We start from the raw sequence: 72,089 nt of genomic DNA on the forward strand, positions 1-72,089 counted from the left end.
TGCCTAGCAAGCAGTGCCTCAGGCCCAGCTGCCTGCTGCATGTTGCGCATGCTTGCTAGCACGCTGGTGCCTGCGAGTATCTGGCCTGTTGGGCAGGCGCCTCATGATGCTCGTGGTGCGCTGGGCTGATGCTTGCTGCCCTGCTGCCCAGCAGCATCCTTCGCAAGCCAGCCCCAGCCACCCCACGCACACCAGCCATGCATCCTAGCCACACAACAGCGCATAGCAGCATTAAGGCTCGCCCTTGTGCGCATCACAGGCAGCCACATGTGGGCTGCTAGGCAGCCCGGCTAGCCTTGGTGGCACTTGGGTGTTTTGCCTCGATTTGCGTGCTATGACTCGGGATTTTGATCCCGATTTACATGTGACATGAATTAATTCCAAATTATATTTTAGAATTAATTTTAGGGAAAATAAAATAAAATTAAGTCTAACTTAAAATAAATTTATTTTAATTGGTGCACAAGCCTAAATTTATCCAAATTTTCAATTTTTGAACAAAATTAGGTCAAACTTTATGCTTAAAAAAAATGAGCTATGTCCAAAATTAATCTTGCCAATGTGCAAATTAATAATGGATTTGACAAAAGGGAGTTGGAAAAATAAATTAACCATCCAATGATAAAAATTTTCCAACTTGCATATTTGTGTAAAATACCAAGATTACATCTTCCAATATGAAGATTAATCAAATTTTACTCACAAGTAATTGAACTTGATGGATTTTAATCAACCAAAACATGAAAAATCCAAACTTTGTTCAACGTGGAATTTAGGGTTAGGGTTCCAATCATTTAAACCTTTAAAGATTAGAACGTTAACATAACTTGGGAACTTAAAATACAAAATCACAACAAGTTTTCACACCTTATTGCAATTTATTTGCAAAATTGTGAAAAACAAGTTTATGTGATAAATTAGTATATCAACTTAAGCACTAATAAACACTCCATTATTATGCTCAAGGATATTTTAAAACCAGTAGATTAGTGATGCAAATGTGCATTTAATCTAACCTTGTAATGCTTGCATTAATCAAGGATTAAAAAGAATTAAAATTTTCGTTGAAAAACGAAAAACCCCAGAAAAATTGGGTTTCTGGTTCGAATTTGGCTACTGGACAATCCTAAAAATCACTATTTTTGAGCCAAAATCTGGGTTCGACAGCCAAATCGAAAATAAAATCGAGTTTTAAAAAATTAATTAAAACGAGCATCTAATCTAATTAGATGAACATGAACCAGAAAAATTAAATTCTTTAAAACACCTTAATTAAACAATAATTGCAAAAATTAAAAGGAGCGTGGCTCCGATACCGCTGTAGGGTTTCGTAGTGACTCGACACTACGCGGAAGGAAACCCACCAAGACCCGCCCTTAATTAAAGCAATTAAACAAGCATAATAAACTTAATCAAACAAGATTAAGGACAAGAATTATACCTTTGACGCGTGCTTCGCTCCCAAGGAGCTCTTACTTCAAAATCCCGAAAAGACGAGATCTCCGACGGATCGTACCCTCGAACCGACCCGAGCGTCCTAAGTCTTGAAGGTTAGTCAAGACCCGGACAAAATAACTATGAGTTTTACGAATCAAAGGTTTACTCTTTTCTAGAGTTGCCTTTTTAATTCCACTCAAGGTTGTATCAAATCCCAATACCAAGCTTGGTATTTATAGGGAAATGAACCCTTGATTCTCATTCCCCAACCAATGTGGGAGAATGTTTTATTTTCTAATTAATTTATTTCTAAAATAAATCAATAAATAAATGCAATCACAATTCAACAAGTGTCAAAGGGAGAGAGAGTATTAGGTGAGGACCATGGAGAGGTGGGGGACCAATGCCTTGCTCCCCAAGGCTTTCCCAAAGCCTTGGTCCCCATTCTCCTCAAAAACCGCCTCATCTAAGGCTGCTGCCCAGCTGCCAGCTAGCACGCCAGCTGGCTGTGCCAGCTAGGCCAGCATGCTAGCACAAGCCCAGCAGCATCGCTGATGCTTGCTGGTGCGTGCTGGCGCTGGCGCTGGTGCTGGCTGGTGCATGCTGGCGCTGGTGCCAGCATCCCACGCATCGTCGCTACTCGCATGGCCCAGCATTAGTGCTACTAGCGAGCCACGCATGCTGGCCTCTCGCCACGCACCGCACTCCCACATCATGCGCAACACGCATCTCTCTCGCACGCAATGCCTAGCATGCGTGCTGCTAGCAAGCCACGCATGCTTGGCTTGACGTTGCTTGCTAGCTTGCCAGCCCTCGCACACACTCTCGCACAGCCACACGCATCAACCCCCGGCACTGTGCACCATGCACGCACATGCCTCGCCCCAGGCACCACGCACCACGCATGCGTCATTGCCTAGCACTAGCTGTGCTTGGTGCGTGTGGTCCTGCCATGCGCCCAGCACTATGCTAGGGCTGCTATGGTGCGCCTAGTGATGCTGCCTGGGCTGCGATAGTTCCCAGCCATCCTAGGCCACGCATGGTGCGCCTAGTGATGTTGCTGGCGCCCAGCATCATGCTAGGGCTGCAATAGCGCCTAGGCATGATGCCAGGGCTGTGTTGGCGCGCCTGGTGCTAGCGATAGCCAGCCATGGTGCCTAGCCATCACGCTAGGGCTGCGACAGCGCCTAGGCATGATGTTAGGGCTGCTATGGCGCGCCTAGTGCCTATGATGAGCTAGCCTAGCTTAGCTATGGCTACACTCATACTTGTCGATTGTGATTTTGCGACGTTCGGTCTCGACGCCCTAGGCCCGATTTCCGACGTCTGTACTCGTAAAACTCTGTCGACTCATTAAATCCTTTCGGATTAATTCGTCGTCTCGGATCGGTGATTCAATTGGGTTCGACCCCAAGGGTTCAGTTAAGATTAAGCTGTAATATCAATTGTACCTCGATATTACTGATCATAAGCGGCCTCCACCTAGGCATTCCGATCACTTGACCTTACTGAAGAATTAGCTCTGTAATAATTCTGAACCCTCTATCGGAAGAATACACTTGTTGGAAGGAAACCATTCCTTTCAAAAGAACCCCACTAAAGCTAGGGAGCTCATAGAGAAGATGGCGGCCAATGATAACTATCATCATGGAGGCCGAAACACTGTGAAAAAGGGAGGTAAACTTGATGTTGATGCTTTAACTATGCTAACTAGTTCTGTGCAGGCACTAACAAGCAGGTTTGATAAGTTCCAAGCAGGAACTTCTAACACCCCACAGGATTTGTGTCAGTTATGTAATGTGCAGGGTCATGTTGCTCCAGATTGCCCACAGATTTCGCAGAATGCGGAAGAGATGTCAATCGAGCAGGCCAATGCTTTCTACTCCTCTAACCCAAAGAGACCTTATGACCCTTATTCCAACACCTACAATGAAGGATGGAAACACCATCCTAACTTCTCATACAAAAATTCCCAAGCACAACAAAACCCTCCACCACCACCTCCACCTCCACCCAACACCTACAACCAACCACCACCCGGTTTTCAACAGAAAACATCCAATGCCTAGAGGTGACCTTAGATAGCTTCATAACCGCAACAAACAGTGCCTTCCAACATCAAAATAGCTCTATCCAACAGTTGCAGGCCCAGATTAAACCCATGGAGAATCAGATAAGCCAATTGGCCAACCAATTTAAACAAGCTTTAAAGACTTCAGGAACCTTCCCGGGCCACACAGAACAACCTCAAAGAGCCTAAATGAATTTTGTAGCGCTGAGGAGTGGAAGGCAGTTGGACGATCCTCCTACCATGGAGCCATCAAGGGAGGTCAATGAAGAAGCAGAGGCAAGTGAGAAGGAAGTAGAAGATGCTAGGGTTGAGGAGGCATCAAAGGAAGCACCACCAAAGCCACTTGCTCCATATGTGCCCAAGATTCCTTTTCCTCAAAGGTTAGCACAAGCTAAACTTGAGAAAAAGTTCAGTAAGTTCCTCGATATTCTTAAAAAGCTTCATATTAATATTCCATTCCTAGATGCCATATCTGAGATGCCTTCTTATGCAAAATTTTTAAAAGATATGCTATCTAACAATAGGAAATTAGAAGCAAATACTACTGTTGCTTTGAATGCAGAGTGTAGTGCTATTTTGCAGAACACTCTCCCTAAGAAATTAGGAGACCCAGGTAGCTATTCAATTCCAGTGAAGCTTGGAGATATTGAGATCAACAGGGCACTATGTGATCTAGGTGCAAGTGTGAGTCTTATGCCGCTGTCTATATGCAAGAAGCTACAGCTGGGTGAGCTTAAACCCACACGAATATCTCTACAACTTGCAGACAGGTCAGTGAAGTTTCCTTTGGGTGTACTTGAGGATGTACCCCTCCGAGTAGGTAAGTTTTTCATTCCATGTGATTTTGTTGTGATGGAGATGGATGAAGATGTGAATGTTCCAATCATACTTGGTAGACCTTTCCTAGCTACTGCAGGTGCAATCATAGACATGAAGAAAGGTAAGATCACTTTTGAAGTAGGTGATGAAAAGTTAGAATACTCACTTTTGAATGTCATGGGTGCTCCCTCTACGGGAGACACTATTTATCAGATAAGCCAACTTTCGCAACAGGTGAACCGCCTATCGACTCTTCAAGATCAAGCGAAGGTTCAGAAAGAACAATGCAATGCTATCTTCCTTAGAAGAGATGACCTATTTCCGAAGAAAATTGTTGAGAAGGTGTGCATCAAGGAGCCTAGAAAGGACGTAAAGAGCAAGGATGTTCAAGGCTCCAAATATGTAGCTCCACCGGACAATGATGAACCGGTGCCCTTCTCGCAACGGTTGTCAAAAGTCGCTTGATGGGCATAACTCTACGTTTGATGGTGGTACCTGTTTGAGAGTCGATGCTACTAACCCCCCGTTTGATAGGTATGTGTTTGACAGGAATTTCGTGAAAGGGAAGGATAAAGTTCCACCCGATGGCATGTTTGGCTATGTGAAGGTGAATTCGGTTATAAGACAAGTGAATAAGCCGATGAAGGAGTCTCTTGGAGGAATTCATGAACAACATCGTGGTCCTCCTTCTCCGTGTAATGATCCCGGTTGGGCCAACAAGGGAGGTCGAGCTAAAGACCTTTTTAAACAAGCGCTAAATGGGAGGCAACCCATTCTCGAGTTCTTACTCTTATTTCGTTAATTTTTTTCTTCTTTAATTTCATTATTTTTCTTGATTTTTTTTTTTGATTCTTGTGTCTAGTTTTTTATTTGGTTGTGGTCTTTTTATATAGGTGAATAGTAAGCAAAAAGAAGAAAAAGGAGAAAAATCAATTTCTGCAGAGGCACGTCCGTGCCTCTGAGGCAGAAAGTTTGGGGGTTGAATTTTTAGAGAGGCACGTCCGTGCCTCCTCACTAGGCACGTCCGTGCCTCAGGTTTTCCGTATTTATTTTTTTTTATTTATTTTCAAAAAAAAAAATAAAAAAAATAAAAAATTTAAATCTGCAGATGGGGCAGAGAGTCAAGGAGTGCAATTTCGTGCCTCCCCCAATAATAAGGCACGGACGTCCCAGGCCAAGTTCTATGACATCGGGGGCATGATGCGACAACACTTTCAGGGCGGTCCTAGCACCGACCCGAGGTATGGCTTTCCCCCCACCCCTCCTGATCCGTAGGTTGTTTCCCTTTCCCCTTGTTCACTTAACACTATTATATGCATACATTGAGGACAATGTATGATTTAGCTTGGGGAAGGATTTGCTTTTCACCTTGTATATATTAGATTTATTTCAGTTTTTGGGTAGTTTATTTCTTTCTAGTGTCGAATAATATGCCATTGCATGACTATGCTTTTATGATTATAATCACATATGTGTGCTTTTTGAAAAAAAAAAAAAAGAGTTTTTGAAAACCCATTCATTGATGTGCTTGGATTTGAGCTAGGTTGTGGCCAGGATGGTCTCCCCGCTCTAATTATGTGAATAGTTTGTGTAACCGGTGAGAGTCTTGAGCCTTATTTGACTGATTTCACTCTACCTCAGTCATGTTTCTTCTTGTGTGATTAGATTGTCCTTCATATAATCGAATTCTTGGTCTTGCTTTTTGACTATTTGAGACTTTATGATGCATGTCGCGAAAAGATGATTGAAATTTCCTTGTAGAAATTAGAGCCTCCACATTTTAGGCCTTCATGTTTTTTTTTCCTTTTTGTTTTTATTTATTTTTATTTTCCTTAAACTTGGTCAACTTCAAGGAATGGGAGTAGGAACCTAGGAAAACTCTCCGGAATTGTTCCTTGGAGTACACTCTTGATACTCCCATTCCAAGCTTCTTCGCCAAGGGGATCATGACCGATGAGGCTCATGAAGAATGGTCTTCCAATTACAAAAAGGTCTCACGACTTATGGCAAATTCCATCTCGGAAGATTGGAAGGAAAGCCTTTCCTCCTACCTTCCGGACATGTTCCTCAAAGCACTTGAGGACGTTGTCAATGTAAGAGTCACCAAGAGTGACAATGGCAACTTTGATGGACTCGTGTTTGACTTGACTAGGTCACTCTCAAACATGAAGATAAAGCCACCAAACGTGGGATGTCTTGCTAAGGAAAGGCGTCGGCTTTGGACCAAGGTCTACAATGCCAAATTGAGACCCGGCATGCCCCTCCGACCTTATGTGCTTGGAATGACTAGGCTCTTCAAACACATGCAGCTTCTCGGAATCTCATAGAGGATGAGATGGCGGGGCATATCTTGCTTGCTTCACTCCACTCGGGCTATGATGCACATAGAGTGCATATAGTTGCAGGAAAGGAGACACGCTCCATACTGGAGGTGGTGCAACTACTCAGCCGAGCCACTACATGTGGAATGACCGAGAGGCCCTTAAGAGAAAGGAGAAGGGAGTTCAAAAAGGTCAAGGCAAAGATGTGTTGCTTCAATTGTGGTGGGCAAGGCCACTACAAGAGAGAATGCAAGCTCTTTCGGGAAGAGGAGAGGAATGGAGCATCTGCCTTAGGTATCTTCCTTAAACACTTGTGAATTAAGCTTATCATAGGTATTAGATACCAAGTATGACTCACTTTATGTTCCCTTTTAAGGGACCAAGTGAGAAGCTTATCAAGTGTTGGTGCAAGGACAAGTAGACGACAAAGATGGTCTTTCGGTCGTGCTTGCATGCACTATTTTGTCTATGACATGTAATTAAACTAATCTTAGTATTCATCATGCTTTTGAACATACTATGATCTATGGTGTTGGACATTTAGTTATTTTGAATGTAAGACTTTGACAATAGTTGTTTCAAAATTGTCTTGCAAATATATGTTCAATGAAATTGCATGTTTTTACATATGATTAGACAAAAGTTGATACCGCTAACTAAGACATCTAAGAATTCAACTTCGTTAACAAACATTAGTAGATATGGCTATATCTACTTAATGTCGAATAAATCTAAATCCTTTGACAAATTCAAAAAATTTCATAAAGAAGTTGAAAATCAACTTGGCAAGAAAATTAAAGCACTTCGATCGGATCGAGGTGGCAAATATTTGAGCCATGAATTCGACAATCACTTGAAAGAAAATGGTATTATTTCAGAGTTGACACCTCCTGGAACTCCTCAATGGAACGGAGTATCCGAACGGAGGAATCGAACCTTGTTAGACATGGTTCGATCAATGATGGGTCTTAGTGAACTTCCTATCTCTTTCTGGGGACATGCGCTACAAACCGCGGCACTAACACTGAACCGAGCTCTTCCAAAAGCTGTTGAAAAGACTCCATATGAATTATGGACTAAGAAACCTCCTAGGTTGTCTTTTCTCAAGATTTGGGGATGCAAAGCATATGTCAAACAATTAATTTCCGATAAACTTCACCCCAAATCGGATAAGTGTTTCTTTGTGAGATACCTAAAAGAAACCAAAGGGTATTACTTCTACAGTAAATCCGAGAACAAAGTGTTTGTTGCTCATGATGGTGTCCTTTTGGAGTAGGAACACCTTTCCAAAATGACAAGTGGGAGGAAAATCGAACTCGACGAAGTTCGAGAGGACGAGCAACAATGTCAACCTGATAAAACTGACAATCCAAGTGCTTTGGAAGCAGCTGAGAAGATTGGTCAGAATCAAACAGACAATGTAAATGCTCAACCTATTACCCTTCGTAAGTCGCAACGGCAAAGATCTCAACCAAACAGATACCTTGGTATTGTCTTAACCGATGATCAAGACATCCTAGTTATTGGTGTGCCTCAGTCGTATGCAACCAAAAATATCACAACTAAGCTAACTGCAAATAAACGTAGTTAGGGAAGTCGAGTTCGAATCCACAGGGAAAAAGGGACTAATAACTGGAAACCTAAGTGGAAATACTCTAGGACGGTAGTAACCTAAGTAACGAGGGGGGTTTTCACGAGCAATGATGATAAATGAACTAAGTAAGAACAACGAACGTAATGAATAGGTAATCAATGAGAAGAACGGTCTTGGTTATGCGAAATCCACTAATGAACATACAAATTGATCATAGAAGTCTCCTCAATCAAGCTCTATTGAACACCTTGTTGTAGAATTCCTAGATTCTAAATTCTCATAAATAGTTAGAAATAGCAAAGCGCTCCTTTCTAACCCTTTCCAATGCACAATTCAAGACAAGCGCTCTAAATTATCCACAAGAAGAAAATAAACGGAAAAATCAACAAGGATTGAATAAATTAACACAAGCGGTCTAATTTCTTCAATAATATTATTCCCTCTTCAAGTTATCAACCAAAAGCATGCATCAATAACCTAAAGTTGCTACTTTGGAAAGATTAATTAGATGCAAGCGAATCCAATAATTCTAACCTAGCAATTGATTAAAGCAAATCATGAAATTAATTCAAGGAACAATATATATTCAATAGATATTAAGAGAAGAAAGATCTCACAATTCGTAGCTAAAAGCTTCAATCTTTAACCAAGAATCCGGAAGATTAAGCTTCCATGGATTCTAATTCCAAAACAAAGAATTCTGAAAATTCCAAGAAAACCCTAGAAAGCTTTTTTTTCTCAAAACTTAATTCTCCTTTTTCTCACCTAAAACTTAATTAAAACTAAGCTATTTATATGTTTCTATATTTTAATAACATAACACAATAATAATAATAAAATAATATCCAAAACACGAGCCAAAACAAAGCCAAATTGCTGAAAATTAACCAAAACAGCCCGAATTTCTGCCAGAGCCGCTGCCAGCTGCTCTGGACCCGCTGGCAGCTGCTCTGGCAGCCCCTCACTCTGGTATACCCGCTGCCAGCGGCTCTGGCCAGCTGCCAGCGGCCCTGGCAGCGGTTCCTGCTGTTTTTGCCTTCTTTCCTTGCTTCTTCTTCTTGCTTTGCTTCACCTTTTCCTCAAGCTTTCTTCCTTGCTCTTCCATGCTCCATCACAACTCTCAAATCACGAGCCAAGGTCCATCCTTCTTACATAACTCTTCATTGGTTCCCGAGCTCACTCACTCACTTATACTCATAAATCCCGCCTTTTGCACATAAGTGAGATCACAACCCAAAACTCACAAAAGCTAACAAAAGTACATATAAAGCATCAAAATACACCCTAAAATGCTTCTCTCAACCCATGATAATAAGGCTTATCAAATTCCCCCATGCTTGAACCTTTACTCGCCCTCGAGTAAACTTAGAGAATAAAACACATCCTCCTCACTAAGGTTCAAAACAGAAGATGGTGGAATCAAACTAGCTCTACGCACTCAAACTCAACAAAACATCCTAGTACTTATCAACCAATCACAATCACACTCCCCCATACTTCACACTTTGAATCTCCCTTTTTTCTTATTTATCAATTCATCCCCAAAATCAACTTGGAACGATAAACGCATAGCCATGAGTATGAATATTCTCAACCGCCTAAAGAAATGAAATTTTTGATAAAATTGGGCAAAAAAAAACTCAACTTAACCAAAAATCTCATAAAAACACTTCCACATTCAAGAGTGAAAACAAACAACTCATGCTCTCAAATTCCTAAGATGATCAACAAATTCCCCCAAAATCTCAACTATCTCCCAAAATCACCAAGATGAAACCTACCCCGACACCTCCTTATATCTCCTCCCCTTATGACACCGACTCCGGCAAATAGATGCGAAATTTCCTTGAAAAATCAAATTCATGAACATTTCTCTCTTTTTTCTCTCATTTTGCCTAGGAGCCCTTTCGGGTTTTCATCCTAGCCTCTCATCTTTTTCCAAATCTCACTACCTCACCCGCTCATTAGCCACTTTTTTGCTTAGGTCGCCCTTTCGGGTTTTCAACCTAACCGGGCCCCCATTTTTGCCTAAGCCGCCTTTTCAGGTTTTCGACTTAGAGGGCTTCTTTTTCTTTTTCTTTTCTCTTTTTTTTTCAATTTTTCTTCTTTGTTTTTTTTTTCTTTTTTTTCATACAAAACCATTAAATTAGGATAACTATACAAATTTCAAAAATATGCAAGAATTGCTTCCCCCCTACTTGAATGAGACATTGTCCTCAATGCAAGAACAACAACAATAAAAACAAAAGTAAGGGAAAGGGAAGAAATAAGTACCACCTTAATGGGAAGGATTCCCGAAGTTGGAAGATTCGGCATTATCAAGGATTTCAAAACTCTCGAGAAGAAAAATGAACTATGGGGACCCCAAGTGTTGCCCATGGGAAGATTATTCTAACCAAATGCATTTCTAATTACATCATAAGGCATGACATAGTTCTTATTGTTAAAATTGAAAGAAATTCTTGACATCCCTTAGTCAAAGTGGAAAGGAATTCATCTATACCTCACATAAGTAGGTGCGCTCGTGCTCCATCACTTCGTCCAAACCAACCACTTGCAATGCCTCCAAATCGACGACTTTTGTGCATTGCACCATTCTTTTGGGCTGTTGAAGTTGAACCCATGTAGTCTTTTCTTTCGTAGTTAGACGAATGCCCATGAAGTCATTTGCTTGGGGAAAAGAGGGTGATACACCCTCCCTTGAAGTATCCCCTTGTTGTCTACCCCCTTGCAACCCTCGTAGGTGAAGAGGTTGCCTTCACTTGTTATGTCTTCCCATTGCACAAGAACGAATTGCACAAATCTCACCTCCTCTTTCAAAATACAATGAGCAACCCACCAAACCTCCAAACACCAAGGTTCACACAATTCCTCAAATTTCAAGTTTAGAATTTAGAAATTGAAACAATGTTAAGGTTTAATTGGACTTGAAATTGAGGGAAAAGAGGTTAGACGAGGGGTTTTTAAATTTCTGAATTTTGGATTGAAAATGGGGCAAATGGGTTGTTTTGGATAAAGAATACTTGCTAAGGGATAGAGGGAAGTGATTAATTGGGGTTTTGGATAAAGACTAGAATGAATTGGATTGTAGGATTGAAGAAAAAGGGGTTTAAAAGGGCAAAAATTCAGGTATGCAGGGAATGCCGCTGGTACGGCTTGGGGCCCGCTGCCAGCGGCTTCAGAAGGAATTTAGGGTGAATGTTGCTGGAAGACCCGCTGGCAGCGGCTTGGGACCCGCTTTTTTTTTTTTGTTTTTTTTTGTTTTTTTTTTTTTTTTCTGAAGGACACCCGCTGGCAGCGGCACCAGACCCGCTGCCAGCGGCTGGGGCAGAACTTTGGGATTTTTTTGGCTGCTTGGAGAGCCGCTGGTAGCGGCTACAGAGCAGCTACCAGCGGCTCCTGCAGGGGCTGCCTCCCAAAGCCTGTTTTTACCTGTTTTGCTCTGTTTTCGCTCACAATACGTACTCCCAAAGCATCCTCCTACATAAATCCACCAAAAGCACTTGGTACATCAAAACAAAAACAATAAAAACTAAAATAAATGAAAACGGGGAAGAGTTTTCGGGTTGCCTCCCGATTAGCGCCTTTGTTTTACGTCGTTGGCTCGACACAACTCATGAAACTTCGTTAATCAATTGGCATACGGCGATAAGCAAATGTGCCAAAAGGACATGTAAAAGTTGTCTTTTCCTGATCTTCAGGTGCAATGGGCACTTGAAAGTACCCAGAATACCCATCAAGGAAACAGTAATAGGATTTCCCTGCAAGTCTTTCAATCATTTGGTCAATAAAAGGTAAAGGGAAATGGTCTTTCCTAGTTACTGCATTCAACCTACGATAATCAATGCAAACTCGCCAACCATTTTGAACTCTAGTAGGAACCATTTCACCCTGTTGATTTTCTACCACAGTCACACCACTTTTCTTAGGAACCACCTGCGTAGGACTGACCCATTTACTATCAGATATAGGAAATATCATTCCTATTTGCAATAATTTTATGATCTCCTTCTTTACCACGTCCATCATGGGAGGATTTAGGCGACGCTGAGGTTGCCTCACAGGTTTGGCATCATCTTCTAACAGAATACGATGCATGCAAGTGGATGGACTTATTCCCTTAATGTCTGCAATGGTCCATCCAATAGCTAACTTGTGCTCTTTCAGCACTGTCACCAACTTGTCCTCTTGCTCCTTGGTCAATTTGCTTGAAATTATAACAGGTAAAGTATCGTTCTGACCAAGGAACACATATTTCAAATGATCAGGAAGTGGTTTTAGCTCCACCTGGGGTGCCTGCAAAACAGAAGGTAAGAGTTTATCAGTAGGCACTGTCAATGGGGTAGGTGTCGAACCTGGTGGTCTAAGTGGAAGCTTGGAATGACCATTCAACTCTGCTACCATCATCTGCACACTATTAGGCAAAGGAATATCCAAACAATCAGCAGATAAATCATTAGAAATGGAAGTGAGGAGCGCATCCTCGCCCTCAACATTGAAGACATCCTGCACTATAGGATCAATGATATCAATGGAACACAAAGAATGAGTGTCAACAGGGTATTTCATGGAATCATAGATGTTATACACAATTTCTTGTCCATCAAACTCCATAGTCAAAGAACCAGTAAAAACATCAATTTTAGTCCTAGCAGTTTTCAAGAAAGGTCTTCCTAACAAGATGGGTACTGCTTGTCTATCATGTTCCATATCAAGCACATAAAAATCAGCAGGAAAAATTAGTTCATCAACTTTCACAAGCACATCTTCCACTACTCCCTTAGGATAAACATTTGATCTATCAGCTAATTGAATCACTACCCCGGTGTCATGTAAGGGTCCAAGTTCCAAAGATTTGAACAGTGAATATGGAATAACATTAATTGATGCACCCAAATCCAACATTGCTCTACGAAAAGTGGTGTCCCCTATTGTAACTGGAATAGTAAACATACCAGGGTCACTGCATTTTTCAGGAAGTTTCTTTTGGAAAACTGCAGAAACATGAGCACTGACTTTCACTTTTTCCTTCCCTCCTAACCTGTGCTTCCTCTTAATAGTACAAAGTTCTTTCAAAAATTTAGCGAATCGAGGAACACTCTTTATTAAATTCAAAAGGGGAATGTTTACCTCACACTTGCTGAATGTTTCATAGATATCTTTGTCCTTCTCATACCTCTTCGTTTCTTTCAAAGCTTCAGGAAAAGGTGGTGTGGGTTCATAAGATGGAAAAGTGGGAGGATTTGCTACAGCTTCATGTTCCACTTCCTTCTCCTCAGCTCCAATCAACTCTTCAGCCCTCTTAGTTGCAATTTCAGTCTCTTTCAGCTCCTTGCCATTTCTCAATGTAATAGCGTTGGCTTGTTGCTTAGGATTCAACTCCGTTTGAGATGGAAGTTTTCCCGAATCCTTAGCTTCAAGTCTGCTCACTGCACTTGAAATTTGACTCACTTGACTTTCCAAATTCTGAATACTGGATTTGGTCTCTTGCTGGAATTGCACCATGTTTTGCTGCATAGTAGAAACATTAGAAGTTAGTGATCTAATCATTTCATCAGTTGACATATCATTCGAATTTGAGCTTTGGCCTTGAGGTTTGGCCAATGGTGCCCTATATTGCTGATATTGCTGCTGGCCTTGAGCATTTTGCTGTTGTTGTTGGTTCCCCTGGGAATTCCCATATCTCAAATTTGGATGATCCCTCCATCCTGGATTGTATGTATTCGAATATGGATCATATCTTCTCTGAGGACCTTGCCCTTGGAAACCCATTGCATTGGCCTGCTCATTCTGTTCCTCTTGTAATTGAGGACATGCATCAGTGGGATGTCCTGTGGAGGTGCATAAACCACAAGCATTCAGTTGCTGTGGATTCCTTGAGTTCACCATGAACTCACGCATCATAGAAGTCAAATCAGCTACTTGACTCTCTAACTCAGTTGTATTTGAATTTGCTGCATTCACCCGGCGCGTGGGAGTTCTCTGACTGAACTGCCTAGAATTCTCTGCTAGCTCTGCAATCAGCCTAGTTGCATCTCCTGGAGTCTTATTCACTAGCCCTCCACCACTTGCTGCATTCACCATCCTCAAATCATCATCTGTTAGACCTCCATAGAAGTATAGGATGAGGTCTTGATCGGAATACCCATGGTACGGACAACTAGCACACAATCTCTTGAATCTCTCCCAATACTCATACAAGGACTCATCTTCCTTCTGATCCACATTGCTGATAGCTTTCTTAAGGCTTGCAGAAATAGTGGCTGGGTAATACTTCTCTAAGAAACACTTCTTCAAACCTGCCCAATTTGTTATGCTCCCTGGGGGAAGATAGTAAAACCAATCCTTCGCTGCATCTTTGAGAGAAAAAGGAAATGCTCTCAACTGAATTTGCTCATCAGTCATCCCAATCGGTTTCATGCTAGTACATACCACATGAAATTCTGCCAGATGTTTATTTGGATCTTCACCCTTCATGCCATGGAATGCCGGCAATAGATGAATTAGACCAGATTTGATCTCAACATTAGCACCTTCCTCCAACTGCTGATATGCGATGCACAACGGCTGTTGGTTCAAGTTAGGAGCTGTTAGCTCTCTCAGTGTTCGATTTTCTGCCATCATTTCCTCTTCTTGAATGTTGAAGATGTATGTTGATTCACTGGGGTTTGTTCTTGCCTCTCTTCGCAACCTGGAAATATTTCTTTCAATTTCTGGATCAAACTGCAAAACTTCTTTGTTAGCAGAACGGGTACTTATCATACCCTAGCGAACAAACAAAGAAAAAAATAGCTAAGAACAATCCTAAAATAAATTCTACTAAGATAAACAATTAAACGGTAACGCCTAAGTCCCCGGCAACGGCGCCAAAATTTGGTGTGCCTCAGTCGTATGCAACCAAAAATATCACAACTAAGCTAACTGCAAATAAACGTAGTTAGGGAAGTCGAGTTCGAATCCACAGGGAAAAAGGGACTAATAACTGGAAACCTAAGTGGAAATACTCTAGGACGGTAGTAACCTAAGTAACGAGGGGGGTTTTCACGAGCAATGATGATAAATGAACTAAGTAAGAACAACGAACGTAATGAATAGGTAATCAATGAGAAGAACGGTCTTGGTTATGCGAAATCCACTAATGAACATACAAATTGATCATAGAAGTCTCCTCAATCAAGCTCTATTGAACACCTTGTTGTAGAATTCCTAGATTCTAAATTCTCATAAATAGTTAGAAATAGCAAAGCGCTCCTTTCTAACCCTTTCCAATGCACAATTCAAGACAAGCGCTCTAAATTATCCACAAGAAGAAAATAAACGGAGAAATCAACAAGGATTGAATAAATTAACACAAGCGGTCTAATTTCTTCAATAATATTATTCCCTCTTCAAGTTATCAACCAAAAGCATGCATCAATAACCTAAAGTTGCTACTTTGGAAAGATTAATTAGATGCAAGCGAATCCAATAATTCTAACCTAGCAATTGATTAAAGCAAATCATGAAATTAATTCAAGGAACAATATATATTCAATAGATATTAAGAGAAGAAAGATCTCACAATTCGTAGCTAAAAGCTTCAATCTTTAACCAAGAATCCGGAAGATTAAGCTTCCATGGATTCTAATTCCAAAACAAAGAATTCTGAAAATTCCAAGAAAACCCTAGAAAGCTTTTGTTTCTCAAAACTTAATTCTCCTTTTTCTCACCTAAAACTTAATTAAAACTAAGCTATTTATATGTTTCTATATTTTAATAACATAACACAATAATAATAATAAAATAATATCCAAAACACGAGCCAAAACAAAGCCAAATTGCTGAAAATTAACCAAAACAACCCGAATTTCTGCCAGAGCCGCTGCCAGCTGCTCTGGACCCGCTGGCAGCTGCTCTGGCAGCCCCTCACTCTGGTATACCCGCTGCCAGCGGCTCTGGCCAGCTGCCAGCGGCCCTGGCAGCGGTTCCTGCTGTTTTTGCCTTCTTTCCTTGCTTCTTCTTCTTGCTTTGCTTCACCTTTTCCTCAAGCTTTCTTCCTTGCTCTTCCATGCTCCATCACAACTCTCAAATCACGAGCCAAGGTCCATCCTTCTTACATAACTCTTCATTGGTTCCCGAGCTCACTCACTCACTTATACTCATAAATCCCGCCTTTTGCACATAAGTGAGATCACAACCCAAAACTCACAAAAGCTAACAAAAGTACATATAAAGCATCAAAATACACCCTAAAATGCTTCTCTCAACCCATGATAATAAGGCTTATCAGTTATGGATGGAGATGAGCCAGCGACATACAAGCAAGCTATGACGAGCCCCGACTGTGTTAAATGGCAAGAGGCCATGAAATCCGAGATGAACTCCATGTCTGAAAACCAAGTCTGGGACTTGGTGAATTTGCCCGAGGGTTACACACCCATTAGTTGCAAATGGATCTTCAAATTGAAGACAGACAAGGATAGGAAATGTATCAACATACAAAGCTAGACTGGTGGCAAAAGGTTATAGACAAATCCACGGGATTGACTATGATGAAACCTTTTCACCAGTTACAATGCTAAAGTCTGTCCGGATTATCCTAGCGATTGCTGCATATTACGATTATGAAATATGGTTTGATAAAGCCATCAGCAAGTTTGGTTTTATCAAGAATCTAGATGAATCTTATGTATACAAGAAGGTTAGTGGGAGTGACATCGTATTCCTAGTCCTATATGTCGATGACATACTGCTCATTGGAAACATCACAAAATTACTAGAGTCCGTAAAGGGCTGGTTGGGAAAGTGCTTTTCAATGAAGGACTTAGGAGAGGCACAATACATATTGGGCATCAATATCTACAAGGATAGATCTAAGAGGATGATTGGATTAAGCTAGAGTACTTACATTGATAAAGTACTGGCATGATTCAACATGGAGAATGCCAAGAGAGGGCATCTACCCATGTCCCATGGCATAACTCTAAGCAAGAAATAGTGTCCACAGATACTTGTTGAGCGACATAGAATGGATCAGATTCCATATGCTTTGCTAATTGGGTCGATCATGTATGCCATGATATGTACCAGGCCAGATGTATCGTATGCCTTGAGTGCTACGAGCCGATACCAATCAAACCCAGGAGAGGCGCATTGGACTGCGGCCAAGAATATCCTGAAGTACCTGAAAAGGAACAAGGATAAATTCCTGGTTTATGGTGGTCATAAAGACCTGGTTGTTGAAGGTTACACCGACGCTAGCTTCCAGACTGACAGAGACGACTTCAAGTCACTGTCAGGATACATATTATGTCTGAATGGAGGAGTGTTTAGCTGGAAGAGTGCCAAGCAGAGCACCACTACAAATTCTACAACTGAAGCCGAATACTTGGCTGCTTCAGAAGCCGTTAAGGAGGTTGTTTGGATTTGTAAGTTCATCAGTGAACTTGGTGTTGTACCCTCCATCAAGGGTCCGATAGATCTCTACTGTGATAACGATAGAGCTATCGCTCAGGCTAGAAGAGAGCACCAGAAGGTCAAACATGTCCAAAGGCGATTTCACATGAAGGGAATGAAAATCCGAAGGTGAAATCAAAATTTGCAAGATCGGCATGGATGATAATGTGGACGATCCTTTGACTAAACCTTTGCCTCAAGTGAAACATAACAAGAATGTTGAGGCAATGGGAATTAAGCACATCGGAGACTGGCTTTGAAATTCCCTGTACATGTGTTTTAATTAAACTAGATGTTTTAATGTTAGACACTGTATTGAAACCATTCATTAATGGAGTAATTAATTTTGTGCAAAATTATCATTCACTCCATTGCTATTTAATTGTGGTTTAGAATTAAATAATGAGTCCATTCAATTTATGGAAATATTCAAAACAGGGTATCAAGACCATGTCTTGGATAAAGAAACACCTGTTAAGTGAACATTGAATATTTAAATAAAAAATTATCCCTAATCAAGGTCATCTAAATGATGGACGATTGATGACCACCAGAGATTAGTGTGTAGTATGATTTAAAGCACCGTTTCTTCTGCTACAAGGACATGATGGTCATAAATCATTTGCACAAGTGCCAGTTTGGAACTGCACTGGATAGACCTATGAGAGTACTTTAAGAGATTCAAAATTGTTATAAGTACATTTCTCATTATAGCTATCGGAACTCATTTCCTCGACCATGCGTGTTGTGAAGTTTTCTTGTTTGAGTACTAGTCTCTTTGATGTTGCCTAACGTCTGCCGTAATTGGGGATCATAACGGGAACACTCATGAGATTAGGTCCTCTTAGTAAGAGAAACTTACAATGCAAGACTGGGAATGTCCCTCTATTAACAATAGGGAACATGTCTTTGTTGTTTACAAGGCCGCTCGAAGAGCGAGACTGTGAAAATGCATGGCCATGCCCAGATGGATTTTAGAAATCATCTGCTAATTGACAGTCGAACTCGGAGATCGAGAAACACTTCTGAACGTAGTAAGGATGACGATGAATCTTACCTTATAGTTCACGAGGAGACATTAAGTGACATAGGAAATGGGCTATACACTGTATGCACACTTGTCCGGAAGGACAAGTGGGAGATTGAAAGGAATGGTATCCTTCCAACAAGTGTATTATTCTGATAGAGGGTTCAGAATTATTACAGAGCTAATTCTTCAGTAAGGTAAAGTGATCGAAATGCCTAGGTGGAGGCCGCTTCCGATCAGTAATATTAAGGTATAATTAATATTACAGCTTAATCTTAATTGAACCCTTCGAGTCGAACCCAATAGAACAACCGATCCGAGACAACGAATTAATCCAAAGGATTTAATGAGTCGTCGGAGTTTTACGAACAAAGACGTCGGATATCGAGCCTAGGGCGTCGAGACCGAGCGTCGCAAAATAACAAGCAACAAGTGCGAGCATAGCCGTAGCATCACATTGGCCTAGCCATGTGAAGTGCTAGGCTAGGCTAGCTCGTCGCAAGCCTAGGCGCACCATGTGTGTGCTAGGCGCACCGTGTGTGCTAGGCGCACCGTGTGTGCTAGGCGCACAAGGCAGCCCATCGAACAAGCACAGCACCATCGCAGTGCTAGGCACTTGCGTGTGTGTGCGTGTGCATGTGCCTAGAGGTTGTCGCATCATCACAGCACAAGCACAGTACTATCGTATGGCTAGGCCTATGCGTATGTGCGTGTGCTTGTGCCTAGGTCTGTCGCACCATCGCAACATGTAGCCTAGCACCATCGCCAAGCATCAAGCCATCCAGCATACGTGGCTAGCTAGCAGCATGCATGCTGGGCCTTGCGTAGGTATGTGCGTTGGCAGGGCCTTGCGTGCGTGTGTGTCTTGCACCACCGCAGCAGCAGCCTTGCACAGCAGCACCATGCCAGGCATCGCCATGTGCGTGTGTGTATGCGTGTGCGAGTACTAGTGCATGCTAGTTATGCGAGATGCGATGCCCAGCATGCCTAGCTCGCTAACAGCACGCATGCTGGGTGGGCGTGTGCGTGTGCGTGCGAAGGGGAGAGCCAGGCAGCCAACAGCGCCCAGCGCCTAGCAAGTCGCAGTGTGGGCATCACCAAGCACAGCAGCATGCAGCGTGCATGGCTGGCTAGGCTGATGCTTGCTGCCTTGTGCTGGCTGGTTGGTCTAGCTGACAGTGCTAGCTGGCATGCTGGCTGGCTGCCAGCCCAGCAGCCTCCTATGCCGGTTTTATGAGGGTGGGGACCAACCCTTGGGCAAAGCCTTAGGCAGCAAGGCAATGGTCCCCCCCACCTCTCTTGGTCCTCACCTAACTCTCTCTCTCCCCTTGACACTTGTTGCATTGTGATTGCATTTAATTAATTATTTAATTTAGAATTAAATAAATTAATGCTTTTGCACATGATCCCACATTGATCATGGACAAGGGTTTCAAGTCCCTTTTCCCTATAAATACCAAAGGTTTGGCATTTGGGAAATACACACTTCAGTTGAAAAGTAAAGGAAACTCCATTGTTGAGCATACCTTGAAATTCGTAAAACTCTAGTTTATTTTGTCCGGGCCTCGACTAACCTTCGAGGCTTAGGACGATCGGGTCGGGTTCGAGGGTACGATCCTGTCGGAGACCTCGCACTATCGTGGTTCAAGTAAGATCTCATAGTTGAGCGAAGCACGCGTCAAAGGTATAATCTTTTATCCTTTCTTATGCTTTAAATTATGTTTTCCTTGTTAATTGCATTTATTATGGGGGCGGGTCTTGGCAGGTTTCATTCCGCGTAATGTGGGTCACTACGAAACCCTACAAGAAAGACACGTGTGAGAGGGAGTATGAGAGGGATTAGTTTGTGTTTGCTAATTAGGATTTAATCAAAAGATCACTGAATCATCTATTCAACCCTAGGCACCTAGTCTATTTATAATCATATTATAATTAGATTAGGAAGTAGAGATGGCAATTTTAAGTGGATATCCAGTTATCCCGATCCACCTGATATATATAAATGGATGAAAATCCGTTTTAAATGGATGAAAATCCGTTTTAAATGGATGAAAATCAGTTTTAAATGGATGAAAGGCGGATGATGGATAAAGCGGGTGACGGATCGGGTCGAATTCGGGTGGAGCTCCAAGTCATCCATCACCCGATCCATCATCCGTTTATCACCAGATATATATAAATATAATCATAATAGAAATAGAATTATAAAATTTTGATTAATTAGTATGTTAATGCAAGGCAGATCACATTAAATTCATGAATGTTTTTTATTGGAGTAGTCAGTAAATGGAATCACTCAAAAGATTATAAAATTAAGAGTTTCATTTTATCATATACGAAATATACTACAGTATAGCTTGTATTAGTCTAAACTCTAAATTCATAACTTCAAAGAATACATTCTCCTTGTATACTACAAGTAGATTGTCTTATACAGACATACGAAATATAAGCTATTTTAATGGGAATTTAATTATAATTATCACCCGTTAAGGACCCGATCCACCTGTTTCATCTGCGGATGACGGATGGATCGGATGCTGGTGATGGATTAAGTGGGTGGCGGGTGGATCGGATAGAGGGGATGGAGTAAGCAAATGGATGCGGGTGAAGCTCCATCCAACCCGAATCCGATCCGTTGCATTTCCTACTAGGAAGCAAAGCCCAAACCCTACAATACTACCCACATAGCCGGCCACCTAGAGAGGGAAGGCCCATCATGGGCCTCTTCCTCTTATGCTCAATCTACCCCCTTTGTGTGACCTTAAAAGATCCGTTCAATTGGGCTTTAGACTATTTTACTAGCCCAAAGATCGTTAGTACCTCTAGCTATGATATAACGACGTCCCAAAAGAACGAAATTAATTATCTCCATAATTTGATCCATTATATATCTAGTAATTGTACTTGACGAAAAGATAAAACCTTCATAGAAATGTTGTTCGACGACAAACATTCCGTCGGAAATTCTGTCAGAAAAGTGGTTCCGACAGAAATATCGTCGAAAAAGGTTGTCTTTCCTACAAATACGTTCCGATGACCATTTTTCGACGAAATTCCATCGAAAACTTGTTTTCCTATAGAAAACGCGGTATTTTCGACGGAATAATTCCGTCGAAAATCACTGTTTTCTAGTAGTGTCCTTTCTCATTGTTTCCCTTTCTAGATTCCATTACGTTTCCCATTCGTGAACCAAACACCCCCTAAATCTACATTAGGATGTAGTGGGCTCATGTGAAATAGCAGCAGTTCGATATTTCTTTTCTCATGGTTATATGCTTAAAGAATGGAATCAAACCTTTTTGGTATTGTTGCCTAAGGTGGATAGTTTAAACGTTGTCTCTCAATTCCTTCCTATTGGCCTTTGCAATGTTCTCTACAAATGTATAGTTAAATGTCTTACTAATAGTCTTCGAACGGTTCTTCCTTTTTTAGTTGTTGATTATAAGAATGCCTTTATTCCAGGTATACTGTTATCTGATAATTGTTTGATATCCCATGAGGTGATTTCTTACATGAACTCTTCCAAGGCTAGAAAATGATTCTTCCCTGCCCTGAAGCTGGATATGAACAAGGTTCATGATAGAATTCGACGGGACTTTGTTTCCAGAGCATTGCAAGCTTTCAGGTTTCCTCCGTACTTGATTCATATTTTGTAACAGTGTATTTCAATTATGTCCTATCAAGTGCTAGTTAATGGCAGCCCTTCAACCACCTTTTCCCCCTAGTGTGGCCTTCGCTAGGGTGATCCGTTGTCGTCCTATTTGTTTATGTTGTGTATGGAGGTGCTTTCGGCTATGCTTCGAAAACCAGAATAAGAAAAAGTCATTCAAGGAATCCGAGTTTCGAGAGAGGCACCATCTATTTCTCACCTGTTTTTTTGCTGATGATGCCCTTTTATTTTCCCAGGTGTCTCCAGAAGCTTGTGATAGCCTTTCAAGCTTTTAAAAGGTTTCTATGTGATGATTGTCATTTATGGCACTCATTAGATGAGTTTTTAGGTTAGTTTTACCTTCTTTTCATAGCTTTCTTCCTTAATAAATGCTTAGTTTTATTCATTTGCTCTTTAGTTTCATTATTCTTGCTTATTTGTATTTTTGTTTACTTTTGTGGATTTTCTGGTGTTTTCTCCTTTATTTGTTCTATTTTCGTGGTTGTAGGTATTATATGAGGTTTGGGTCTTGATATTGGTGGCTTACTAAGTTGGAAGATGCCTTTGGAGCAAGCTTATAGCATTGGGAAAACTCAAGAAGTAAAAAAGTGGCATGCTCCAAGTTCTAGCTCCTGCGCTCTCAAGCCACGCTCTTATGAAATCATGGTGTTGAACCCACCGTAGACTCCATTTGAATCTGCCATACTTGGTGACTATCATGAAGATATTTTGTGCGCACACGGGGACTCATTTGCGGCGCACGGAGCTACGAAGACTGAAAGAAACCCGGAAGAGCGCGGACGCGCCACCCTGTTTTCTGGGTTGTTGCGACTTTGTTTTCCCGCCTCTTATAAACACTCTTTTATAACTAATTTTTGGAAGATGTTTTTTTACACATTATTTTCCCCATAATTTTAGCTTAGTTTAGAGTTTCCCTCTCTAGTTTTAGGGATAGTTTAGGAGTAGTTTTAGAGAGAGGAAATGAGGGATTTCAATGGTGATTTGGGAGATTGAAGATGCAAGGGTAACAATTGTATTGAAGATCTTCTCAATAATTAATGAGCATTTCTTACTCTATCTCATCTTATTTTTTTTCTTTAATTTCATGTTGGTTTGATTTAGTTTTGTTGCTATGATTCTTAATTAGTGTAGTTGTTCATCATATTGATTGATCTTTGAATTCATTACTTGTTTATTTTGATGAGATTATGAATTGTAGTGAGTAGTTGCTTGCTAGGATTTGGGCAAAACTTGTATGATTGGTTGATTGTGATTAATTGGGGAATTATGTTGATTGATTGTTGAGATTAAATTGATTGATGGAATGGTGCATGTGTTTTGGATTGATAGGAGTAGCTAACCTAGATTTCCATGCTAGATTGCATTTTGATTCCTAATGACATGACCACTTGATTTAGGAATTGCTTTTGTTGATTGGATTGAATTGTGATTCTCCTAATTTGTTATTCAAAGAAGAAACCTAGTTTAACGATTAGGTGATAGCCCTTCGATTCCATTGATAGCTTTTACCATTAGTCCTCACAACCATTGATTGGCTTTATCTTCCCAAGTTGTTCCAATTATCATGATTACATGTTGATCCCATTCCCTAGTGTTTCATTTGTTTGATTCTTGTTTGTTTTGGTAGTTGTATAGTTTTTCCTTCACCTTCAACTTCGACCTAGATTAGGCTTTAATTGAAAGAACTGAGCATAACCGTTCCTAGTGGTTCGACCCTTGACTTACCTCTAGACTTGTATTTAGGTTTGTTAAGTGATTATAAATTTTGTTTAACCATAGGGAGGATTAGTTAACGACCTAGTTCACCCTACGTCAAAATGGCGCCGTTGTCGGGGAACGATGTTTATGTTTAAGTGTTTTTGATTGCTTGAGTGTATATACTTTTCTTTTATTTTTGTTTTGTAAAAAAAAATTGGCATGTTTCTCATTTCATCAATATGATTGTGAGTCTTTTAATGTCTACTTCCATAGACTTGTGAGGTTTTTGAACTATAATTGTTGTAATCTTTTGGAGGCTTGTGAGATTTGTTATTATGGTATGAATGAACAAATGAGGAATGAAGTTGAAAGCAAGTTTAATGGCGAATGTCTAGCATTTACAATTGGTGATGCTTGGAACTTCTATGTGTGGTTTGCTAGGGATGTACGCAATAGGGCTTGCAATGTTGCTAATTTTGATTCTCAATGTGATAATATTTCTATTGGTAGCATGAACCCCCATAATTTGTCTTGTGAACCTAGAACAAGTGATTTCAACTCTATTTCCTCTTTTGCTCGTGATGATGAGGTACATGCCCAAGTTGATGCTAATGGTATGTTTCAATTATCTTCATTATTTAGCATGCATTCTTGTGATGTGCTTCGTTCCCTCAATAATGAATCTCGTGTGTATGAATGTGCCCCTTCTCCCCAATTTGATGAAAATGCTCATGTTTATAATGTTCATGATCCTACCCTTGTTTGTGACTCTTCATTTACTCTTGATCCTCAACCCTCTTCACCTTCTCATTCTCCAAACTCTTATGACGCGTCTCTAGTCCCATATAGCCAAATTGATGAGCTTTAAGGGAGTTGGAGATGAATCCTAATCTTAGGCCCTTTGAGAGACAAATGATGGAAACTTTGAGGAGCCAAGTGGAAGATCGTGGGGAGCATTTTAAGGAAGAATTGAAAAGAAAAGAAGAGTTAGAAAGTCAATTGTCATCTTTGATGCTTGTTTGTGAAAATTCTAAATCTAATGTGTGTGTTGAGGATGATGATGATGTTTTTGAGTAACCAATAGTTTGTGAGGATCCTATTGGTGAGCATAGGATTGAAGGAAAGGGAGTTGAGTGTGATGATAATGATGATTTTGTGCATCTAAACTCCCCTTCCCATATTAATTGTGATGAGTCTCAAGTGCATGATTGTGACTCTTCTTTCCATGAGTATTTGGACTTGTTTGAGGTTATGTCTTGTCCAAAATGTTCCTTGAGATTCAAATGAAAAACCATAGCCTTTTGAGTGAGTTTATTGAGGATGCTTCATAGGAGAGAGATGAGTTTGAAATGAATTTACATCCATTCATTCATAATTTTGAGACTTTGGGCTTTAAGGATATTAAGGGAGTTGTTGTTCATCGTTGTGCGGAATATGTGGTTTCTCTTGGAGGTTGGATGTTTGAGGGAGATGAAGATCACGAGTGTCCTTCTTTTGAGGATTCAATGATTGATTTTTATGCTCTTATTAGATATGAGAGGAATGATGGAGAAGAAGAGATCATTTGTGAAACCATTGCTTCTATCCGCTCTTCTCATATCCCTTTTCAAGGAAATTTAACCATATTCCCTCCTATCCTATGTCCCTCCCTTCTTTTCTTCAAAATTCTATTGGAGACCCTCCTATTTGTGATATTCAAGCTTCCCACTGATCGATTATTGAGGAAAAGGGTGATTTTGCCACCCCAAAATATTTTGTTGAGAAGAGCATGCCCTCTTCTTTTTCTTTAATTTCTTTTCCTTTTTCTTATATTCTTGTTTTCCCCTTTTCTCCTTCCCTTTCTTGGCATAACTCTCCTCAATCTTATAGGTGTGCACTAATCTTGTTGCATGCCCCCATTTTGTCATGTGCATACCTACTTTCTTATGAAATGTGTAGTAGTGCATTTGACAAGCTCTTGCGTTTGTTGCAATATTATTTATTAGAGCGGTCAAGCTTGGACCTTAAGCAAGCCTTTCTCGGGAAGTAACCTGTGTTTTATTGCTTTCATTTTCGTTTCTTTTTAGTATAGATTTTCTCTCATGGAAATGTTTGTGTGCCTTTTGCTAGGTACATGACTTGATATACACTTTTGCATTGGTATTGGATCAAGAATTAAGGAATTTTGACTCCTCTTTCCTAACATATTCCATATGAGGCATAGGTTTGGAGGAAATGGCTTTGAAAGGTTAAATTGGGTCATTTGCGGGTATTTACACCCACCTAATATCCGGTAATATCTTTCCTTGATCTTTATCTAATGGTTGGTGACTTGTTGGACATATGTTGGTTTGTTGGATTGATTTCTTTCTTTTCCCCTCCCATGGATTCTTTTATTTATGATTTGAGTGTATTGTCTCATTCAACCTTAAGGGAGGGTATTCAATCATGTTTGGTAGGATGTTGATTCAAGTATGTCATGCACAATTATATATGCATTTCCATGTTCTTTATTTTGAAAATACCAAAAAAGATTTTCCTTTCCATCAAGGCAAATTTGCATTGTGTTTTGTGTTTGTTCTTGCTTTGGACATAATACTTTTGGACTTGTATTCTTGAATGCTTTTCTTCCTATATGGTAGAGGTTTGCACACTTTGAGATATCTTGGGTTGACTTTATGATATGATATGCTAAGGTGGTTGGCTAAGAACTTTAGGAACATGAAGCCCTAGTCCACTTGTTTGTGGTAAGATGGAGTTGCTTCCTATAGTTGATTTGAAGCTAATAGTGAGTTACTGCTACAACCATGTAAGGCTTCATTTTTCTAGCCTTCTACCTACTTTGCATGTGCGAAACATGGATCCTTAGCTATCACTTACTTTATCTAGAACTTGACTTTTATCTCCTAAGATTGCGACCAAACCATTTGGGAAGGACAAAGGCATCTTTCCGGGGGGAGGGGTTATTTTTCCTTTTCTAGGTTTATTTCTTATATATTTTTTTTATTCTTGTTTTTGGGTTTACATTTGCCTCCTTTCTAACCATTTGAGCCCTTTACCTTTTTTTCTAGCCATATCTCTAGCTCTTTAGCCATTTGTTTCATTTTTGTTTCCATCTTTGTTTTTGTGAAGCTTATGGTCCTTAGTTATTTGGTGTTTATGGGAGTTTAAGTATGAATGTTTGGTTTGATGAGCAAGTTTGTTTTGTATAAAATATGTGAATTACGGCAAATGCAAGTTGAAAAGTTGTCCATAGTTAAAAGAGGTGAGGACAAATCAATAATAAAAAAAAAATAAATAAAAAAAAAAGCAAAAGCAAATGCTTTGAAAGAAAAAAGAAAAATGAAAAGCACAAAGACATTTTGGCGTAGGTGTGATCTCCCTTGTTTAGAACATTGAGGACAATGCCCTCAATGCTCCATTTAAGCTTGGAGGACGTGTCTACGCTTTTTGTATATAGTTTTGAGATGTTGCTTTGAATAAGCTTGGGGGTGTTTTTGTTTGAATTTTGGTGATAACTTGATTATGGGACTAAGAATTGGCCATTCTTTTGCTTCACAATTAGGTACACCACCACTTTTCAAATTTCTAGCCTACCTTTACCTTTTTTTCCTTTACGTTACAACCCTTCAAAGACCTTTTGACCCTTTTGGTTAAGTGACAAGTCGGTGGAGGGAGATGCGAGTCAAGCTTATGGAGCAGTTTGCATAATCAAGATGTCGGGTAGCCCTCAATTCTCTTCTTTTCCGGTTCCTTCGAGGAATCATTGAGATGCTCACTAGATGTGGATTTGAAACTAGTAGGGAGAACGCGGTAAGATTGTTTGGGATGAAGGTGAATTGTGTCTTATTAGTTCTCTATGCTTAGCATGTTTTAAGTTTCAATCAACCTTGGGTATCTTGGAATGTGCACTCCTTTACTTGTTTAGAAAGACTTGCATTCATTTATGCTTGTTTATTTGCAAAAGTCCATTCAAGAGCAATTTTTTTCATTTGATTTCTTTTTCATGCTTTGCCTTGTTTGTTTGGTTTGTGAGAGTTGTGGGTTAACCTCTTGGGAAACCCTCACGAGAGCATACTCGTCCTCTAAGGCGATCTAAGGGTTTAAATGGCTTGTCTTTAGTTGCTAAAATTGACCATGATTCCTACGAAAGTGAGTTAGTATACATTCTCATCTCCCCTCTTCTTTTCTCATGTGAATAAGCTCAACATTTTACTTTACTTGCTTTTGTTTTGCTCGAGGACGAGCAAAAGTTTAGCTTGGGGGAATTTGATGAGTGTCATTTATGGCACTCATTTGATGAGTTTTTAGGTTGTTTTTACCTTCTTTTCATAGCTTTCTTCCTTAATAAATTCTTAGTTTTATTCATTTGCTCTTTAGTTTCATTATTCTTGCTTATTTTGTGTTTTTGTTTACTTTTGTGGATTTTCTAGTGTTTTCTCCTTTATTTGTTCTATATTCGTGGTTGTAGGTATTGTATGAGGTTCATGTCTTGATATTGGTGGCTTACCAAGTTGGAAGATGCCTTTGGAGCAAGCTTATAGCATTGAGAAAGCTCAAAAGTAAGAAAGTGGCATGCTCCAAGTTCTAGCTCTTACGCTCTCAAGTCGCGCTCTCATGAAACCATGGTGTTGAACCCACCATAAACTCCATTTGAATCTGCCATACTTGGTGACTATCATGAAGATATTGCGTGCGCACACGAGGACTTATTTGCTAGCGCACAGAGCTACGAAGACTTGAAGAAACTCGGAAGAGCACGGGCGCACCATCTTTTTTACACATTATTTTCCTCATAATTTTAGCTTAGTTGAGAGTTTCTCTCTCTAGTTTTAGGGATAGTTTAGGAGTAGTTTTAAAGAGAGAAATTGAGAGATTTCAATGGTGATTTGAGAGATTGAAGATGTAGAGGTGACAATTGTATTGAAGATCTTCTCAATAATCAATTAGCATTTCTTACTCTATCACATCTTATTGTTTTCTTTAATTTCATGTTGGTTTGATTTAGTTTTGTTGCTTTGATTCTTGATTAGTGTAGTTGTTCTTCATATTGATTGATCTTTGAATTCATTACTTGTTTGTTTTGATCAGATGATGAATTGTAGTGAGTAGTTGCTTGCTAGGGTTTGGGTAAAACTTGTATGATTGGTTGATTGTGATTAATTTGGGAATTATGTTGATTGATTGTTGAGATTAAATTGATTGATGGAATGGTGCATGTGTTTTGGATTGATAGGAGTAGCTAACCTAGATTTCCATGCTAGATTGCATTTTGATTCCTAATGACATGACCACTTAATTTAGGAATTGCTTTTGTTGATTGAATTGAATTGTGATTCACCTAATTTGTTATTCATAGAGGAAACCTAGTTTAACGATTAGGCGATAGCCCTTCGATTCCATTGATAGCTTTTACCATTAGTCCTCACAACCATCAATTAGCTTTACCTTCGCAAGTTATTCAAATTGTCATGATTACATGTTGATCCCACTTCCTAGTGTTTCATTTGTTTGATTCTTTATTGTTTTGGTAGTTGTATAGTCTTTCCTTCACCTTCAACTTTGACCTAGCTTAGGCATTAATTGAAAGCACTTGAGCATAACTGTTCCTAGTGGTTCGACCCTTGACTTACCTCTATACTTGTATTTAGGTTTGTTAAGTGATTATAAATTTTGTTTGACCTTAAGGAGGATTAGTCAACGACCTAGTTCACCCTACTTCACTATGATAAATCTGGTCAGATGGTTAATTTGCAGAAATCATTCGTAAAGTTTAGTCCGAACACACCATCTGATTATCGGGATTACCTGGCTGCGTGTCTTCGACTTCAGCATAAAGATTCTCTAGGTTCTTATTTGGGTTTATCGGTTGATTTTAGTCGAAGTAAGGTTTTGGCCTTCCACTTGGTGGGTAAGGTGTCCAATCGCCTTTCAGATGTTGCTTTTCTTAGGTTGTCCTTTGCTGTGAAGTTGGTCATAATTAACTTAGTCTTGGTTGCTTCTTTCAATCTTGTTTTATCAGTCTTTAAGATTCCTTCTTCGATCAGCAGTTGTATTAATAGGATGTTAGCTTGATTTTAGTGGCGCTCTTCTTCGTCTTCTCGGGGTTTGGCCATAAGATCGTCTTCTTTACTGCATCTCCCTAAAGGACTACGAAGGTTAGGACTTAGTTTGAGTACAGTTACCTCGGCGTTGTTGGCTTGACAATGTTGGCGGGTTTTTCATCATCCTCCTCAGCTTTTAGTTTCTAAACTTATGGTGGCCAAATATTCCACTCTCCTTTCCCTTCCACCATTGAAGGTTCACATGTCTTCTTGGGGTTGTCGAGGTGTTATGGCTAGAATGTCTACGCTAGTTGCAGGGTTAGCTTGGAAGGTGGGGAACGGCATGCAGTTCATCTCACTGAAAATGTTTGGGCTCCGGGAAGGTTGGTTCAGTTTAAGACTGGTATGATGAGTCAGCAGCTCCGACTCACGTTTCTGATATCATTAATCCGAGTTCCAACGCGTGGGATGTTTCTCAAGTACATCGGTTCTTTGACAATTTGACAGCGGCCTGTATTCTCTTTGTTGATTGGTCGTTATAGCCAATGGATGATTTTTTTTACTAGAAGTTAAAAAGAGATGGCAAGTTTTCAACTAAAACTGCTTATGCTTTGTTGGCTAGACAGTTTATGTCTTATGTTGCCTATAAGGATGTTCCGGATGCTTGGTGGAAATGGTTTTGGGGGATGCCCATTCTTCCAAAATTGAAAATGTACTGCTGAAAGTTGTTGAATAACACCTTGCCTTGCTCGTCTACTCTAGTTACGAGTGGCATTTCGATTGATCCTACTTGCATTTTTTGTCGAACAACGATGGAGACTCCCTCCCACCTCTTTTGGGACTGTTCGTTCGTCAGCAACCTACTGTTGGATGGGCCTTGGGCTTTTAATAGTACATCTCTTCACGCTCAGTCATTCCTGGTATGGTTCACTGATGTAGTTTTGGATTTTGGACGCAATCAAGATTGGGAGAGACTCTTATGGTTCATTTCACTTCTTTGGGCAATCTGGTTAACTCGTAATCAGTTTATATGCATATAGGCAACCTTCTCACCAGACTGGTTCAATAGAATTAAACAGGCTCGGCTTCGCACTACGTCTGTGCCTAGTCGTGATGATCTTTCTTCAGCTCAGTTTCCCAGTTTGATGCATTGTCTAAGAGGGGGTGGGGAGGATCCTCTTGATGTGTGTTTCATTTTGGACGGAGCTTGGATCGCCACTAATAACTCTATCGGGGTAGATTGGATTTTTCGGGATTTACAGTCAGATCTGGTGCTAAGTGATGTGCTAGGGCTTGTCGCACGTCTTCTCCTCTACACACAGAGTTGTAGGCTTGTTGGTGGGGTCTTCAGGCCGCGATTCGGAAGGGCTATTCTTGGATTCTTATTTACACGGATTGTGCTACTCTAGTTTCCTTGTTGTGTCAAACTAGGTCGAATATATCTCTTGCGTTTGGCTTCTTAGGGAAATTAGGACCTTGCTTATTCAAGTTTATGCATGCAGTATTCGTCAGGTTCCTCGGTCGTAGATTTTGCCTGTTCATTGGTTAGCAGTTCAAGCTCGATGGAATCACTTTCTTTTGTGATCATTTTAGTTTTCTTGTTGTTTCTCATGTAGGTTTGCTTGTACAAAATAAAAATAAAAATAAAAATTCGGGCATTATAATTTACAAATGTACACTATTTTCCCCCATAGTTATCGTGCAAGAATAGAAGTCTCTAGAGTAGACTTCAACATTATCCATAAACGCAATATTCCCATTCATTTTCCTTTTCCTTTTCCTTTCTCATTTTTCAATTCCACATAAAGTCAAAACACCACCAAAACACATCACCTGCTTGCGCTGTCTCTGTTGACACCTCTCCCACACTCTCTCTCTCTCTCTCTCTCCAACTCTTTCTTTCTCCCGGCACAAAAAAAAAAATAAAACAATCCAATCCAACATTCATCAACTTTCGCTAAAATGAGTTCACCATCAAAACCAAATCTCGACCATCCAATTGCCATCGAAATTCAACCATCATCACCTCGTTACCCACTTCCACCGTCTTCCTCCTCCACCATTTCCGCCGCCGGCGATGAACCCCACCGGAAAATCGCAATTCCCGTCGATCTCAGCGACGAGAGCGCCTTCGCTGTTCAATGGGCTGTCCAAAACTACCTCCGTCCCTCCGACTCCGTCACACTTCTCCACGTCCAACCCACTTCCATCCTCTACGGCGCTGACTGGGGTTCCACCCACTTCTCCGCTGCTGCCGCTGATGCTGTTGATGGGTCTAATGACGATGAGGTCAAGAAGAAGAAATTAGAGGATGATTTTGATAGTTTTACAGCGGGGAAGATTGCTGAGTTAGCGAAACCGCTTGTGGATGCTAAGATTCCGTTTAGGGTTCATGTTGTGAAGGATCATGATATGAAGGAGAGGTTGTGTTTGGAGATTGAGAGGTTAGGGTTGAGTGTCGTCATTATGGGGAGTAGAGGGTTTGGGGCTTCTAGGAGGACTGTTAAAGGGAGGCTTGGGAGTGTTAGTGATTATTGTGTTCATCATTGTGTTTGTCCTGTTGTCGTTGTTCGGTATCCCGATGAGAAAGAGAGTGCCGGTTCCGGTGCCGAAGCCGAAGTTGGATCTTTGCATCCTGTGCCGGAAGAGGATGGGTTGCACGAGGATGTTGCTGAGTTGCACTTGCACAAAGGTCATTTCTTTCTTTAATTATTATTATTATTATTATTATTATTATTATTTTATTTTTTTTTTTTTTTTTTTTTTTTTTTTTTTATTATTATTATTATTATTATTATTATTATTATTATTATTATTATTATTATTATTATTATTATTATTATTATTATTATTATTATTATTATTATTATTATTAATTATTATTATTATTATTATTATTATTATTATTATTATTATTATTATTATTATTATTATTATTATTATTATTTTATTATTATTATTATTATTATTATTATTATTATTATTATTATTATTATTATTATTTCTCCCGATTGAATTTGGTTTTCGAATTGGTTTATTATCAATTAGCTTGACTTTGTTTTTTGTTATTATTAATTTGTATAGAATGATCATTTGGATTTTAATAAATAGTATGTTGATCTTAGTTGCGAGTTTAAAAAAAAATAATAGCGTGTTAATTGTTAGATTGCTTTAAAGAAATCAATTAAAATCAATATAGCTCAAAAGAATGAAGAAAAAAAAAAAATTGACCAGTTGACAAGGTTACCGGTAGGTGAAACCGGTGATCGATCAATGATGCTGGTTTTAGTCAAATGAAGGTACTAATTGAGGAAATTGAAGCAGTTCATATTTAATTTTATGGACAGAAAACCAATGAGAAGTTGTAATAGTATAATGTATTGTTGAATGGCTTGACTTTTGAGTAACTATTAAATCTTCTATGCATAGCTAGTGGGTCATTAGATGTTTGTTAATTGCTTTGAATTTCAGTTTTGTGTATGTATCTTGTATTTGAAAACTTAATTTAATTGTGTTCTGTTTAAAAATATTTGTATTGGAATCATCTTGTAAAGCACGTATTTTAAACCAAGTCAATGGCCTTTTGGCTGGATAGGATTTGATTCATCTACTGTCTTCGTCAAGTACTTTGCTGATATTACAGCCTTTGGAAACAGATTAAATTAATAATATTGAGGATTTGATGGGGGAGGTGTTAGGAGTTCATTGCACCACAAATTTGCTGCCAAAATTAGGTTAATTTTTCTGTGTTTATCTGTCAGCTGCACATATTCATTTTATATTGGCCTTGCTCTGTTTTAATCTCGCTGTTGAGGATGGAACAAAATAACATGAATTTCTTCACCTAACAAATATTAGATAAATCAACAGGTGGTTGTCTTTCACATGTACGGCAGTGCTTTGGTATCATTAAAATTATGTCGGCTTTGCTACACTTGCTTAAATGATCTTGCCCATGGCATCTTTGACGCTAATACTTTAATTTAATACTTAGGATGAATAGTAAAGATAGCTTCATAGAATATTTATATAGCTTAGCATGTTGATTTGGTTGAATCAAATGTAAGCCTTTCAATATATTACCAATTAGCACAAACTTTTCATTATAATTCTACCGCTATGCTTAGTAATACCATAGATTGATTATTATATAGTGATGCAGGACATGAAGACATTAGCTTGCAATGTGTACCCAAAGAGTATTTATATTATACTCCCTTCGTCCCATTTTTGTTAGTCCCGATTTTCCTTTTTGGGTTGTTTCTTTGAGTTTGTCCCATACTATAAATGACTATGAGGCACCACCACTTTGCTCTCACATCTACTTCATTTGGTCTCATCAATTTTTTCTCTCAACTCCACCCAACCAAAATTTAAAACAGTAACAAGACTCCAATGGGTCAAACAAAAGCGAATGTAGGGATTATTGGATATTGAATGCCTTTAAGCATTGTATATTTATATGACTAAAATTTAAATAGGAAAAGATATCTTTTGTCATAAACTCATAAGCAGACGATATATGTAAGTCGTTTAATTAAACTCCCAGCAGAATTTTACTTTTGTTTATAAAAGGTTGTAAGGACATGCCATTCTGTATGCTTGTTGTGTTCTAGAGAAGTGTGAAGGGTTTTAAAGTAGCATCTTCTTGGTGATATGGTGTGATTTTGTGTTAACCTAATTGAGTGAAAAATTTCTAGCAACTACAATGTACGAGTTAACAATAATAGTATAAAGATATGATAGTGCAGAAGGATGGATGCAAATTGGGTTTCTGAATGTATGTCACTAAATGATGCAGCAATCATTAAGCACCTCTTGATTCACCTACTTGAGACATTCCCGTTTCTCTACCTCTTTTCCTACGGTCCACCTTCAGTGGCTCCCTCTACCTGACAAGGTAAGAGCTGCTTCAAGAGTCTGAAGACCATCTTAAGCTTGGTAAGAGATTTTTAGTATGGCTTTTACATGGCAATCAATTCCCCACCAATTAAAACTGTTAGACGAGGAAGGGGAACCAATTTGCTGCTAGAACACGGTGGCTAGAGTAAGAAGCTGTTGCCATAGTTTCATTGTGTTAGTATCTTTTCCAACTTCTCTACCTCTTTCCTTACAGTCCACTGTCCACCTCCCTTGGTTCCCTATCCAACAAGTTGAGTGCTGATTTAAGGGCCTGAAAAGTATTTAAAACTTGATATGAGCATTCTAGTATATCGTGTACATGGCAATCAACCCCCACCAGGTAAATTGTGAGGCGAAGGAGGGGAACGGATCTGCAAGAACGCTGTGACTAGAGTTAGGAAGCCGTTGCCAAGTTTTCATTGTGTTTGTTATTATTTATAATGACTTCCATGCCCTGATGCCTATGTGTAAAAGACATGCTAACATCTTGTTAGGAGATTTGAAACCTCTGTTTTTCCCTCTGCCCTTCCAAGCAATCCACCTTTTGGTCAAGACTCCATATTTTTTTTCTCTTATTATTCAAGAAAGACCGAAGAACGACTTAGTCAGATATCAGTAAGGTTGATTACATGAAAATTGAAAAACTTGATGTTTTTATGCTGCATTGCCTGCATGAGTACTTATCCCATATTACAATCACTCAAAATTCAGATTTCTAACTATCAAAAACATGACTATATTTTCCCAAGTTTCCCTCACCCTTTTTATCTGACCCAATATGTAACGACATCTCATGTTTCTAATGACCCAAGGGTTTATTATGTTCAAATTTGTTAATCAGGTACATGTTAAGATAATACGTACTTCTGTTTTATTACACCTGCAACACGCCTTCTTGGCATGCTATTTGATGAATTGATTAGAAAAGTTAAATACACAAATTAAGCTAGATAGTTTTAATCGTAACAACTTAATACTTCTTCTTGGAGGTGTTAAAATTATTTCAATTAATTTCTGTATACCTAGTCTAATAGTTTCCTTAAAGTGCATGACAAAGTGCTGTGTTACGAGCAAATTAAAACAAAGTATATAGTATATTGTGACCCTACTTTACAAATCTAATTTGGTCTCGGCTCTGGATCACTAGCAGGGTAAAATGCAAGATAAATGGGTGCAATCTGTTTCTTTCAAAGAATCATTTGGCAAATGCGTAGTAATAGACTAACCAAAAGAACATGTATAGAGTTAACCCTTGCATTCTTTATTCTCTGTTGTAGCATTTGTTTCACATGCAGGTGCATTGCACAAGGCTAGTCTAAATTTTTAAACCGAAGTTCAAGTTGCTATAAAACCTAGGATAAATGTGTTTTCTCCGGGCCTATATAATTTTTATGTGGCCACTGTTGTGCCTTCTGATTGACATGGTCTGCATGAGAAAGTGTTATGACTTGCAAGTTTACACCAATATACCTGTTTACATTTCAAATCACTGATGTCGTTCTTAATTCTAGTAATCTTTTTCTGATGTTGTATACTTGTTGTGATTCAAGGTTCAATTTTGTGTCAATCTTTTAGTGTCAATCTTTTCACTCTTTTTTGTATTGTAGCCTTAGCCATACTACAATTTAGAGTCAACCATAATTTCGTGGTTCTCCATTGCATGCATGGTTACCTTTGATTAACATGTTTTTTTAAAATAATTATGACCAACAAATATTCAATGTACTAGTACATAGTTTGACTGTTATTTTTACTTTCTTGCAGACTAAGAGTTTTGTGCAGTTGTCAAAGGCCTGTTAAACAAGGTAAGCTAAACTACCTTCATTTTTGAAAATAATAAGATAAAATGGAGGGATAACATCAGACATAACTTAAGAACTCCATTTGTGTCACATAGTGGAAGCTACTAATCTCTTCATCTGAGGAAATGTTCTACTGTCATCATATACTGCTTTTCCAGTACTTAATGTAGTGTTTAAGTCTCTAATTTTAATTGCTTGATTAATGCATAGGCTCTCTCTTCTTATCTGGTCTACGCTTTGCTTTGCAGTCGAAGGACCTGGATTCAGTGAAAGCTGCAAGAATCGGATATATTACAAGATTGTGTCGCTCAATAGTTTTCATGAGTTAATGCATCAATCTTGATTTGTAATTTATGGCTCTTTTGTTCCATTACATTACAGTTGTGAGGTTATGTTGGTGTGCATTGTAGCTACATTGTTGATGCTCAAAATTTCTTCAGATATTTCTGAATTGGTCATATAGGTGTTACTATATGGGACGTATGATTTCAGTGTATCCTGTTTAGTTCAGGTGCATAAACTGGCAACACCTATGTATGGAGGCCTTACATTCAGTGGTGGATACAGGAAAATAAATTTAGCGATGGAAATAAGTAGCCCTCCTGTCCAAGTACAATAATGGTTGTCAATTTGAAAGCACATCGTATTATTTACTGGGAATTGAAAATAATAATTCATTCGGTCCTATGATTGCTGCAAATTTTAACTAATTTTAGGATTAAATTTGTTCTTGAGCTTAATGCTTTGCGTAAAGGACTATTTTCACAGATTATCTCCCACACAAAGGATGGGCGTCATTTGGGTCAGTAGGCAACAAGGCATAATCATGGCTAGGGGGCTTGCCTTTGGTGCCCAGCAGCACAATTCTCCCTATAAAGCTTTGTTTAGTTTCTGCCTTATATTTTTAATGAATACTCAATTGATAGTAACACGATAACGGGCCATTTGAGGGCCTAAACGAAGTTCAAATGGGCACTATTTTGGGGGTTCATCGTATTTTGGGCCAAGGAAGACCATAGTGGTATTGGTTTTCCGAGATGAGGTCCTGAACTTCGAAAAACGCAAGAAGCTTCTAGAAGGTTTTGGGCTATTCTAAGAGGATCTTTTGGAGTACTCTAGGGATGATGACTCTAAAATATTCAAAGAGTCTTGTACATAGTAGAAGTCTTCTAGGTTCTTCTATGTATGTACATAAGTGAGTCCATAGAATTCTATAGTTAGGATGTAGAAACCTCTTTGTATGTATGTTCTTTTGAAGGTGAGAATTCTATAGATACTTGTAGTTTAGAACCCTCCATTTGAGGAGGTTAGGGAAGTTTTTAGAGAAGCTTGTAAGTAGGATGGAGCACTATATATAAGCTTCAAGGCTCATTTGTACATTCTAAGTTGAGAGTAATACAAAAGGCATTTCTAAGCACTTGTGTTCTCTTGCAACTCAATCTCTTCCTTCAAACACTAATGTACATACTAGCAAGATTGATAGCTTGTGTGCTTAATTTCCTACGACACTAAGTCGTAAATTCAGACTAAGGCACTAGGAGAGTGCTTAGTTCAACCAAGGGCTATTGCTTAGCACTAAGGGGACGTGCTAGCAAGTTCATTCGTTCAGCACAAAAGGGTTGCGCTACATTAGGCACAAGGAGTTGTGCCAAGGAAAAAGCCTAACTTGTGTTACAACTGATTATAAGCGGGTGGCATACGATACGTGACTAAGGCAAAGTAGTCAGCATGTGACACTATATTAGTTTTAGGGTTGGTTAGGCATAGCCAAAGGCCTAACCCACTAGTTTCTGCCATTGAGTTGTATGTCTCAATATATTTCCAAAAATCAAAAAAAAAAAAAATAAATAAATAAGTTTTGGGAAGTAAATAAGGTGTAGACGGGTAGTAATTGGGTCATGTATAAATAAGACTTTTTTAAACAGTTACAATTAGATTAGTAACAAACTATGTGTCAAAAAGATTAGTAACCAACTAGGCTACCAGATTAGTAACAAACTATGTGTCAAAAAGATTAGTAACAAACTAGACTACCTTTTTTTCTAACAAGATTAGTAACCAACTATGTGTCAAAAAAGATTAGTAACAAACTAAACTACCTTTTTCTCTAACAAGACAAGCTAACATAATATATGGCTTGATTCTCGGGTTTTTTTTTTTTTTTTTTTTTTTTTTTTGAATTATTATCTACCTTATTCTTGACGAGTACTTTATTCTTAAAAGAATAAAAATAAAAAATAAAAAAAATAGTGGGATTAAAAATTGATGAAGTCATGAAGGCTAATAGTAGGATATGACCTTCATGTAAAAAAAAAAATAGTAGGATATGACTTTTCTCAAAGATAAAAATAAAAAGGATGATAGTTTTTGAGTATTGATTTTGATGAAAAGGCAAATGAGTACAATGAAAAAAAATGTCCACAAAGAATATAATTAGAGATATACTAAGGGCTTGTGTCTTTTGAATTGAATATAAAAAATGTCAACAGAGAATTGAATATAACTAGAGATAGAATACGGGCTTGTGTCTTTTGAGATGAATGAAATTGAACCGAGTAAATATATTAAAATTAACACTTAATCGGATATTTTTTTTTAATATACTCGCATCACACGCACATTATTGGCACGCTAATTAACGATGTAACTAAATAAAGAAAATGAACAAATTAAGCTATAAGAGTTAAACCGCAACTTAACACGCACCTTATTGGTTGGTAAAATTAATTCAATTTAATTAATTTATTTGTAGGTTTACCTAGTCGAATAACTATAACAACTTATAATGACCTAAAACTTAAATGAATTGAATTGAACTAATATGAAAATAAGAGATTTTTAAATCTTTTTTTTTTTTACATTATTTTCTATTTTTATATAAACTCATAACTTACTCCCCTTATTTCACAATATTAACACTTTTTCAATTGCTTTCTCTTATTATTCTTACATTTTTACACTACACACATTACATTTGACCTAAAATGTTTGTATTATTATCTTTGTTTTTATTACTCCCTCCATTTTTAATTACTTGCTTCATTTCTCCATGCATGGAGTTTTAGGAGAAATTGGAGAAAGTAATAAAATATGGAGGTAGTAGGGTAGGTGAAAGAATAAAAAATTGTTGAAACAAAAATAGTTGAGAGAATTGGAGGAGGGAGAATATGAAATTAATAATATACACCCTCCATTTCCATATGATAGTCCCATATGGAATAAATTACATAAAATAAGAAAAGAAAACTATTTGAAATCTAACTTATAAGTATAAAAACAATTCAAGATTACTTTTGCCTTATTTAAATTTTTTGATTTTCTTTGGGAAGATATCAACCATATTGCATAATTCAAGGGTGTGATTTCCTTACTTAGAGTCATGTCATTAATGCACAATCAATTAATTTAACCAATTAGATTTCTATTTTTATTTTTATTTTTTGAACGGGAAAAATTATAATATATTAATTAATAGTCATACGACATCTACAATTATATAGATCTTTAAACCACCAATCAGAATTTAATATGTATAAAATAGAAAATAAAAACTAAAAATTATAATATATTAATTAATAGTCATACGACATCTACAATAATATAGATCTTTAAACTACCAATCAGAATTTAATATGTACAAAATAGGAAATGAAAACTAAAAAAATTATAATATATTAATTAATAGCCATACGACATCTACAATAATATAGATCTTTAAACTAACAATCAGAATTTAATTATGTATAAAATAGGAAATGAAAACTAAAAAATTATAATATATTAATTAATAGCCATACGACATCTACAATAATATAAATCTTTAAACCACCAATCAGAATTTAATATGTATAAAATAGGAAATAAAAACTAAGTTATAAATGGAATACATTTAATATGGGTAGATCTTTTTTAAGCGCCCAAAACAGTATATGAAACTAACTAATAGAAACGGAGGGAGTATGATTTATGTTGGGTCCATTAGTTGAGAGAAATGAATTAAATATTGTAAAATCTTTTCAAATAAGGAAATGGAGCAAGTATTTAAAGACGGCAAAAAATGATAAGTGGAGCAAATATTTAAAAACAGAAGGAGTACTAATTTACTATCTTTGTGTATTAATTCTTAGATTATAGAGGTAATAGCGAATTTAAGGGAATGAGAATAAGCATTCCCAAAACAAAACAAAACAAAACAAAAAAAAAGGGATGAAGTTACTACTCCATTTGCCCAGAAGTAGTTTTGAGTTTTGACACTCATCATAGCATAATTTTATGTGATAAATTAATTATTTAGTATTTAATTATCAGTGTTACTCTAGTGAAAAATTACATGTGAAATGAGAGGAAGACTTAATCTAACAGTTAGACATTGACAAATGTCTAACAGTGACAATTTTGAAAATAATGGCAAATTTGAGAGTTCTACCGAGGGGTAAAATAGTACTACCGTACATTCTCGATAATACTATATATGCTTTTAGTAGTATAAGAGACACTTCCAGTAGTACTTATAAAAAAATCTACAATACTAGACCAACAACTGAACGCGCCTCACGCATCAGTTTGAAAAAGCCAAAAACCGTGTATCAAGCCCTTGGTTTTAAAAAAAATACCAGCTTCCTTTTTAAAACAGAATTCTAACGGTCCGCCGGCGATTTGAGTGGGTTGGCTTGCTCCTCAATCGCCGGCGAACCCCTCCTGTCACGCCTCATCTTAAAGGTGATAAAAAATTCGGGCCAAGCCGGGCCTTTAACATAATATCTAGTGCCCAAACCCGAAAAATGTAGCGGGCTTTTTTCGGGCCGGGTTCGGGTTTTTAACTAAATATGCGTTTTTAGACTTTCCCTATTTTCAGGCCGAATCGGGCCAGGCCAAAGTTGATCACCTCTACCTTATCTAAAGGGCCTCTATTGGCTGTAATTCGAATCGATGCACCCAGCCGCGAGCTTTGGTGTTTCGATCTAGTGGTGTCGGGTGGTCTTAGAGTTAGGACTGCTGCGGCCCGCCACCTCTATTAGACCTAGACTCAAGTTGAGTTCACTGCGAGTTTGGGCTTCGATCTCTGATCGCGAGGCCGCCTTCCCATCTCTCTAGCTCTGTTAATAATAATAATAATAATAATAATAATAATAATAATAATAATAATAATAATAAACACTTTGTGTTTTAATTTGGTAGTTTCAAGATACAAACCGCTGCTTAGTTTGGGCTGCCCTAAGCTTTCTCGCGGACGAGGTCGCTAGTGGTAGTACTCCAACCACCGCTGTCTTGGGTTTTTTTTTAGTTTGATTTCATTTATTCCTCTTAGACCAATCCTCCTTCTGTTCCTTTGTGGTAACTGGATTGCCATAAATTACTTAATGCCCTTATGCTTATTCATTTAAATGATGATTATGATGAAAGTATTGTTACCTTTGCTAATAATAATTGCCCCTGAAGAATTTATAATTAAGCCAAGGTCTTGAAAGAGGAGGGTAATGTCTTCTTTAAGGAAGGTGACTTTATTGGTGCTGGGGCTAAGTATGATAGAGGGCTGAAATTTCTAAGTTTTGGCTTACGAAGTAATGGGGGTGATAATGTTATACTATAGAATCTTGCTATTGCTCTAGAATTAAATCTTGCAGCTTGTGCTCTACTGGTCTGTGATTTTTCTCAAACTAAGGAGTCATCATGCTTGAAAGTAGCAATGTCAAAGTTCTTTATAGAAGAGCCTTAGCTAAAATCAGGTTGTACCAACTAAAAGAGGTTGTTGAGGATCTTAGCAAGGTAGTTAGGGTTAAGCCTAACAACCAGGACATTCTTCTTGAGTTGGAGAAAGTAAAAGGCGTAATTTGCAAGTCTATCAAGCTCAATGGCAAGAGGAGTACGAAGGAGTTCATTCCGACTCAATCCAACTACAATAAAAAGGGGGAAATCAATGAATCGTCAGCTAGCTAGTGGGTAACCGACCATCTTGCATTGACGAGCAGAGTGGTGTTACAAACTCGATGTCACTAAAGTTGCTAGTGATATGGTAGTAGAGAGCACTATTCCCACTTACAATGTTTATGCTTCTTTGGAAACTAAGGATGAAGGATCAAGCAACACCCTTGGCAATCAGCAATCAAGACATGCGAAGGACAAGGGACAGAATAGAATGCATAGCAGTTGGTCCCTAAAGATCTCTGATTTGTCTTTTTCAAAAGTCTCGCAAGGGAAGACTTTGAGTCTCTTCAACAGTTCTGCTAACTCATGGATGACTGTTCGAATGAAGGATAGGGCTACACAAGATAGACATTCTGAAATTTATAAGGCAAAGGGCCTTAAAGGTCCAAAAACCTTGTCCATGCCTACTAGGAAGATGAGTGCAGTTGGGAGGAGACGCGACAAAATGACCCGTAAGGAAAAGGTCAAGATATCTCCTGATTATGAAGCGGTTTACCATATTGATGGGCGTGAAAAGTCCAGCACTACTGTTATCGAGAAGAAAGACAAGCCTATTTCTCCATGTCTAGCTGACAATTGCGATGAAGGTTCAAGTTTAGAAGAGGGGAGTGAAGTTCCTACGAGAGACTCTCTTATCACTGACATTGCTGAAGTGGAATCCGTAGGCTCTAATGAAGATGACCCTATGGCTCTTGAACCTGACAAGTGCAATCTTATCCTTCACCATTTACCTACGTGTTCTCTGCCAAGACAAGGAAGCATGGGAATTCTCACAAGTTAAGGGTGAAGAACCAGAAAGGTAAAATATATTCCAGGTTTCGTTTTTGCAGGTCCAAAAGGCGTAAAGGAACAAGCTCAGAGCACCTTATGGCTAGCGTTTATGATAGAATTAGTCATTTTCCGTATTTATATCATCAAACAGGTTATGAAAGTTGTATCCCCTCTCCCCGATGTAGTTCTTGAGTTAGTTTAGTAAAGAGAGCTAAACTTTCTTCTTGTTTTTCTTGTAATCTCGAGTCTGTTGGGAGTTAGCCTTCTTTTCTGTTGTAAAAAAAAAAAAATATATATATATATATATATATAGTACTATTTGGACTTCTAGTATCAAAGGTTGTTAGGCATTGTTTTTAATCACATAACCAACAACAGCAACTACTCTAATCCCCACCTCTAAACCGCCAGAATTAGACATTAACTCACACTCATACTATCAACAATAACAATTAGACAACGATAGCAACAAAGCGCCTCACTTTCAATCACAATTTGAAACCCAGATAGGCGTGGGCAAGTGGTTCGGGCAAGTGCGTTAGAGGAAGGAGGAGAGATGGATGGTGGTGGGAAGGGGCGGCGTTGGGGGAGTGGACGGAGGCTGGTGTGCAATTGTGTGGTGGTGTTATGGCTGTTACTCTGGTAAGGGATAGGGGTGGGGTGGCGAGAGCAAAATATGCGATGGGGTAGATTTTTTTTGTTTTTTTTTTTTTTTAAATTGAAATAATATTTTTTTTTAATGACAATTAAAAGTGACCTATTAAGAAGGAATATTTTTTTTTAATGACAATTAAAAGTGACCTATTAAGAAGGAATATTTTTTTTTAATGACAATTAAAAGTGACCTATTAAGAAGGTTGTAGGTCATATGACCTATTTAAAGAAAACACCCATTAAAAGTCAACTTATTTTAGGTTAATTAATAAGTTTGCTTATTTTGGGAAGACCAAGTAAAGATTTGCTTATTTTTGACAAATTTTCCTGCAATTACTTACCATTAGTATAATTAGTATAAATTCTTCAGCTGCTCACTTTATGGGTTAAACAGCTACTTGCATATCTTTAGTTATGTGCAAAGGGAAACTACTAAATTTTTTGACTAGCGGTAAACTGTAATGAGCAAAATTCCAGCTTTCATGCAGAAACCAAGCATATAAATGTTCTTTCAGTTAGCATCCGATTCATACTCCATCACAATGGCCACAATCAAACGGTAAAAATATAGACTATAAATAGCTAAAAAATGGCTAGAAAGTCTTATGATTGTAGCAAATTTTTATTATTAAGAAGGCACCAGCTTCGTGATGCTCTTGCACCGCATAAGATGAAAACTTGAGCAACTAGAAAAAATATCAAAAACCAGCAAAACCACAAATATAATTCCATGCAAAAGACAATAGAAGGGACCTTACTCCTGGTAGGTTTGATAAGTAGAAGAGGAACTTAAAGTACAGCGAGAGTGCCCTCACTTCGACTTTTGTGGAGTGAGAGACCAGATCTCAAACTTAGAAGCTTGTTGGAAAAGTCATTGTTATTATGGCGGTGACTCGGTTTTGCCCCACTTGGTGGAACCAGCACATGTTTCCCTTTAGATTGCCTCAGAGAGTCTGATGATTGACCCTTCTGCCCATGTGTAGATGAATGAGTTGATCGCTTTGGAGCGCCACTTCCACGACGTGAGGAAGACTTGTGATCAGATCTAAGTCCCCGGTCTGAAATACCCAGTCGAACAGACCTATCTGAGGAATCTTTCAGTGTGCTGGATTTTATATTCAGCCGGTTGTAGTAAGCCAGATAGGGAAGTAGACCCTGTAGATACTTTTTCAATTGCTCATCCCCGACATTTTTCTGGGCAGGATTTCCTTCCAAACTAATAGCTTGCAAGGAATTGTAGTTAGCAGCAAGTTGTCCTAGACATTTGGAAGTAGCAATCTTGTTGAACCGCAAATCAAGAACAGTTAACTTTAAAAGCCTGTGTAAACCTTCCACCTCACTGATTTTATTTCCAGCTAAGTATAATTCCTTCAAAGTGGAGCATGATGCAAGACCTTCAAAATCAGACCACAACAACGTGCACATGAAATACACAATATAAGTTTTTGCAAGGGAAAACAGCAACAATAAATACAGACATCCAGAAACGGTATCATAACATCACGAGAGCGGAAAATTATATACCCATTAGGAAATTTACTATGTTTTCTCAAAGTCTTCTAAGTTGACTATCTGATCCCCACTAGGTATTTAGGCGGCATTAAGTAAGAATATGAGAATGAGAGTGGAAAATAAACAAATAAGAGAGAATGAATCATTTAACACTAACCTTTTTATTTGTTTGGTTTAACTATGAAAAGGAATCACTAAAACATAACTCCTTTTTGTTCAAGGTGGGTAAGGGTAATTGTTACCTTAGATTTTAGAGAGGTAACAAGTAGGTGGAAACCATTACCCCTAGGTAATGGTAATTGTTACTCAAGCCTTCTAACAAAACACTTGGTAACGATAATGATTTAATTAAATCTGTTTCCAACACAAAACACACTCTTACCAAACATGCCCTTATTCTTTTTTCTTAGCCACCATCACATCACACCACTGCCACCATCACCAACTAACCACTGCAACTAATCCACCACCGCAACTCACCACTGCCACCTCACCACCCTAACCACCACCACTTTGCTATCCATCACCCACAAAATCCATCTAAGAGTCAACCCAAAAACCCACCATCACCCCCGTAAAATATAATCCACCCACCCCACTCTAAAAAATACTAGATCTAAGAGGGAAAAAGAGATAGAGGCGGTGCTCCGATGAGATGCGGTGGTGCAAGAGTGAGGCAAAGGAAGTGTTCTAATGCAAAGGTAAGGTGGTGCTCTACTAAATGGGGTGGAGTTAGTTTGTTTCTAGTCTTGTAGAGGTGGATATGGGTTGATAAGGAAGGAGGTAGTGTTGATGGTTTGTTATTATTATTATTTTTTTCCCTTTCGTCTCTTTAAACAAACATAGTAAATCTAAGGGTTTTACTTTACTTTCCCCTCTATCATTTTCTTGATTGCATACCCTTGTTTTATCAAAAGTTAATGGAATCAAACTACTTTCAACAAGTTACAAAATAATATTCTACTTAAAAAAGGATGGTAGCACTGCCAACAACTAATCACATTCCCACTTCATGCAAATAAACAAGTCTTATTCAAGAATGGGTTTGGGAGTGCTACAAAAGCCAACCTTGCTATTTAAAAAGCAATTATTTCGCATACTGATGTGAATCAAGAGGGGAATTCTTTTGAAGAGCCAATTACATTGATTTTAAGTCCAGTAGGGTTCGAACTTGGAGAGAAGAATCAAGGATGGGTTACATGCTTGTTTAACAAGGAAGAAGAAAAGAGTTGTTCCCTTCCATCAAAGACAGCAGCGGCAACGCACTGTCCTGGGTGCCACGCGCCGGGTCCCCCCGCCATGAGCCCAGCTACACGCCAGTCAGGCGCGTGTCCTGTGGCGGCGCATGTGGTGGTCTGACGACGGCGAGATGAAATAGATGATTTTCTTAGTTTTTTTCTAGAGTTTTTCTTGCAAGTTTTTACCTTTCACTTGGAACTTTGAAAGGGTTTTTCTTGATTTAAGCACTTAGGATAAGATTGAATTTCTGTTATTTAGTTGCTATAAACTTCCTAAGGTTGTTAGGAAAGTTTTTAGTTAATTAGAATTTGTTAAGAATTAGTTTTCCTATTCTAATAAGAAGTAGTTATTTGTCCTAATCCTTGTAGGTGTAGAAGTAGTTGCCTCTTATTCCTATAAATAGGAGGTATTTTCGTGGCTTTTATAGTGTGTTTGGATAAGGAAAGGGGAGGGAGGAGAAGAGGAGGAGAAGAGGAGGGGAAGGAAAAATAGTGAGTTTTCCTTCCAAATCTCTCCATTGTTAGAGGGATCAATTTCCTACAATTTAATCCTTCCATTTCTCCCCCCTCCAATTCCCTACCTTCCTCATTTGTTATCCAAATGAAAGATACCCCATCTGTCCATTTCCTTTCCCTCCATTTCATACAATCCAAACTAACCGTTAGGGAGATATAGAAAAATCAGATTGTTTTAATACAAATTGTTTAACTATGTTTAAACTTTGCTTTGCTAGTTTTCAATTCAAGGAGTTTTTTTTTGATAATTAGAACGTTCAATTCTTAGTTCTAGGAGTAGTCTAAATTTTGTTCATCAAAATACTTAGTTCTAGGAGTAGTCTAAGTAGTTTGAGTGGTCTTGAATTCGTTCCAAGAGTAGTTTTACTTGTGTGATTTTAGATTCTTTATTAAGTTAGGGGTTTAAATCTACATCACATACCCCCATCATACCTTTTCACAAAAAAGGGGTACACTAACTTATATCACATCCATACCTTTTTGCCATTTTATTACTCAATGGAAAAAAAAAAAGACCTCTTCACCCTCATACAGTTTTAGTGATTTGTTTTAAAAAAATGCTTAATCCAACCTTCTCAATGGTCGATATCTGGTTTTTATAAGCAACTGTGCAGAAAAGCTAAGACATTTCTAAGAAGCCACATGCCAAGTAGAAACTTACCATGTCCAATTCTGGATATTTTATTGTAACTCAGGTCTAATATGCGAAGTCTTGTAAGCTCTCTTAAACCTTCAATGGTCGATATCTTGTTTTTGGACAAGTTCAACATATGCAATCCTCGAGGAAGAGCACCGGCAGTAATTCTCACTGCAACACAAGCAACCAAAATCACTACAATAAACGTAGCAAAGGAAGAATGAAACCAGAAGCAAAGAGATAGTGAAAAGCAAAGCAAAGTACAACTCAGCACAAAAAAGCTAAATTTGGTAAAGATACTGATGATTAAAGTAGATCACAACAATTGTGCTTCACCAACCTATAGAATTCCCAGATAGATTTAGAACCTTTAAGCCAACAAATGCACTGAGAAGTGGGATTACAACCAAACCATGATTTGCCAGCTGTGCAGTGGTCGTTGTGGCATTCAGAGAAGATATGTATCTTTTTGCTGCCTCCATGCCTGGGTATAGATTCATATCCACTTTATCCATACCATCCAAGAATGCAGATCTTCTTTTTACATCATTACCAGAATCAGCCACTTCATTGGTCTCTTCTATGGGGCTGCAGTGCTGAAGATCAATAACCCAATCCTCAATGAGTTTGGTCTTAAATTCCCTGTTCGCAAAGTCACCCCAGGGATCAGATGAAGAGCTGCCCTGGCCATGTCCCATTGCGCCAATTTCATCTGGCATTGGGACTATCCAGTCTTTGCTTGAACAACCATAATCATAAGAGTCATAACCATTTAAAACAGCATTTTCTCCATCAAAATTCTCAGGACAGTACAAATTATTATCCTTGCATAGTCCAACAATCTCTGCATTATGAGCTGAAACATTTTCATTGTCGACAGAGAGCTTTTTAAGATCCTCAAAAGATCTATTACGAGACGTCAACATGACACAGGCAGAAAGACCAGGAGAAGTTGGAGACATAGACCCAAAATTTGGCATAGAGTACGATTTAGAAATGCAGGATTGAGTAGGAGAATTCTGACCAGAACCATCAGGAGCCCCCGTATGCAATGAGCGATGAGTGTCTTCAAGACCTTCCTTATTCAAATATTGAGGGTTATAAACAGCTAAGACTAACGCTTGGTTACCCATATCAGAACTAATATCGGGGTACAGCGTACAAGGAGCTTCATGATTCCGATCAGGAGAGGAGATCCCTTGACTCCTGGCATCATTTGTAGGTGATACATCAACAACCTCATCACAATCATGTGACCCTTCAAAAGAAAACTCCTGATCATTGCAGTCATCAACATTACTGACACCAAAGATTCTTTCTTTTTCTAATTCACAACCAACAGAGAGACTTCTTCTAATATTCCCTGTCTGAAAGTGAATAGAGTCCACAACATCATAATCACATTTTACTTCTCCGGATTTCCAACTACGCGAGGCCAATGTAAGATGCTCAGTTTCACTAGCCTCACTTTTCCCTATATGAAATTCATGCATGGTTAAAGGATTGACAGAGTGTGCTGATGCATTATTTTGAGAACCAAGTTGCAGCGTCTTGACCATTGCTTCAAATGAAGGTTGGGCTGATTTCTGCGGAACACCAAAAATAAAATAAAAAAATACGGACAGTTATAAGAATAAATAAAAAAACACCAAAAACTTTCCCAAAAACTTTAATACTAACCTTTTGCTTTTGACCGGGAGCGTGTCTGTAGAAGCATGAGAAGCGACCCATTAAATACACTAACAGGCTTGCAGCACTGAGCAGAGATCTACTGAACAATCAATCAAATTATCACAGAGCTAAGAATGACCAACTTATTTACATAGTCAAATTCAAAATTACTCCAAATAGCCCACTAGCACAATTCAAAGACTTAACAGGTGGTAACTTTAGCCATAATCAACAGATAAACCCTCAGAAGTACGGCACAATCTCCATATATGAGATGACCTTGATCTTCGCAAAACACAGAGCACAATCACACGGTCATTAGTACCCCACACCCGCTTGGTGGTACGAGAAAGCTTTGACTGGGTTGCAGCTGCCAGAGTGATTGAAAATCTTTGCTAAGCCGGAAAGCTGAATCCCAAGCAGATACAACAGATAGATTGTTGATGAGCAGAGACCTAAATAGAAACATTGAAATTGAACAGTTGAGTTCTATGTAACTATACTTTTCTCCTATACATTTCTCCATGTTAAAGTAATATCAGCCTTTACTGTCTAAGTGGCCTCAGCACTTTTCCTCTAAGAAGCCAGCATCTACTATAAACAAGTCAATGACATAATATCAAAACATAAACAAAAATATGGATAAAAAAAAAATAAAAATAAATGCTTAAATGGTGATACAAAATGCAAATACTACAGGCAATTAATGCGATCAATACAAATAGATTTCTCATATTCATAACTACTTCCGAGAGACATGACACAGCAAAAGAGCAAACATTGTATACTAGGTTGCACAGAAACGGATATGGGGACAAAAACAGATACGGATACGGGCATGGATACGGCAAAAAAAATAAGCAGAATATAAATCTATAAAAAGTTTCAAAAAAATAATTAAAAAAATCCATACAAAAAATAATCCACTTAAGGTAACATCTTCATCACATAATTACATGATAATCATAACCATTTTAAATGAAAAAAAATAAATAAATAACAAAGCACAAAACTATTGAGGCTACTGTCCGTACAATGAATTGAAAGAAAAAAGGAAAAAAAAATGAAATAATCACATAACCATTAAAAATTAAAAATAAAAACCAAAACTAAAAATAAAAATAAAAAGTGAGTACTGCTACAGCTAAAGTCGAAGAGAGAGAAAATAAGAAGTAGAACTGTAGAAATAGAAGAAGGTAAAGTAAATAGAAGTTTCGCCGGTCTCCGATGTCGGGGTGGGTCGCAGGTGGTTGCCGGCAAGGAATCGTGGCCTCATGGGTCGTAGCAGGTGGTCGCCGACAAGAAATCAAGGAATCTTGGCCTCTTAATTTCTAGGGTTTTTGAGAAATCAACCTAATGTAAGTGAATTTTGGGTTTTTTTTTAAAAAAAAAATTGGCTGGGCTTGTAGTGGGGATGTCGGAATAGAAGAGGATCTGTCCCTAAGACGTTTCCAGAGCTCCTACCAGCCGTCCCCAAAATAGCTTACCGTACCACATTTCGAGGGTACTCCATGGGGACGTATTTGGGCCGTACCCGTCCCCGATACGTCCCCGGTACAGGAAACGGCTACACTTTGGCGTACCCGTGCATCATTGATTGTATATATTCTAAGATTGACAGAGTGCATGAACTACTACATTCACCGTCACTAGTCTGTATTCAGTATTGTATTTTTGACTTGTCAATCATGGGTTGGTCAATTCAGAGTGGATTTAGGTTCAGGTAAACACAGAGGACCATAACATCTTTTGATTATCCTCGTTATTTGAATCTCTATCACTCATATATCGTTATTTGGATTGTAGCAAAGTCTAAGAGCAAGTTTACATGGAAAAAAGAGAGCTGAAACAACACACCAGATGATAATAAAATGTGGAATTATATTAAATATCCTAGAAAGTTCAACAAATTAACCTTTGACTGTTATACATTAACTCCACATGCATATAAGACATAACATAATAATTTCAGGTTAGATACTTTAACTATGACCATCACCAAAGCCCAATGATTTTAAGGAAATCCAGGTTTAAAAAAAAATTTGTTTCAGATATTAAAATTCTCAGTTATAGGTTAGAATTTAGAAATGTTTGGGATAGGTTGACATGAAGCATTCACTTTTGCAAATTTTTGACAGGCCATTAAAATATGCAGATCAAATGCATTTCTAAGTGTCCTTTCCTTGGTTATAAAAGTATTTATAAGGTGAAGGTGTTCATCCAAGTATCCAACCTAAACTCTGTGACAAGTTGACACCAAAACCTTGCCCATGTGAAAATGCTTACAAAACACCACTCCAACTCAACAAATTTCAAATCCTCTACATAGATAGTATACACTTCATTAGTCTTTAATTCTTTATCCTTTCAATGATCAAACCAATAATCTTGTTATTATTTTCATGATAATTATCACCAACACCAACTATCCATTTCAAACCTTGCCCATGTAAAAACGCTTACAAAACACCACTCCAACTCGACAAATTTCAAATCCTCTACATAGATAGTACACACTTCATTAATCTTTAATTCTTTATCCTTTCAATGATCAAACCAATAATCTAGTTATTATTTTCATGATAATTATCACCAAAACCAACTATCCGTTTTCACTCCTTTAATCCTCATAACCACTCATTCTCACACCTCTCTAGGTAATAGCAAGTATTAATAATCATGTAAGGATAAAAACAACCAACTTAATGAGTTAATGGTAGAAGTTCGTGACCGAGGTTAAATCCAAGACATGGTCTAAATCAAAATCAAAACACAGCCTAAGTCAAATTCAGAACAATGTCTAGGTCAAATCCAAAACCCGCCTATGTTAATTTCGAATCCTGGTTAAATTACCGATACAATTACATTCTTTTACCAACATGACTTACTGAATAGGAATCAGCAATATTTCAAACATACTGAAATATTAAACAAACTTAGTAATCTCCGGTAATAATTCAATTAGCAATTACCTTAGCAAAACCTAAAAACATCCAATCGCAAGTAACCAAAAATACGAAAGATTAAACATATACTTCGTATTAAATTTACATACATCATACAACAAATAAATAAAACCCATTTCATCAAAAGAAAACTTTAACATTCAATTTCAAATCTACATAAATAAAAACATATACGTTTATATCATATGATTAATAATCACATATAAGTATATAACAAAAACAAAGAAGAATTATATCAAAAATAATGAAAGAAAATCAACCTCCAAAACACGATCATACCATAAAATCTTGGAAATTAATTGAACAATAAATTAAACAATCATCATATATTAATAACAAATTCAACTACAAATGAATAACATAAAATTGAATAACTTGAGAAAAAATAAAAGAAATTAAACCTGTTGATAGCCAGTTTTTATCCAATGAAAAGAGAGAGAAAGGAAGAAGAGGCCGAGAGAAAAAGGGTATTCTCAACTTTGCGGAAAAATGACGAAAAGCAGATTTAATCCAAAATTTCTTGCTTTATTTGGGTTTTTTTTTTTTTTTATTTAATTTCGTCAATTTAATTTCCGCCGTCCAAATCGGAAGCTCCAAAACTAACCATATCATTAAAATCGTAGATTTTTTCAACAAAAAAATAAATAAATTAATTAATTAGTAAAAGATTTTTTGAGGCACGAGAGACAGGCGGAAGATTCAGCTGAGCAAGTTGTGAACTTTATTTATTGATATTGATTTCTCTATTTCTTTATTTATTAAAACACTTCAAAATCTTCTATTTAAAAAAAAAAAAACTCCCCGAGATCCAGGAATCGATTCTTATCACTTGCCCTTGTGGCTCTCTAAACACCCAAAAAAAAAGTCGCTTAAAAATCTTTATAATTTTTGCATGTTGATAAAATAATATTCGCCAATGATTTTATAACCACATAATCAAAACAAAATCTAGTATTATGCTTTGAAAAAGAGCCATGGAACATTGTGAGAGAAAATGAAGTTTTGAACAATTTTTTATGCACCAACCCGAGTGTACATACAGGTAGGTGCTGTAAACACCGAAATTTTTTCAGTGTTTTACATTTAAATTAAATAAATTAATTTGGGTTAAAATCATATGAATGATCCATTTAGATATTTTGGCCCACCTAAATAAATAATCCGAATTAATCAAATGCAATTCGGGTTATAAAATAAATCAAACGGACCAGGTTAAAAGACTTCTAAGTCATAAAATGGGTCAAGCCCAAACCTACTAAGTCCACTCAAGGAGTTCTCATATTCTATAAATACATTATTCTTCCATCAGTTGAAGGGATCCAGAAATTATTATTCCAAAAGCTCATAAACTCAAACGGAATTATCTCTGAAGTAAGTCAATAAGCACATCAAATTCATGCCGACTTGTACATTCAAACACATTTGAACGGGATTAAGCTTCATAAGCCCTTGTTCAGGTGTATTCAAACAAAACCCTTGAATACAGGTTGACATCGTCTAACATCACCTTGCATTCAAACTCAAGTCGACGTCATTACACGTCACCCTACAGGTGTCACACACGTGTCATCGTCAAGCTGCGGAATAGTAGTATAGGACTTAGCTTATTATATTATAAAATGTTATACAGAGATTGTACGTAATTCAAATATTAATATAAATTCATTTGTTACTTTATTTCCCGTCTTTATTTATTTAGGCTCGAAATTTGTTTAAACAAATTTGGCACGCTCGGTAGGACTATCTCTGCCTCTCATCTCTGTTTCCGCACATTCAAAAAAAATCTTGAAATGGCCTCAAAGAATATTGTCGCTTAAAGGACCTCTGCTACAGCTCAACAAAGGGCTGTAGAGTTAGCTGAAATGCTTAAAGCCAAACTGGGGCATCTCTACTAGAGGGATGGGATAAAGAAAACTTCTGTTGACTCCGCCGCAACAAGCTTGCGTGCCGCGTTAGTCCCAACCAAAGCCCGAAAAAGTTGTGCTTGTTCTGCTGCTTCTGTGAGGTCTGTCACGTCCTCCACTCAAGGTCCACGTGAGAGTCCTATGTTTGGTTCGTTCGAGCCTATCATCCACACAAACTCATCCTTTGATCACTTTGATGAAGGACATGACAATGAATTTAGTGTGAGCTCACCTGAGCCTACTGTTGTTAATGTTATGATGACGCATACTAAGACGGTCGAAGAACAACTAGCTGAAATGAGCAGTATCATTGAACAGCTGAAAATAGATGGGGAGGAAAAAGATGCTCAAATAAAATAGCAAAATAAACAAATTGCTGCTTTGACAAAGAAGCCTGAGAAACGACCGATTGAGACTGAAAGCGATGGTAGTTCAGATAGTAGTAGTAAAATCGATGGGATTAAAGCCAAATGGGCTACACAATTCAATCACCGCTGAACAAGTTCAAGCTATGATAGCCAATGCTGTCAAGAGCCAACTTGGAGGGGGAGGTTTATACAATAGCCGACGTTATGTGAAGCCTTACACTAGGAGAATAGATGAGCTGAAAATGTCGTTCGGATACCAACCTCCAAAATTTCAACTCTTTGATGGAAAGGGTAACCCAAAACAACATATTGCACACTTCATAGAGACATGCAGCAATGGTGGTACTAGGGGTGACCAGCTTGTTAAACAATTTGTTCGTTCTCTTAAGGGAGCCGCTTTTGACTGGTACACCAACTTAGAGGCTGAATCCATTGACAGTTGGGATCAAATGGAAATGGAGTTTTTGGGTCGATTCTTTAGCACTGAGTGTGTCGTTAGCATGACTAAGCTAACACAAACTGCGCAATGGGATGAAGAGTCAGTTATATACTACATTAACCGCTAGCGTGCTCTAAGTTTGGAATGTAAAGATCGCCTGACTGAAACCTCTGCCATTGAGATATGTATTAATGGGTGAGTTGGGAACTACATTACATCCTAAAGGGCATCAAGCCAGGATCTTTTCAAGAGTTGGCAACAAGAGCTCATGACATGGAGCTTTCGTTCACCTACAACAAGAAGAAGAAAGAGGTTTCTTCGGAAGCAAGAAAGAAAAGAAAGAGTATCATAAAAATGACAAGTCCTCCAAAAGTTCAACCAAGGAGACGTTGTCTGTGACTACCTCTTCTGCACCCATCAAGATTTCAGGGAAGAAGAAATTAGAAAGTAAGGGTTCATCCTCAAGATTTGTTAAAAAAGCTAGATAAACCCACTTTGAAAGAGCTTCAAGCTAAGAAATACCCTTTCCCAGACTCTGGCTTGTCTTCCATGTTAGACAAATTGCTTGAAAACAAAATCATTGAGTTGCCTTAGTTAAAGCGCCCTGAGCAAATGAGCAAGACATCTGATCCCAATTATTATATGTATCATAGGTTAATCAGTCATCCTATTGAAAAGTGTATAACACTTAAGGAGAAAAGTATGCAATAGGCGAAGGATGGGACAATCGAATTAGATGTCGAGGAGCCAGTGACATCAAATCATGCCTCAATAGCTATTGAACCATTATTTCAGGCTCAAACTTTGCAATTTGGAAGTTTGGAGCCTATGATCATACTTGTGGAGAGTCAACCTATTCGACGTGAAGTCTCATTCCAGGTTGAACACCTTACACATAATAACTCCCAAAATGAAGACGATGACGAAGGGTGGACATTGGTGACAAGGAGAAGGCCAAGAAAACAAGTGCATAATCCTAAACCACAACCTTCGCATCGTAGAAGAAAGCAACAAAAGAAGAGAAAGTCTAAGCATTCAAAAGGGAAAAAGAAATCGAAAGAGGACAGTAAGCAAAAGGTCCTCCCTATTGATTTGCTTGAGCAAGAGTTGTTGTCTCCTGTAACTTTGGAGGAATATTTCCCAGAAGACTACTTTACTGTGGTTACGGCGAATACGCTTTCCTTTGTGGAAAGTGAAGAGGAGTAAGTTGATAATGAAACATCAACAGAATCAACTTTACAACAATCTAAGTCGGTAGTAGACCAAAAAATATCTACTGTCTTGGATGCTCTTCCGTCACGCATGAAATAGAGGCAAATTTTTCATTTGCCTAAAGAAATGTGTCAACATTTGTCTCTTGCACTTCAACACCCAGAGTTGTATGCCGATAAGGTGAAAAATGCTGGAGAACCTGCGGAGGATGCCACAAAATGTGTGTCGTGCAATACGACCTTAACTTTCACAGATGACGACTTGTTGATGGGGTCAAAACCCCACAATAGACCCTTGTTTGTGTCGGGGTACATCCGTGAACAAAAAGTGAGTCGCATTTAGTTGATGGTGGATCCGTTGTCAACATCATGCCAAAATCCACTATGACAGAGTTGGGAATCAAGATGGATGAACTATCTAACGGTCACATAGTGATCCAAGGATTTAACCTTGACAGTTAGCATGCAATAGGCATAATACGCCTAGAACTCACAGTGGGAGAATTAACTTCATCAACTCTCTTTCATGTGATAGACACAAAGACATCATACAAAATGTTGCTAGGACGCCCTTGGTTGCATGAGAATGGTGTTTTCACATCGACCCTCCATCAATGTCTCAAGTACTATCGTGGGGATGAAAAGAAGATAAATGGGGATGTCAAACCCTTTAGCAAAGCAGATTCTTACTTTGCTGACGCCAAGTTTTTTGAAGAGGAAGAGGCGTCAAGTGAGATACTACCTTCACAAGTCCTTTCAACTGGAAAAAGAGAAGCTAAGGGGAGCAATGCTTTAGCTTCAAATGCCAAAGAGACATCTCCAGTTGAGGAGAAACCATAACAAAAGAAAGAAGTGGACGAAAAAAGTGACTCTCAGCTTGTTATAAAAGAAAAGCCAACGTTGTCATCCTATTTTGCGATACATCCGAAAGTCAAGTCGCAAGAAGGGGGAATCACCTTTTGAGTGTCAAGAGGTTAACCTTGATGCTAAGGTAGCAAAGCCAATTGATGACTACTCTCTACAGCTTGAAGAGTAAAACAACTATACCATTGGGTAAAGGCACTCAAACCCAAATTTCTAAGTTATCAATAGAGTCATCTAAGGAAAAAGAGCTTAACAAAGCAAAGTTCGGCCAAAATGCATACAAGCTATTGGCAAAGTCGAGATATGACTTTGAAAACCCAATACCTATGGGTAAAGTCATTGACGTTAAACCCAACGGACTCTATGATACTCAGAAGAAACTGCTTGACTATGCCTCTAATTATCAAGAGTCCAAGGCAAGCCTAAGGTTTCAGCGCCCCAAACCAATCAAAATTGGTGTGTGGCGTAAAGTGGACACCTCTTCCTCACAGTACATTACTGCCGAGGAACTCAAGGAAGGTGAAGGTGAGAATGATGTTTCCCCTCCCAAAACTTCTGTATTTGATCGACTTCGACCATCTACTACGAGGGATCATATATCAGTGTCGATAGGCTTGGAGAATGTGACCATATGGTGAAAGAAACTTCAAGCTCTCAACCCTTAAGGAGAAAAGTATCCGTCTTTAACCATGTAGGCATGACAAATGCCTCTAGCAAAAAACAAAGACATAGATATCATTGAGCAACAACCTTTAAGTGTCATGAAAAATGTCATGAAAAATGACGAGCCAGAAAGTGTTGTTCCCTCCCGCATGAAGCGAACGCAATACATAGATATCATTGAGCAACAACCTTTAAAGGCAAGAGTTCGCACAGTGGTTTTCACCAACCAAATGTCGTCAGACCATGCTATAGAGGAACACAAGGAGATTGTTTCCACGAATCATGTGACGGCTTAAGAGTTGCCAAATCTCGACGAGGAGATAAAGACTGATGAAGCTCCCAAGACACTTGAAGATGGGGGACAAGCAATAGTAGATGAGTTAAAAGAGTTAAATCTTGGTACTCTTGAAGACCCACGCCTTGTATCATTAGTGCTCTTCTCACCCAAGCGAAAGAACAAGAGTACTTTAAATTACTCTCTGAGTATAAAGATGTCTTTGCTTGGATTTACAAATAAATGCCCGGCCTAAACCCAAAGTTCGCCATCTATCGATTGGCAATCAAAAAAGGTGTCAGCCCAAAGAAGCAATCGTTAAGGCGATTCAAGCCAGAGTTGATCCCTAAAATTGAATCTAAGGTAAACAAACTCATTGATGCAGGGTTCATTCGAGAAGTCAAATACCCTACATGGATAGCAAACATTGTCCCTGTAAGGAAGAAAAATGGACAACTGCGAGTTTGTGTGGATTCCCGCGATTTAAATGAAGCATGTCCCAAGGATGACTTCCCATTTCCAGTCACGGAAATCATGATCGATGCCACCACTACACATGAGGCATTGTCATTCATGGATTGCAGAACTGGATACAATCAAATCCACATGGCACTAGAAGATCAAGAAGCCACAACATTTCTCACCCAAAAAGGGATATTCTGCTACAAAGTTACGCCATTTGGCTTAAAAAATGCTGGAGCTACGTATCAGCGTGCAATGTAAAAAATCTTCGAAGACATGATGCACAAAACGATGGAGTGTTATGTGGACGATCTAGTGGTTAAGTCTAAAAAGAGGGAGGATCACCTAGGTGACCTTCGCAAAATCTTTGAAAGACTGCGGAAATGTCAATTAAAAATGAACCCTCTCAAATGTGCGTTCGATATTACCTCAGGAAAATATTTAGGTTTCATCGTAAGGCATAGGGGAATTGAAATTGACCAGACCAAAATTAAGGCAATTCAAGAAATGTCTGAACCACGAAATCTCAAAGAACTTCGTGGTCTCCAAGGGTGCCTTGCATATATTCGGAGGTTTATCTCCAATCTTGCAGGCAGATGTCACCCATTTAGTCATCTCATGAAAAAGGATGCTCCATTCAAATGGGATGAGTCATGTCAAAAGGCATTCGACAATATAAATAAGTATTTGTCCTCTCCGCCGGTTTTGTGGGCACCAGTCAAAGGAAAGCCTCTAATCCTCTACATTGCTGCCCAACAAAAATCGCTGGGGGCAATGCGGGGCTCAAGAAATTGAAGATTGCAAGGAGACAACTCTCTATTACTTGTGCCGAACATTGGTGGGTGCCGAGCTGATCTATTCGCCAATCGAAAAAATTTGTCTTACATTAATTTTTGCCATCCAAAAATTGAGGCATTACATGCAAGCTCATACAATCCATGTCGTCTCCAAAGCCGACCCAATCAAGTACATCCTTCCAAGACCAGTGTTGTCCGGAAGACTAGCGAAATGAATTATACTCATCAAATCGTACGATATAGTGTTCGTACCACAAAAGTCTGTCACAGGGCAAGTTATCTCTGACTTCTTTGCCGATCACCTAGTACCACCTGAATGGGAGATTTCCGTTGATTTGCCTGGAGAAGATGTGTACAACATTGAAATACTCCCACCATGGGTAATGTATTTTGACGGGGCTGCTTGTCACGACGATGCAGGAGCAGGGGTAGTCTTTGTGTCACCCGAAAAGCATGTCTTACCTTACTCGTTTGTATTAACACAGTTGTGCTCAAATAACATGGCTGAATATCAAGCTCTCATTTTGGGTCTTTAAATGGCAGTCGAAATGGGAATTCAAGATCTTGACGTCTATGGAGATTCGCAACTTGTGATAAGCCAACTTCTGGGCGAGTATGAAGTCAAGAAAGAGGATCTAATTCCTTATCACAAACATGCATCAAGATTGCTTGACAAATTTGACATTGTCAGGCTAAGCCATGTTCTAAGGAGTGCCAACAAGATGGCTAACGCGCTTGCTGGTATTGCAGCCACTTTGGCACTAGGGGCAGAGGAAACCATGTATGTGCTTGTTTGTAATCGTTAGGTAGTTGCTCCTGAAGAATATGAAATTGAAGATGAAGGGATCGAGGAAGTTGACATGATCACTGTATGCCAAATTGACAAAGAAGATTGGCGTCAACCAATCATCGATTATTTAGATCACCAAAAATTACCTAATGATCCACGACATCGAACATAAATCCGCCGCCGAGCCTCTCGTTTTATCCTTTTCAAAGGGACTCTTTATAGACGGTCTTTTGACAAGCTATGGTCAAGATGTCTAGAAGATGAAGAGGCAGCCAAAACAATAGAGGAATTTCATTCAGGAATCTATGGAGCTCATCAATCTGGTTCTAAGCTTCATGAACGTATTAAAAGGATGGGGTATTACTGGCCCTCAATGGTTCAAGATTGCATGGAGTTCGTAAAAAAGTGTGAAGCATGTCAGTTTCATGCAAACTTCATTCACCAACCCCCAGAACCACTACATCCAAATGTGACATCATTGCCATTCGAAGGATGGGGTCTTGATGTTTTTGGTCCAATCACACCAAAGTCATCTGGTGTTCACGCTTATACACTGGCTGCCACCGATTACTTTTCTAAGTGGGCTGAAGCTATTCCCCTTCGTGAGGTGGAAAAAAGAAAATGTTGTCGATTTCATTCGCACATATCATCTATAGGTATGGAATACCTCAAAGAATCGTCACTGAAAATGGAAAGCCATTTGTCAACAACTTGATGGATAGCCTTTGCCTAAGCGTGACTAGCATGAAAAGATAGGGGAAGCACTTTGAGCATATAGGACGACATACAAGAATGCAACACATTCTACTCCATACGCGTTGGTGTATGGTGTTGAGGCTGTCCTACCCTTAAAACTTCAAATTCCATCACTCCGAATTGCCATTCAAGAAGGTTTGACTAGTGATGAAAATGACAAGCTTCGATTGGCTGAGCTTGAGGCGCTTGATGAGAAAATATTACAAGCTCAACAAAAATTACAGTGCTATCAAGCTCGCATGTCACACGCATTCATCAAGAAGGTTCAACCTTGCTCTTTTCAAGTGGGGGACATGGTCTTAGCAGTAAGTAGGCCTATCATTACTTCTCGTAAAACTGGAAGTAAATTCACATCAAAATGGGATGGTCGTTATGTGGTACGAGAAGTCTACACCAATGGAGCTTACGAAATTGTTGACGCTTAGGGATTGCGCGTAGATCCAATTAATGGCAAGTTTTTAAAGCGTTATTATTCATGAAGTGAAAGCCTCGTAAACTCCTAAGTAAGAGGATAAACTGCTCACCAAAAAAAATAAAAAAATGCATTGTTTGAATTACGTTAGCATGATCTTGCAAGATAACTTGTCTATTTAGCGAATATGTAGGCAGCTTGAAAAAAAATCAAGTGTAGCCACATCAAAAAAATATCATCATCATCATTGTATTACTCCTGGCCCGCAAGAGTATAAACTGTGTACGGCAAAATAAAAAAAATAAAAAAAGAAACAAATAAATAATGTCACGATCAAAATGAAAAAGAAATTCATATGATAGAGATGAATAAAATAATGTCAAGATCAAAATGAAAAAGAATGTAAAAAAAAAAAAAAAAAGTGTCGTCTAACTGCTAAATCATGACAAAAAAAAAAAAAAAAAAAACAAAAAGGTAGTCTATTCTCAATCCATCCACTCAAAAGGTTTGAGCATTAACTGAAGCTCTTGAAGTTGGACTTTCTGTTGTTCCAATTGGAATATCTCATCAACACTCAGAATAGGAGTTGCCAGGAAGTCATCCAAAGTTTGCTTCACAGCCTTCATTTGTTCTTCAATTGATTTGATAGATTCTTTGTTGGTCAGTAAGTCATCTGTCAGACGATTCTTCTCTTCGCAAGCTTTCGTCAATTCAGCTTCAAGGTCTTCTACTCTTTTTGTGACTAAGGCATCTTGTTCCTTCAATTGCTCTTGCCTTTTCTGCTCATCAGCAAGGTCTTGCTTGAGAACCTCAGATTGAGCAAGTATGTCTCTTTTTACTTGTTCAGATCTTTGTCGTTTCGCTTCAGCGTCCTCCAAAGCAAGGTAGGATTTAACTGAACAAACATAAGACTCAACTTTACGCTTCAGCGGAGCCGGATCACCCTTGAGGTTTTGTATACACCGATACACCATGGAAGCTTTTTCAAACCTTTTGGGTACCCCCGAATAAGGTGACGCTTGCAACATTGCCAATTATTGAGTGCCTATCTGTTTTATTGCATCTGCAAAAATAGTGCAAGAAAAGGGGCCTGGTCGAAACGTATTTGCAGACGCAGTGGGAGCACAAACACGCTGAGCTGAAGTTGTACGGTCATCCACAACTAACTGTTGAACCTCTAAAGCCTTGGAGGCAAGCTCAAGAGAATGAGGACCATCTACTGATTGTTGGCTTGGAGTGGGAGACTATATTTCCTTCCTTGATAAACTGGGAGAATTGTAACGAACTTTATCCGTGGCGATCCTTATCCCCTTCCCCTTGCCAGCAGTTGGTCTCGGTACAGGTAAAATAGTCTCAAACTCTAAGAAGTCAGCAACGACACTTTCGAAGTCTTGATCATCCTAAAAAAAATTTTAAAAAATAAATTCAAAAAAAAAAAAAAGAAAAGAAAAGAGTGTCGAATACTTACAAGTGGAAGGTCAGTTGGAATGACAGGGAAATCTCGAAGATCACCAAAGGAGTCCACATTGTTTAGAGTGTCGTCTTCTACATCATCAATATTTGACCGCCTCTTACCCCTACACTTATGCTTGTAGTTGACGTCAGATTCTCCATCACTAGAACTTTGCCCTTGGCTAACATCTCTATCTATCATCGATTTTGAGTTGCCTTGCTTGGATAGAGGCTCATGATTCCTTTTACTACTAACATTGGTCTTAGGTTGAGGAGCACTTGTGTCACTAGCATGTTCCCGGCTCTTCCTAGATTTGTTGGGATCAGCTTCAGTACTTGTGCAAAGGACGTCAATCTTGTCTCTAAGGTCATTAACTGTCACTTTAGACCACTAAGATCGAAAATCCCGAGTTTCAAGATCACGCCAATTTAGTGAAAGGCAGGGAGTCAACACCCGGGATTGACTGCCACAAAATAAAATCAAGTCGCAATACCGAAGAGCTTCATAGTAGCTTACCAATTGACGATCATCCATGGCACGCGTAAGCATACCGGGAACATCTTGACAAAACCTAAATTGTCTACCAAATCGATGAGGATTATATGGCTCTATGTAAAATTTGTCACCAGAGCGTAAGGGAATGTAGCTAGATCGAAGGGAGATAAGATAGCCAAATTTTTTAGGTCCAAGCTTCCCATCATCAAACAAAGTGATGTTCTTGTTCTTGTTCGGCATAATACATCCAACCTTTGTTGTTGTCCCTTCATGTATCAGATCTCGTGCTTCCCTATCCTTAAAATGCTTTGAACTTTGAGACGAGAATACAGTCATTAAAGGGCCTGAGAGAGCTAGGTCCAGATTGTGATGAGTTTCGAAATAGTATGCAAGCCAACTGTACAAGTAATGAGCCGGGAAGAACGAGCCGGAATAAGAAGGCTTGAGAGATCTCAAAATGTTGTTCAGAGCATGATAAATGCTCCCAAGTACAGGAACTGCCAAGTTGAACGGCTTACCACAAGCCATCAAAGTTGCGATCTCAAACGTCGCGGGCCTTATTGATCTACTATCACACTGCAGAAGTACAAATGCACATAACCAACAAGACAACAAAGCAGCAGTATAGGTTGTTTCCCTTTTATTGTTGCTAGAAAGGCCTAAACGCTCAAACATGGATAACTCATCATTTGTCCACGGTGTAGGTGCGTCAAGTAACGTTCTGTCAGGGTCATGTGTAGATGAAAGGAATGGTGTCCTTCCAACAAGTGTATTATTCCGATAGAGGGTTCAGAATTATTACAGAGCTCATTCTTCAGTAAGGTCAAGCGATCGGAATGCCTAGGTGGAGGTCGCTTCCGATCAGTAATATCGAGGTACAATTGATATTAAAGCTTAATCTTAACTGAACCCTTCGGGTCGAACCCAATCGAATCTCCGATCCGAGACGTCGAATTAATCCGAAAGGATTTAATGAGTCGACATAGTTTTACGAATACAGACGTCGGAAATCGAGCTTAGGGCGTCGATACCGAGCGTCGCAAAATCACAAGCAACAAGTATGAGCGTAGCCGTAGCTAGGCTAGCTCATAGCATGCCTAGGTGCACCATGTGTGTGCTAGGCGCACCATGGTGTGCTAGGCACAATCGCAGCCTTGGCGCGCCCTAGCAGCCCATCGCATGCTAGCATGGGTGCCTAGGTGCGCATGGAAGCTATCGCAAGCCACACAGGCACCAGGAAGCCCATAGCAGCTAGCAATCATGCTAGCGTGGTGCCTGGGTGCATGTGGCGCCTATCGCAGGCAATGGCCGCACCAGGCGCACCATGGCAAGCACTAGGTGCTGCGTGCGTGCGTGCCTGGCTTGGCAGCACCATCGCAAGCACCAAGTGCTGGCATGGTTGGCTGCCTGGCAGTGGCGCACCATATGCGTATGCTTGTGTGCTTGCCTTCGCATGGCAGCACCAAGCATCGCAGCACATGCGAGAGGCTGCGCGCTAGCTAGATGCTAGGCCTTGCACAAGCAGCCTCGCACACTAGCCTCGCACACTAGCCTCGCACTGCAGCCGCACTAATGCGTGTGGGCTGGTGCGTGTGCTGCAATGGCTGTCTAGGTGCTAAGCAGCAACACCACGCATGCATGTGCGTGTGCGTGTGCGCATACCTCGCACCAAGCACAAGCAGTGATAGGCACTGGCTAGTGCGAGTGTAGCATGGTGCCAGTGCGTGTGGGCAGGAGGCGTGTGCGCATGATGCGAGGGTCAGTGCGGGCCAGCATGCGTGGCTCGCTAGCAGCACGCATGCTGGCTGTGCTAGCGATGCGATGCGAGAGAATGCTAGGCAGCAGCAGCGCTAGGCTAGCAGCATCAGCGCCCAACAGCTCGCAGCGTGCTAGGGCTGATGCGTGCTAGGCCAGTGCATGCTAGCACTGCCTGCTAGCATACCAAGCTGGCAGGCTACCCAGCCTTGGTGCTAGGCGCCAGCTGGCAGCCTTGGCAGCCAAGGCAGGCTGCCAGCCCAGCTGCCCATGTGATGACGGTTTAGGTGAAGGGGTGGGGACCAATCTTAGGCAAGGCCTTGAGGAGCAAGGCAATGGTCCCCCTTACCCATTCATGGTCCTCACCTAACCTTCTCTCTCTATTTGACACTTGTTGCATTGTGATTAGCTTTGCTTAATAATTTATTTTTAGAAATAAATTGATTAGCAAAAATGCATTCTCCCACATTAGTGGTGGATGAAAAATCAAGGGATCATTTCCCTATAAATACCAAGCTTGGTATTGGGATTTGAAACAACCTTGAATGGAATTGAAAAGGCAACTCTAAGAAAAGAGTAAACCTTTGATTCGTAAAACTCATAGTTATTTTGTCCGGGTCTTGACTAACCTTCAAGACTTAGGACGCTCGGGTCGGGTCGAGGGTACGATCCGTCGGAGATCTCGTCTTTTCGGGATTTTGAAGTAAGAGCTCTTTGGGAGCGAAGCACGCGTCAAAGGTATAATTCTTGTCCTTAATCTTGTTTGATTAAGATCTCGTCTTTTCGGGATTTTGAAGTAAGAGCTCTTTGGGAGCGAAGCACGCGTCAAAGGTATAATTCTTGTCCTTAATTCTTGCTTGTTTAATTGGTTTAATTAAGGGGCGGGTCTTGGTGGGTTTCGTTCCGCGTAGTGTCGGGTCACTACGAAACCCTACAGTAGAATGCGCAGGAGTTGAGGGATATCTTGTCCTCTTTGGAGGCGTGGTATAGCGAATTTTCTCTTGGTACCAAAATTTTATCCATTCTTTGGCTGAAACCTCCCTTTTTGAACCTGACTCTTTGTAAAGGCAATGATAAGCGACAAACAAATATTCACAAGCCTTCACAATGTACCGCTTGTTGTCCTCATCTTTTGATGTTAAGGTCGCAGAGTGAGGGACATTCTCATCATAAATTTCCCCACAAATGGGTAAGCCATCAAGTCTATGTAAATCCCACAATGAAATGGACCAATCTCCAGCCATTGTATGGAGTGTGATTGTGGTAAGGCACCAACTCTCACAGAATGCTCGTAAAATATGTGAATTTTTGTCATAGGATTAGAGTGAGACATAAACAGCGTTGTAGACTAAGGTGAATTCTAGATATTCCCTCAAGCGACACAGAACATCCTCAGCTACTCTCGATAGCCTGGGATGAAACATGATTCACCATACATCTTTAGAGTAGCGGATCCCCATCTCACGGATTCTTCAATAATGGAACGATCTAACATGGGAAGTAAGTCGTCCGTTGCAGGTATACTTTGAAGGGTGTCTTGGAGCTTGTAAACTTTTGTGTTGTCAGAGACATTGGCAATTTCAACAGACATGTCACTGCGGAAATTTTGCTTACAAATATTTGTTTGCACGCTGTCAGGCCGTCGCAATGATTGTCGAATTTGTAGACGCGTGCCAGTCTTGGGGTTATCATCCTCTTGGTCGACGAAAGAAAGATAGGATCGAGAGCCTTCATCGAATTCCAATACGTGCACCATGATCGAAGACTTTAAAAAAAATCGTTAAGGTGTTCGACATGGCACATGTATAATGAGTATGTCATGAAGTCAATCTCGTATTGGAATTTTGAGTAGGCCAGTCTTAAGATGTCAAGTTCATAACGACTGCCATACATGACTTATGACTGGCCTACTCAAAATTCCAATACGAGATTGGAGAGTTAATTGAAATAGGAAAAGTAAAAGTTAGGTATCCATTAGAGCTCTATCAATGGTGGGCTAAAAATATGCTTATGGGCATATTTGTGAGCAAGAAGGGAGAAATAAGGGTTATAATGGTGGCTGAAATGACAAAGCCCGTGGGCAAGTGTTAAAATGCCCAAGTCTTGGGCAGAATTTATGATGAACAGTGCAAGCGTGGGCCCCATTTAAATCAGAATAAAAAAATAAAGAAATTTTTGGACTGACGTGCGCAGAGCTTCAGTGAATGGGACAACGACACGTGGCAGGCTGCAGCGAAATAACCAATCAGAAAATAGAGTCGTTACACAACAGTTATATATATTAAATCTGATTTTCTGAAAATTCTATTTATTAAAAAAAAATAAAAAAATATCAACGTCATAAAATTAAATTCTCTATAAATAGACATGCATTTTGGTGTATTTTGGCATAATTTCATAAATAACAAAAATCCTCCATATTCTTTATTTCTCTAAATATTCCGAAATTAGAAGAAGATTTTTGCTGTATTTCACCGATTTTCAGGTAAATATGAATTTATTTTTTTGCAAAATTAAGTTATTTATTAATGTTGGTATATATGTGATTTTTTTGCAAATTAAAAAATGTAGTTCATGTAATGTAATTGCAATTATATATATAATTGTATTTAGAAAGTTGTTGCTATTTTGTTCATATATTAAAAAATTTGAAGTTAATATAATCTGAATTTATTTGCTAAATTTTTGGAAATTGGGTTGATGTTTTGTATATGTGAAGTAATTTGTTATGCTAATTTATATTTATATGTTATTTTTGTATAGGTAGTTAATTTCGTTACATTATATTATGTATTATATGTTTTGTTTATATATTGTTGAACGTGAATGTTGTATATTTAATAAATTAAGTGGTATTAGATTATATATTTTGATTTGTTGTCATTTTAATTTGTTGTTTAAATGTATTTAAAATTGTTGCAAGTTGTATATTAGTAAATTAAGTGTTGTGAAAGTTAGGTTATGTACAGATGTTAAAAAAAATGGTTAAAATAATGTTATGAATGTCATGTCTTATTACAATCTTTTTAAACATGTTTATTTTTTGTTTTGTGATGCAGAATATTTTATTGGATCCGAACAACCCAAATTTCCATCAACAAATTTCTGGTTTTAGTGATGATTTCCTAACTAATCCTGAGTTTCAATTGTGCTTGCAAAGAATGGGAAAAATTAGCACGACTTAAATGAAGCCAACTACTATGGCCTACCTCCTTTTCCGTACGCAGTCGTTTTTTTTAATTGTTTTGTTTATTTTATTCCCTAAGTTTAATTACGCATGACGTTTCAAATGTTATCGGTTTTTAGTACTGTACTGCTTTTTAAAATAAATAAAAACATTTAAGAAATTTTTAGCGTTTTGTATAAATTATTTCATCTAACATACATAATTTAACGACATATTTTACCGATAAAAACGACACAAATAAAAAAATAAGTTACACAAATTTAGACTAGTTTTTATTTATTTGGAGTAATATTGTTAAAATATAAATGAAATTAATAAATAAAGAAGTGTTGTGTAGGAGAGAGAAAGTAATGGTGGGGTATTGAAAAAGTAAGAGAGAGAGTGGTGGGCAAGCATTATTTTTGCTCACCATTGGGAGAGAAATTGTGAAAAAAATTGCCCATAGGCAAAACTGATTTGTTGAGAGAGAAAGTGGGTAGAGAGATATTGTGCAAGCATTATTTTTGTCCACCATTGGAAGTGTTCTTACCTTTCTTGATTTGTTGCAACACACAAATCACCAAATTTCTCTTGCGACGACAATCGAAAGTGGGAGTGTCAGGGAAAATTCTTAAAGAATGCAAACTAATCAGGAAGTCGCTATAATTGAGCAATAATTAGATAATATAAACATGAATTAACTGGGCGAAGGAAGCTCAAGTTCGGTGATATTTACCTTTTTGGTTGACAATTATCTTTTAGGAGATTAAAACCTAGTGTAGCTAGGAGTCCTACCTTGGGGCTCAAGAATCCCCAAAATTAAACTCAGTACAAAAAATACTAAGTACTAGTGACTCCCAAGTCAAGCAAAAGAGTCGAGACATTGTCACGCCAAACACTTCAAATTGTTTATGTGACACAGTCTTGAGGGGGCAATTTTTAGACACGAAAATTTTATGAGTATTTTACATTTAAATTAAATAAATTAATTTGGGTTAAAATCATATGAATGATCCATTTTAATTATTTTGGCCCACCTAAATAAATAATCCAAATTAATCAAATACAATTCGGGTTATAAAATAAATCAAACAGACCAGGTTAAAAGACTTCTAAGTCATAAAATGGGTCAGGCCTAAACCTACTAAGTCCACTCAAGGAAATCTCATCTCCTATAAATACACTATTCCTCCATTAGTTGAAGGAATCCAGAAATCATTATTCCAAGAGCTCATAAACTCAAACAGAATTCTCTCTAAAGTAAGTCAACAAGCACATCAAATTCGGTTCCGACTTGTTCAGATACATTCAAACATGTATGAACGGGATTAAGATTCATAAGCCCTTGTTCAGGTGTATTCAAACAAAACCCTTGAATACAGGTTGACATCGTCTAACGTCACCCTGCATTCAAACTCAAGTCGACGTCATCAAACGTCACCCTATAGGTGTCACACACGTGTTATCATCAAGCTGCGGAACAGAATCAGAGGACTTAGTTTATTATATTATAAACCGTTATACAGAGATTGTTCCTAATTCAAATATTAATATAAATTCATTAGTTACTTTATTTCCCCTCTTTAATTATTTAGACTCGAAATTTGTGTAAACAGGTGCATCTAAATGTGTTTTTTTTTTCATTGATATAATTTTGCTATTTTAAATGAGCAAAAAAATATTTATTAAATGAGCAAAATTACCCTTGGATGCACGTTGCATCCGGATGTATTTAAAATATTTCAAGGGAATTTAAAGTGTGCTTGTCTTCCCTAACTTTTTCAAATACAAATAAAAAATCTAATCTATTATCACATCATACAATTGATGATGATACAGTTAATACCATATCATATCATATTTGTAATTATACTGAGCTTATATGCATGCGTTGATGTATTGAAGGCGTTTTTCGCACAATTGTTGATATGTGATATGTTGTGTTTTGTGTATATTATTTGACTTGTTCTTAGTTAATTTTGCTAGTTTAGTTGAGTATTTGAGTCCGTTTTGGCGTATTTTGCTCTAGTTTGGATAATCCGATGCTTTTATGGGTAGTTTTGTTGTTTTGATGATTTTCAGGAATAATGGAGCTAATTTGGATGAATTATAGATCCACGAAGTAAGTCAAAGCCCATGGAGTTTGGAGATTGAAGAAAAGTCAAGAAAATGGCGTTTTAGAGGTAGGCACGGCCGTGCCTCCCCATTAGGCACGTCCGTGCCTCTGTGTTTGAAGATGCGCCAAAGGAAGACCCTAGGCACGTCCGTGCCTAGCAGAAGAGGCACGTCCGTGCCTAGGTAAAGAAGCAGGCATGCCCGTGCTTAACAAGGAGACACGCCCATGCCTAGAGAAGCAGGCACGTCCGTGCCCAACAGTCAGGCACGTCCGTGCCTGGAAGACAGAAGCTAGATGAATTTTGCTACGCCCAGAGGCACGTCCGTGCCTAGCAAGGGGCACGTCCGTGCCTCCTGGGATTCTTGTACGCCAAGGCTTAGCCGTTTTTCTTATCTTTTTAGGCTCATATAAATACTTTTTAGCCTTGTTTTTCTGGGTTATTCATTAAGCCTTGTTTTTATTTTTTATTATTCTCTCCTTAAGAACTAGTTCTCCATTATTTATTTTCCAAGTTTTTGTAATTCAAGATTCAAGATTCAAGCTTTCTACTTTCAATTTTATTCAAGATTTGGTATTTTTTTTTCATCCTTTGTTATTTAATTATGTTTTCATTATTTATTATTGTTTTTGTTCCTTTAATCATGTGTGAGTAGATTCTTTAGTTCAAGATCTAGTGTAGCCCTATTATTATTGATGCATGAATTAAATCTTTAAATTCTTTAACAATTGAATTGCTAAATTGATTGTGATTATGCCAATGCTAGGTTAGACGTAACTATAGTATTGCGATTATTCCATTGTTTTTATCACAGCGAGAGTTGGGTATAAACGGATTTGAGTAAATCAATTTAGGGTTTGATTCATATCACGAGAGTAGTTAGGTTTGATAATTGGGAAGTCAGAGTAATGTGTTTAATGTCTTTAATATGCATGCTACCATGAGAATAGGATTGATTGTATGTTAGGGAAGCCATTGATACTCAAGAGAGATCCTTGGTATTTATTAGGGTTTACTTTTTCCCGTTCGATTGAAATCGTATGTTAAGGGTAGAATTACAATTGCATCGATAATAATTGTGGTGAAACTAGATCTTGGATGTTTTAAGTACTTGATTTAATCATCTCATTTAGTTTATTTTCGAATTCTTCTCATACTTAGTTCCGTAGATAATTGGTTATAATTGATTTTTGCTTAGTAGAAATTCGAGTCTATTTAATTATTTTTGAACCTTAGTCTCTTGGGATCCGACCCTTACTTGCCAGTCTACATTAGTATTGGTCTGTTAGGTTATTTTTGATAGGTACGCGACACGCCTACCAATATGGCTTCAACAATTGTTGTTACACCTCCAATGTTTTATTTACTGCACTTTCAAGCATGTTTTTGAACTTTATTTAGAACCCCATAATTAGTTGTAATTAAATTTTTTGAGGTCTTGCATGATATGAGTATTATTCTACACAAAGTTTTA

At 38.6% G+C, this 72,089-nt stretch overlaps 3 protein-coding genes across 4 annotated transcripts; 2 read left to right on the forward strand and 1 right to left on the reverse strand.

Moving 5' to 3' along the window:
- Positions 1–3,697: 3,697 nt before the first annotated feature.
- Positions 3,698–5,129, forward strand: LOC110712107. Its single transcript, XM_021890526.1, has 2 exons — positions 3,698–4,773; positions 4,877–5,129. The coding sequence occupies exons 1-2, from the start codon at positions 3,698–3,700 to the stop codon at positions 5,127–5,129; spliced, it is 1,329 nt and encodes a 442-aa protein (XP_021746218.1).
- A 26,613-nt stretch (positions 5,130–31,742) lies between these two features.
- Positions 31,743–37,487, forward strand: LOC110711831 (universal stress protein PHOS34-like). 2 transcript variants are annotated; one of them, XM_021890265.1, is made up of 3 exons: positions 31,743–32,790; positions 36,765–36,805; positions 37,013–37,487. In XM_021890265.1, exons 1-2 carry the CDS (start codon positions 32,061–32,063, stop codon positions 36,767–36,769), a joined length of 735 nt encoding a protein of 244 aa, XP_021745957.1. In that variant the 5' UTR covers positions 31,743–32,060; the 3' UTR covers positions 36,770–36,805; positions 37,013–37,487. The 2 variants fall into 2 exon arrangements, with proteins under 2 accessions (XP_021745957.1, XP_021745956.1); XM_021890264.1 differs by having other exon boundaries at positions 31,747–32,790; positions 37,051–37,487.
- A 7,126-nt stretch (positions 37,488–44,613) lies between these two features.
- LOC110711973 lies at positions 44,614–53,249 on the reverse strand. Its single transcript, XM_021890415.1, has 5 exons — positions 53,094–53,249; positions 49,736–50,181; positions 48,396–49,641; positions 48,080–48,226; positions 44,614–45,546 (listed from the first exon to the last, which is right to left on the reverse strand). The coding sequence occupies exons 2-5, from the start codon at positions 49,784–49,786 to the stop codon at positions 44,942–44,944; spliced, it is 2,049 nt and encodes a 682-aa protein (XP_021746107.1). The 5' UTR covers positions 49,787–50,181; positions 53,094–53,249; the 3' UTR covers positions 44,614–44,941.
- Between the last annotated feature and the right edge of the window lie 18,840 nt (positions 53,250–72,089).

This window comes from Chenopodium quinoa, unplaced genomic scaffold (genome assembly GCF_001683475.1).
Source record: "Chenopodium quinoa cultivar QQ74 unplaced genomic scaffold, ASM168347v1, whole genome shotgun sequence".
NCBI lineage: Eukaryota > Viridiplantae > Streptophyta > Magnoliopsida > Caryophyllales > Amaranthaceae > Chenopodium > Chenopodium quinoa.

What these genes read in the sequence shown, in the direction of transcription:
- LOC110711973 (XM_021890415.1), bottom strand. Translation starts at nt 49,786, where the DNA reads ATGGGTCGCTTCTCATGCTTCTACAGACACGCTCCCGGTCAAAAGCAA. An exon ending in CTCCCGGTCAAAAGCAAAAG is followed by an intron (nt 49,642 to 49,735) that starts GTTAGTATTAAA and finishes GGTGTTCCGCAG; the next exon opens with AAATCAGCCCAACCTTCATT. An exon ending in TCTATCTGGGAATTCTATAG is followed by an intron (nt 48,227 to 48,395) that starts GTTGGTGAAGCA and finishes CTTGTGTTGCAG; the next exon opens with TGAGAATTACTGCCGGTGCT.
- LOC110712107 (XM_021890526.1), top strand. Translation starts at nt 3,698, where the DNA reads ATGAATTTTGTAGCGCTGAGGAGTGGAAGGCAGTTGGACGATCCTCCT. An exon ending in CCGGTGCCCTTCTCGCAACG is followed by an intron (nt 4,774 to 4,876) that starts GTTGTCAAAAGT and finishes TGTGTTTGACAG; the next exon opens with GAATTTCGTGAAAGGGAAGG.
- LOC110711831 (XM_021890265.1), top strand. Translation starts at nt 32,061, where the DNA reads ATGAGTTCACCATCAAAACCAAATCTCGACCATCCAATTGCCATCGAA.